Below are 72,089 nucleotides of genomic sequence, written 5' to 3'. Positions count from 1 at the left end.
CTTTAGGTGTAAGATTAGATTGAGATTTTTCTTGTCTCTTAAGGTAGGCCTGTATTGCTATAAACTTCCCTCTTAAAACTCTCTTTGCTGCATCCCGAAGCTTTTGGACTGTTGTGTTTGCAGTTTGATTAGTTTCAATGTATTTTTCTTTTCTTTTTTCCATAACTTTCTCTTTATTCACCCATTGGTTGTTTACTACCATGTTGTTTAGCCTCACCATGTTAGTGGATTTTTTTTCCAGTTTTTTCTTGTAATTTCTAGTTTCTTAACATTGTGAAAAGATGTTTGAAATGATTGCAATCTTCTTAAATTTGAGAGTTGTTTTGTGGCCTAACATGGGATCCACTCTGGAAAATGTTCATGTGCACTTGAAAATAATGTGTATTCTGTTTTTGGATAGAATGTATAGATCTTTTAAGTTCATGTGGTTTGATGTGTCATTCAATGCCACTGTTCCTTATGGATTTTTTTTTTTTTTTTTTTTTGGTCTGGATAATCTATCCATGAATGTTAAGTGGGTATTAAAATCTTCTATTATATTACTGTTAATTTCTCCCTTTATGTCTGTTAATATTTGCTTTATGTATTTAGGTGCTCCTATAGGGTGCATAAATATTTATAATTGTTAAATCCTTCCATTGGATTGAGCCTTTTATCATTGTCATCATTAGTGCCTTTCTTGGTCTTTTGTTAGAGTGTTTGTTTTAAAGTCTATTTTGTCTGATATAAATATTACTACCCCAGCTTTTTATTTTTTATTTTTTCACTTCTATTTTCATAGAATATCTTTTTTCCATCTCTTCACTTTCAGTCTGTATATGTTTTTAGGTCTGAAGTGAGTCTCTTATAAGCAGCATATACATGGGTTTTGTTTGTTTTATCCATTCAGTCACCCTGTGTGTTTTGATTGGAATGTTTAGACCATTTATATCCAAAGAATTTATGGGTATGTACTAAGTACTATTTTTTTTTTTTTTTTTGAGCTTGTACCTCAAGTACATTCTTTTACAAGTGTTTCTCCATTTCTTTTTCTGCTTAGTTGGGACAAGATGGCTATAGACAGCTAGAGTTGGGTATTTTCCTTCCCCAGCTCAGTTAGACTCTGATAATACTCCAGCAGATTAGGCTCTGGTTAACTAGTTTCCCCTGAGGGCAGGCTTTCTTAAGAACAGAGTGCTCTGGTATATTTCACAATTTTTGCTTTTCCCTTCACCTTTCTATGAGTGGGAGGGGGGTTTTCTCCAGTATTTGTGACAATCTGGTAGAGCCCCTGGAACAAATTCTCACAATAGTGTGAACACCCACATATGACTGGTTCCTTCTGGAGTTTTTAACTTGATACTTGTCCGCACTAAGCCTCCAGCAATTTGACAGTTGCATTTCAAGTTTTCCTACCACAGCAGTAGTTCCTGTGGCAGCTTCTACTTGTGAGTTTCTGTTCTGGTAAGTCAGTTCTCCTTATATTCACCTGTCCATCTCTCTAACCTCAGAGGCAGTGATTTTCCCAGAATCTTCTCTTAGGTCCTAGGAGAGTTGTTGATTTTTCATTCCATTCAGCTTTTTACTTTATGTTAGGATGAAGTGGTGACTTCCAGCCCCTTACATATAGAATCAGAAATTGGACGTTCTTCTGTAATGTTTAAAATCGGGAAGTGTGAGTCCTCCACCTTCATTATTTTTATCAGGATTGTTGTGGCTATCCTTGGCCTTGACTTTCCATATGAATTTTAGGATCAGCTTGTCAATTTTACAAGCCTGATGGGAATTGTGTAGAATCTATAGATAATGTTTGGTGAATATTGTCATTTTAATATAATTTGATCCATGAAAATGGGGTATCTTTCCGTTTATTTAGGTCTTTAATACCAATATTTTTCTGCTGTTACTGAGATGATCATATATTTTTGTCCTTGATGCCACTGATTGATTTTGCTAATGCCCAAATTTGCCTTCCTGGAAAAAGTACCATTTGGTCATCATGTATAATTCTTTTTCATGTTTATGGATTTGGTTTGCTAGTATTTTGTTGAGAATTGTTGCATTTATACTCATAAAACCTATTGGTCTATAGTTTTCTTCTATTGTGGTGTCTGTTGTTTATCAGTGTAATACTGTCCTCATAAAGTGAGTTGAGAAGTTTTCCTTTATCTTCTATTTTTTTTTTTTTTTGGAAGAATTTGACAAATTGTTAATGCTTCTCTAAATGTTTGATAGACTACCAATAAAGCCATTTGGGACTGGGCTCTTCTTTGTGGGAAGCTTTTATTAGGTGGTGGTGTTATTGTTGTTGTTGTTGTTATTATCATAATTAATCTTTTTACTTGTTAAAGGTCTATTGGGATTTTCTTTCCTCTTGAGTCTGTTTCAGTACCTATGCCTTAGTAGCAAATGTTTTATTTCATCTAGGTTATCTGATGTGTTGGCATACAATTTGTCATTGTATTTCCATGTAGACCTTTTTATCTGTAAAGTCAATAGCAATAACCTTTCTTTCATTCCTGATTTTAGTAGTTTGAATCTTAGATCTTTGTACTCGGTAGGTCTTCTCTTTGGTAGGTCAGTTTTGTTCATCTTCTGAAGAACTAGCTTTTGGTTTTGTTGGTTTTCAGTTTTTCTATTCTTCATTTCATTTATTCTACTGGGATTTGTATTTTTTTTCCTTGCTATAGATTTAGTTTGCTTTGCTTTCTCTATTTTCTTAAGATGCAAGTTTGGGTTATTGATTTGAGATTTCCTTCCTCTTTTCTTCAGTAGCTGCAACTCAGTCATTTTTATTGCAACTAAAAGACAGTGTCACAGAAGCTTCCTGGTAGATCTGGGAGAAACTGTTATTCACATTAAATGATGGAATAGTTTTTCTTGGGCAATATGATTACATATGAAAACTAAAAAATGTAAGTGTGGAAGCTTCTAAATCAGCACTATGCAAATCATAAAATTGGTTGATTGCATCTTCTTCCACAGTGCTCCTTTAGGTAATACAAATACAACTGACAATTACCTGTTATCTTCCTTACTATTTATGGTATTGGCAGTTTCATACCAAAACTACAGAAAAAAGTGGCTTTTGAAAAATTATGACTTTAGTAAATAAATTAGACATACCAGTCTGTTGGCCAGCAAAGTTCAAATGATCCTAAGCATTTATATTAAAACTCTTGGTTTTTTCATTGTTTTATCACTTTTTCCTGTTTAAAAAGATAAAATGTTACAGAATCAGAGTATCAAAAATTGTGCAAGGGCATAATATTTGAATGTTTTTCTTCACATTTTTATCATGTCCATAGGTATAGCAAGCGTGAATGATACAGGACTAAAACTTATTGCATTAGCCATGACTTTAAATGGCCTCAATGTACATACTCAAATTTTTAATATTAAATAACTGAAAGCATACTATTGTAATCCAAGAAGAAGTTATAAAACTTAGGCTATAGTAATAAAAAGATGAAGTACAATTTCTCAGGTATGATATATTTACCATATCAAATATTTGAGAACCAAATATGGGATATTAATTAATGGAATAGAAGACAAATTTAAATATTTACAAGTGAAATAGAATAGAAAAACAATGCATTTCAAATAGTCTTAATTTAAGTTCTAACAAAACTAGAAAGGGTACTTATGGTCCTATGACAATAAATAAAATGATCTTTCACATAGGAATGGTAACAAATGTACAATAGCGAAATGCAGCCTCATAGATGTGTGGGTTTTACAATCAAAAGATCATTTTAAAAATTGTGTTTTCCTTTAATTTTTGAGCAGTGAAACCAGCACTGGCCTACTAAACCTTTGATGAATTGCAAGATAACACACATTCATGATAAGGAAAAAGAGCTGATGAGTCTGTGCTTAATTTAGTATCCAGAACAAGAGTTACGAGTTAACTACAGTTGCTGGTGCTCTTTCAAATGAAGAGGAGTTAATAAATGGAAATGAAGGCAGGTTTATACAGAACACTGAATGTGATGTATAAATCCCCATGAAACTACAGACAAAGGAATACCACAGAATGCATATACTTCGATTTACATCTTCTTTTTTAATATAGGCATTTACAGCTACAGATTTCCTACTGTGTATTACTTTAGTTATTTCCCATTTGTTTGGCATGTTTTTGTTTTTATTCATATCTAAATATTTTCTAATTTCCCTTGTGATTTCATCTTTGACCCATTTATTTAGGTGTATATTATTTAATTTCCAAATATATGTGAAGTCCTCAAATTTTCTTTGGTTATTGATTTCTAATTTCATCCATGTGGTCAGAGAACAGGTTTTGGGTGATTTCAAACATTTTAGATGTATTGAGGCCTAGTCTAATGGCCTAATAAATGGTCTGTCCTAGAAAATGGTCCATGTGTGCTTGGGAAAAAATGGGTATTCTGTTGCTGGGGAGAGTGTTTCATTGATGTCTGTTTTAGTTGATTTACACTGTAGTTGGACTTGTCTATTCCTTGTTCCTTCTATTAAAATGATGTAATAGAAACTTACTGGAAGTGGGATATTGAAGTGTCTAACTATTACTGTTGAATTGTCTATTCAATTCTATTTTTGTTTTATACATTCTGAGACCCTAGGTGCATATTTGGTTAAATTATGCCTCACTAACATATTGACCCTTTTATCATTACAAAACAATACTTTTTGTCTATAATAATCTTTATCTTAAAGTGTATTTTGTCTGATATTAATATAGCCATGTTAGCTCTCTTCATTACTGTTGGCCTGGTTGGTCTTTTTTTCATCCTTATTTCAACCTATTTGTATTTTTTTGCTGTTTTGTTTTTGTTTTTGTTTTTGTTTTTTACAGAGGGAGAGAGAAGTGGGGGAGAGGCAGAGGGAGGGAGAGAATAGTAAGTAAGCTCCATGCCCATTGTGGAGCCTGATGCATGGGACTTGATCTCCCAGTCATGAGATCATGACCTGAGCCGAAATCAAGAGTTGGGTGCTTAACCAACTGAGCCACCCAGGCACCCCCAACTATTTGTGTCTTTTAAAGTGTCCTTTTAGCATATAGTTGAATAATATTTTTTATCCACTTTGCTAATTTGCTTTTTGATATCTATATGCCCTGTCTTTTTTTTCATCTGTTCTTACATTTATTTACATTAAATATTTCCCAATATATCCTTTTAGTGTCCTTGTTTTTTAAATTTTTATTTTCTTAATGGTTGCCCTGAGGGTTATAATTAACATGTTAACTATAATCTAGTTAAAATTAATACTGCTTCATTTCAATTGTATACAGAACCTTTGCTTCAGTATATCTATATTCCCTTCACCCTTTGTGTGTTGTCATCTTTATAATACATTAGCTTTTTTGTACATCTTTGTGCATTACAACGTCAACCGTTTTATGATTGCTATAGTCAGTTGCCATTAAATAAGGTAAGAGAATAAAACAAAAAATACACTTATTCCCTCTTTTGTCTGTACCTATATATTTACCTTTTTCTATGTTCCTGTTTTTTGTTGTAGCTTCAGGTTTCTTTCTAATGTCCTTTTTTTTTTTTTTTTTTTTTTTGAAGATTTTATTTATTTATTTTTGACAGAGAGAGACACAGTGAGAGAGGGAACACAAGCAAGGGGAGTGGGAGAGGGAGAAACAGGCTTCCTGCGGAGCAAGGAGCCCGATGCGGGGCTCAATCCCAGGATCCTGGGATCATGACCTGAGCCGAAGGCAGACACTTAATGACTGAGCCACCCAGGCGCCCCTCTAATGTCCTTTAATTTCAGTCTGAAGGACTCCCTATATTATTTCTTGTGAGACACGTCTATTAGCAATGAATTCTTAGATTTTGTTCACCAACAAATAATTTTTGAAGGGTAGTTTTGCTTATACAGAATTCTTGGTTTCAGCATTTTGAAAATGTCATCCCACTGCCTTCTGGACTCCATAGTTTAAGATGAGAAATTATTGATCTTACTATGGGTCCTGTGTACAAGACTAGTCATGTCTTTCTTGTTGCATTCATGATTTTTTGTCCTTGGCTTTAAAACATTTAACTATGGTGCATCTAAGTGTGGATCTTTTTTACTTTATTCTACTTAGAGTTTGAGTTTCTTGGATAGTAAACTAATTTTTCATCAAGTTTGGGAAGTTTTATGTTGTATTCAAGTATTTTTTTTTAATTCTTTTTAATTTTTTTAAAGATTTTTTTATTTATTCATTTGACAGAGAGAGACACAGCAAGAGAGGGAACACAAGCAGGGGGAGTGGGAGAAGAAGCAGGCTTCCCGCCAAGCAGGGACCTGGATGCAGGGCTCGATCCCAGGACCCTGGGATCATGACCTGAGCCGAAGGCAGACGCTTAATGACTGAGCCACCCAGGCGCCCCGTATTCAAGTATTCTTGATGCCCCGTTCTCTTTCTCCTCTTCTTTATGACTCTCATTTTGCATATGTTGTCCCACAAGTCTCTGAGTCTTTTTTCATTTTTCTTTGTTTTCTTTTTATACCTCAGACCAGTTTCAACTGACCTATCTTCAAGTTTGCTGATTCTTTCTTCTGCCAGCTCCTATCTGATGTTGATCCTCTCTAGTAGTTATTTTAGTCATTACTTTTCAATTCTAGTTTTCTATTTTTTTAATGTATATCTTTATTGTTTGTATTTGGTGAGACCACTTTTTCATATTTCTCTTCATTCTTTAGACAGAATTTCCTTTAGTTCCTTGAACATACTTAAAATAGTTGATTCAGTGTGTTTGTCTATTAGGTCCAACATTTAGGCTTCCTTAGGAACAATTTGTATTAACTTCCCCTGTGTATGGGACATAATTTACTGTTTCATTGCATGTCTAATGATTTTTCTGTTGTTGAAAATTGGACATCTTTAATATATGCATTTATTCCAGAAATCAAATCCCTCCTTCACTAGTTTAGCTATTTGTTTGTCCTGAACTAATTTTATACAATCGTCCCTGATTGTTTTAGCTAAATACCCCCAAAGAAAGGGTTCTTATCACTGAGCAAGTTCTGAGTCAGGTCAAATAAATGGAAGTCCTGTGAGTAGTGGTTTTCAGAGAGCTGCCAGATTATTCGACGGACAATTCTCTGGGCGTGGGGCTGCTTGGGGAGCTCCATAATCCATTCTTCCCCAGTAAGTGGCTGCTGGGTTGATGGTTTTCACAGTGGATTGGAAGGCTGTTGGCTTTCATGGAGATCACAGAGATAGAGCAGATGAAAACAAGGCAAATTAAAAATATCACAAAGCAAAAACACAAAAAGCCTCACAAAGCTTACTGCTTTTACCAAGATGCAGCCAGTTTTCTTGAATAAATGCTCCCTGGATTATTGCAAACTATTGGTTAATTTTCAGAGTTCTAAGAGTTGATTTTGAGTTTCTTTTCCATTCTAATTGATTTTTTTTTTTTTTAAATCAGAGTTTTGGAGATACTTACTCTACTATTCTAGAAATGCTTCCTTTCACAGACTTTTTAAGTAAAAATATTTTAAGTTTTTTTGAAATGTGTCACAAATATAGTAAATGCTGACTTTAAAATATTGCTCATAAGATTGATTTGAAAACTTAGAGACCTAATAAACTGAAATACACAGGAATTTAGTATATAATAAAAATGGCATTTCTAATCTGTGGAGGGTAATGAATTTTGTGATAACATTGGAACAGTCAGATACCTAACTATAAGAAAATAATACATCATTCTGATCTCACATTCTTCATCAAAAATAAATTCTATATGTGCTTCATACATACTAAAATGAAAAAAGGAACCATAAAAGTACTAGAAAACCATGGGATTTGGGTTTTTTTTGTATATTTCTGGCATTAGAATACCTTTTTAGGAATGACCAAAACAAAAAAAACAAAACAAAACACAACAACAAAAAACAGAACCCATAAAAGGTTGGTAAATTCAGCTATACCGCATAAATAAAAATCACCATAAATTCTAAAGATAGCATACTAAAAACAGTGGTTGTTCTGTGGAGTAACAACTGGATGACTTAGGGGATAAAGATGAGAAATATATGCTTTCTACTTTGATGCTTTTGAATTGACTATCACCTATTTTCTTAATTAAAACAATTAAAAATTCACAAAATTTGGTATTTTTGTCATTGTCCTGTTTTGACTTTCTTTATATTATTGGTTATATCTGATAGCAATATTTAAAAATTTTTCACATGATAGGATTATTACAAGTTTAAGTTTCCTCTTGTAATCTGTTCAATCGCAAATCAGTTATAGGATCATACATAATGCATATATTTTTATATCATGAATGTATTTTATATCATGTGTCCAAGTAAGAGACTTAAATGTCCTTACGTGCAGTATGTATCTTCATTTATGTCTTTTTTCCTCCTCTTTCTCAGTATACTTTTAAGAGAAACAGATAAGCACTGTTGATCTACTATATACCAAGAAGTACTAACAAGCTTCCCTCTAACACAGAAGTGAAGAGTATGGTTTCTTGACTCAGATTAGTTTTTATGCAGTCATTTGAGTTCCTCAAAAATATTCTGCTTCTTCTTCCATGCCCACAGAGGGATGCATTTTTCCATTCTATTGGAAGTTAAGTGTATGCTTACGACTTCGACCAATGAAATGTGAGAAAGTGTGTGTTACTTCTGGTCAGAAGCTTCAGGTATCCTTTTCCCTTTTTCCTGCCTCACTGATAGTGGATACATGGCAAGATGGCACCTTCATTAACTAGGTCTCTGAATGACCATCAAGAGTATGCCATGCCTGCGGACATGTAGCATGAGTCAGAAATAGACTTTTAATATTTTAACCCACTGTGAATTTGAGGGTGTTTTCTCAGCATAACCTTGCCTATCCTGACTGATACAAGTTCAAATCTCAGCTCTTCTGATAAGTAGCTCTGTGACTTAAATGCAAATTGGTCTGAAATGGAAGACACAAAGTAGAGTTATTTTATTTCACTGCCCTCTTTTATTAGAAAAATGAAGTTGAGGCTCAAGGCCATACAACTACTTAGTGAATGAGCAAAGACTAAAAGCCAGGCCTGTTCCCTCCCAATCCAGTGCTTTAATACCCTATTAAAAGACATTTAGTGACCTTTCTAATGCCAAATAAGTGTCAGAATCTTTATTCTTAGCAAGATTGAGGCAAGATACTCTTCACTCATTTTTAGTGCTTCTGGAAGTTTGACAATTAATCTAAGGCTATACAAGAACAGTGAGAATAGTCTATTTATCTCTGCATGTTATGACTCGCTAACACTCAGGGTTTTTTTTTTTTATGTTGCACAGTTATTAAGATGATTCTCAAATATATGTTTCCACTTGCTGTTGACAAAGTGAAATTTCAGTGTTGTCAGCTTGTAAAACTTCAAATCCTAGATGTCAGGCAATGCATCAAAACCTAATTCAGAAAAGACAGATATTGCTTCTTGTATCAAAATGTTTAAAGCCATTAGATATACTACAATTGCCTTCGACGAGTTCAAATTACTCCTATCTCTAAAATGACATCTAGGGGTCATTCTGTTTCATCCAAAAAGCATACAAACTCTTGTAAATTTTTGCTTAGTATTTAAAATATTAGAAATTAGGATAATTTAAATGATCTATTGGTAATGATTTTAATTGTTGACTTGTATTTAATTGATGTGCTGTGGCTTTATATTTACTGTGTTATATTTTGTCTGCTCCCGCCTTAGGGTAAGATTTGCTTAAATATAGGGGTTATTATAAATGAATGCTTATTTTCAGTTAACTACAAGCAACATAGGTATACTGCTTCCAAAAATATAATGTTGGTAAATAAGTGAAATAAGAGTTTTACAAAAGTTGAGATTATACTTTCTAGGTGATACCAGGCTGAATATGGAGACAAGTTCATCTAGGAATTTAGTAAATTCTTGCATGGCTAATACTCCAAGCACAGTTCTTGGCACTAGAATAGAGCCAAGAACAAAATAACTCTGTGGTTATGAAGTTTATATAATAGTGGGATAAACAGGTAATATAAAAGTAAATTATATTAGCTAATAATAAGCACTAGGAAGAAAATTATAGAAGAGTATAAGGAAAGAGAAAAGTGTTGTTTTTTGAGAGAGTTGTCTCTTAGGAAATGACATTTGGGCAGGGGTATGCATGAAGTGAGAGAATGAGCCATGCTATTATCTGTGGAAGATTGTTTTAGGAAGTAGTAAGTATGGAGATCCTAAGGAGGAAGAGTATTTGAGACTTGCAAAGAGGCCAACAAAGTGTCATGAGCAGTGAGAAAAATGACAGGAAATGAGAGGAGGAAGATAGCCAAAGCCAGCTAAGGTAGGATCTAATAGGCTGCAGTAAAGATCTAGGAATTTATTTTCAGTGTTAGAAAACTACTGCAGGGTATCCAGGATCTGAGTGATAGGACATAATTTCCATTTTAAAAGATTTTCTTTTGCTACTATGGGGAAAACTGACTATTGATTTACCAGAGTAGAAGTTCTTTTGGAGAACCAGGTAATGAACCCGAGAGAGATGGAGATGGTTTAGGTTAGGTTGGAACAGGATATTATTGGGATATAGTTCTAACAGGATTCACTTGATGGATTGAAAGAAAAATTATGAGAAATATGGAAAAATCAAGGGTGGCATCAAGGTTTTTACCTGCGAAACTGGATGCTTTATGGCAATGACTGCTGGGACAGGGACCTTTAGAAGAACATGTTTGACAAGGGTAGATGAGAGAATCAAGGCTCAGTTTTGGATTTGCTAAGCTAGAAATGCCCATTAGATATCCTAGAACAAGTATGAAGGTTCAGAGGTAAAATTCACTCTGAAGATACAAATTTGGGAGTCAGCATTAGAATGTGTTAAAGGCCATTGGGATGGATGAGATTACTTAGAGTAAGTGACACTACAGCATTTCAGGGTTGGGGAGATGAATAGGGTCCAGTAAAGGAGACAGAAGTAGTGGCTACGTGGGTAAGGAAAAAATCAGGAGAACATGGTTCCAAGTTAAAAAAAAAAAAAAAAAAAAAAAAAAAAAAAGATTCTTGAAGAAGTAGTGATGGGCTATACCAAATGATGCTGAGAGTTTAGGAAGGCAAAGGAAGACTGGAAATGGATGGGGATAGAGATGAGACTGGGGGGCTGCCTTGGATAGATACTGTAACATGCTTTTATGATAACAGAGAGGAAATGATGATGTGATGAAGGAGAAGACAGAGGAAGTAATTGCATGAGAAAAGCTCTAGAGTAGGCAGAGACAGGACCCAGTATGTGAGAGAAGATGGCCTGTATAAGACACAATGAATCCATTGTGTCAACATGGAGGCAGAGCATACATGGCTACAGATGCTGGTGGGCTGGAAGATTCAGTGGCAGAAGAATAAAGAAGGGCTCTTCTTATTTATTTTTTCGGTGGAATTAGAAGATAAGTCATTAGCTCTGAGTAAACAGTTTCTATTTTTGACTTCATCAGACTTTTTATTAAAGTTAGGGATCATGTCTTCTCTATCTTATCACACATCTGACCAAGTGTCTGGCACACATTAGATATTTCATGAATGATTATAAAACTCAAATAATAATGTCTAAAAATTACTTTAGTCTTCATCTTTAATATGTAATTTGAACATACTTATAGTAATGTTTAGTTCATTGGAGTAGAGTTAAAGGCAGAGTTTATGGAACTCTGAGTTTATGTTGAATATCTGACCTCAAAGCCAGGACCTCTACTGACATTTATTTTACTTTAGAAGTAGAGGAGAATTGATTATCTCAGGGTAGTTACAGTTTATAGATAAGCAAAACATTCAAAGAAATATGCCCAAATAGCCAGTATTTATCTCTTTAACACTAAGACAAATGTCTAAGTGACTGAGAAAATCATCAAGGATTGTCCTAACTCATAAAAATATATGAACAATTTTCCAGGTGAAAGGTGATGGAGTCTGAAAATTTCAGCCATTTTGAAAAGAATCCCAAGAAAGAGTGAGTAGCAAGTAATCATCACGTACATTTTTCTATGTTGACTTTTTGAGGGTTCTCTAACAAAGATTTCTTCATCTCAACACTTGACATTTTGGTCTGGATAATCCTTTATTGTGGGGAAGGTTGGGGGGAGCTGTTCTGGGCATTGTAAGATGTTTAGTGGTATCATTGGCATCTGTTCAGTAAATGGCAGTAGCACCTCTCTCCCAAATGTGACAATCAATGTCTCTAGACATTGCCAAAGTTCCTCAAGATGGGGAAGGGATGGTGGGCAGGTTAGGGGCAAGAATTGCCCGGGTTTGAGAGCCACTACTGAAACAAACAAAAAAGACAAGTTTCCTCAGGCTTTTGGCTGGTTTATTCTAGATACAGGTTATTTTTCTGGTGTGTGTGTGGGGGGGGGGGGGCGTCTTGAGAGATTTTATCTAATTAGTGTGTTGCTATGAAGCTATTATCGTATGAACGGCAACTGAGACTGTTAACTCTCATTTCACATTCAGAGAGTACCTTCATCCTGGATACATTACAAAATGTTTAAAGCTAAATACTCATCAGTAAGAAAGTAGCCAAAATTGTCATGTGGAAAGGGAATGCAATTGCCAGAAATACATTTTCAGAAGTCAGAACTATGACCAACGGTGCTAATTATAGAGAGACATTTTGATTTGCGATAAGGAAGATGGTTCTAATGATCAGCAGTGTCTAAAAATGAAACAAGCAGTCCCAGAGTTCCCTTTCAATAAAGTCAATCTACCCAAAGATATATAGACATATTTCAGGAATATGGCAGAGAGAATTAAAGCACTGGTTGGATTTGAGATCCCTTTCAGACTTGGGAGTTCAGAATGAGTGTGAGGGCCATGGAAACACCCAAAATGAAGCTGCATCAGACAAAAGGAGAAAAGAAAAGGTAGGGGAGCGATAATGGGAAGCAGCAAAGTTGAATTGGTGATCTGATGTGTAAGACGTTTATCTGTGGGAGGGTTAGCTCAGGGAGGATGAAGGAGGGTTAAAATGCATAAGCATCCTCATTTTGAGATTCTGTGTACTCTAGCTATAACACTTGAGGCCGTTCCTTGAGCTGTCTTGATGGTACCTCAGGACCCTACTTTAAATCCATCCCCACTCCTTTATGGAAGTTTCTACCACTTTCATGAGTTAGCACAATGGTCATAAGAATCCTCTGGAGTGCTTGTTAGGCACACATACCACATGCAGAGATTCTGGTTCCTTAAAGCTTTTGTAAGCCAGTGATTCTGCATTTTGAATAGTCACCCTTGAGAATTGCAGTGCAGCAGACCTAAGATCACCCTTTGGACAACATCGTTTTGGGAGGTGTAGTTCAGTTTGCTTTCTGACTCCTATCCAAGCCCTGTGGATTTTTGTAGTCTTTCCAAGGAAAGAGAGATTTCAGGGAGAGTAGCAGTTAAACTACCTTAAGTATTGAACCTCTAATCTAACCCTCACTAGTGGTATGATTTTCCCAGAGTTGAGCTAGAACCCAAAGAAATGCAATAACGTATTTTTTTCTGGAAATGTGATGTGTTTCTTTGGGCATAGAGGAGGGAAAAAAGTGAGGAACCAGAGTTTGTATTCTGGTAATAAAAAAAAAAAATTCTGATACTGTCCCTCCTGAATGACTGTAAATTCTCAAGCTCAAAAAGGCTGATAGTACTAAAAGAAAATGTTTAAAAATAAGTCAGTGTAATAACCTGCAGTCCCACTGAGGCACTAATGACCCAGCATCTCCTTAGCTGGGTTCCTCAGTGATAGTCTCATTTGAAAGAAATTCCTGGTGAATCCACTGGAGTGTCAACTAAACCATAGTGATTAGAAGTTTATGTCATGGTTTAACAACTTAGACCAACACCAGCATGTCTTCTATTTCATACTCCTGGAGTGGACAGGTTCTTATGTCTTGGGCTGTGTGAGTTTATGATACCTAGGTGTTATCAGAAGACTCCAATGGAGAAAGTATCTCTAGATATAGTGCTTCTGTGGTTTCATGCCCAGTGATTCTGAACTGTGATCATTGACTTGTTGTTCCCATTTCTTGTCTCTGATTCTCCCTATATCTCCATTAGAATTTCAACTTTGTCACCTGGTTTTCCTGATTAAACTTCCTTTTATTGTATCTACTTGACCTTACACCCTGATCCTTGATCAAACTTGAAGAACTGTCACCTATCACTGAACTAGACTTGACATTCGTTTGTGATACAAATGGAAAAAGTGAATACAGTTAGTATTTGTCTCTTGTTTTCACATATCATTGATTCAGAGGCAGACTTACCATGAGGCTAATTGACCTTCAGCTCTAGGGCCCTTATTTGCTTGGGCCTTTTCTAGGACTGAAGTGGCCTTAGTAGTGTTTGCATATGGCCATATGGTTTTATAATATTGGCAAAGAAAGATATTTTGACACCCACCCCTTCCAGATTGCTGTCTCCTTCCACTAGAATGCTCCTAAATCCATCCCCTCTTGTGTGACAGTGTTTTTAGGACTATGGGAATTTTTGAAATGTAGATGAGAAGTAGAGTCATGAATACATTTAGTTTGGATAGACATGTATTGTTGTTGTTTGTAGTTGAGGATATGTATTTGAGATACAGTCACATCCATGACTCAAGATGGGACTTGCTTCTAGAAGTTACCCATTGAACCAGTGCACATGGCGCCATGTCAGAAAGGTGCAGGTCATACCATAGTATGAACAAGTCCCACAGCATCTGTCATAGTACATATGTGGGCAGCTTAAGATAAAGTTAGATGTACAGAGCCAAAAGCAGTCTGTGGTAAATTTTTCCAAACAGTGGATGTGTAAAATTGCAAGCAGAAGATTCAGTCCTCATTGACATCAAATCTAAACAGAAGTTCTCTCCTGTCAGGAATATTCTCAATAATGAATACATACATTTACAAATGTACTATGTATATAATATTTTAAAGAGATCACGAAATTTATTAGAATCCCCGATAGGAGAGCACAGATCTGAAACAACAAAGAATACATCTAAATATGAAGAACCATGTTTTATACATTTCTATTATAAATAATAAAAAACATTGCAATCAGCTATGCTAAAGGAAAGGCTGAATTGTCGTTGTGCTTTCTCTATGGAAATAGCATAAAATGATGGCTATCTAAAAGGGTAATAAGAGTATATATACAGCAAAAATAGGAAAAAATGTCTTTAGATTATGTGTCAGGCACTTACTGCATTTTCCTGAAATTTGTATGTTTGTGTTGTCAGTTTTTTTAAATTTGTAATTTATTAGGACTTCTTTCCTTAGTCTAAATATATGTGTACTTTGTACCAAATTATATACTTATGATTTTATATTTTTCTAAAAGAGATTTCCAAACTATAAGCCTTTGGTCCAACAAAACCTAGGTATGTTTTTTGGTTGTATTTTCTCACAATTTTCTGACTTAGTTTCTTATGAAGTAAAAACTGCTTGCTCACCCCTGAATGGTACTTGTGCTGCTGATAAATACTAACCATGTCATGGAGAAAATCTGGATGCCTCAGGAATTTTCTGAAACCAGTCATTTCTAATGCCCTTCTCTAAAGTTCCACCAACACCCGATTTGAGTGCCACAGGAAATTGTGGCATTTGCACTAATAATTATGTAAGAAATTTCATTTACATAGGGCTTTACAGTTTATGGATATTTTTATTTACTTTGTATCACTAGATACTCAAAACAACCCTGCAGAGTATCACAAAATCAGTAAGGTATGGAGCACTTCTAGAAAATTGGTTCCTAGCCTAAAGTGGTTATTTCCATCATAATAAGTAGCAAGGGGTACACTGAAATTTTGAACAAATCTGCCAGTTTTAGTGACAAAGTGTTAAATCCTTTCCAAATGGTGCCAGGTAGATCTACTCTCAGGTCAAGTGTGATCCCCTTCTCTGGCACAGATACCAATTACTGTGAACTTCTGACTGACATTTAATCATGACTGGCAGGAATCTGTTGACATTTTATAGGTAAACTCAAGATTATATGATTTTGCCTTACAGAACTTAGAGGTAAGAAAATACATGGAAATAAATACTTCATGGGGAGGAGATGATGCTGTATAATATTTTACAGCATTAGAATAGCATTAGAATGTCTTTCCTGTTGAATCCATCAGTTGTTTGTGGGTATGGCTGTGATGATGAGAACAAGTTGAAGGTGAAGATATAAAATGGAGGAACAGGACATTCATGGTTGATGGGAAACTCCCTGGTATACCAGGCCCCTACCAATGTCCTGGACCTTTAATATCCTTCTGTCTTTCAAATCACATAGTAATTCTTCTGCAGTGTGTTGACTATCCTTGGTCATGGAGATTTTGCATAGCATTATCACCTGACAGTAGCCCCCTCATCTTGCCCCATCTTCCCTGGGGAGCTATCTCTTGGTGCGCCTTTTTTTTTTTTTTTGTACACTTGAAGGCAGTTGATAATATTGATGTTTGCATGTTTTTATCACGTGTACTTTCTTGTCTTAATCTCAGGGAAGACATCTACCCCTTAAGAAGAATTGAGCTTTCTTTTGCTTTTGAAACACCACACAGTGTCTGAGATTAGCAGGCTTTAATCTACCATGCCACTAACCAAGCTGAGGAAAATGACAGATGCTTCTGATAAGTGAAGGCACAGAATAAGGGAAGAGGAAGAGAGCATCAGGGCAGCCATCTATCTAAAATACTAAAGAAAGAGCATGAAAAAGTCAACCTGATAAATGTACTAGTAAAATAAGTTGTCCTGTAGGATCCCAAAGTTGTGAGATTCCTGGAAAGCTATCACTCTTTCTCCCTGCACCTCCCGTTCCCATTATGAGATTTAATCTCTGCAAGGAGATTAAATGGCTATTTTGCCTCCAAACCTATTGTGTGCTCTGTGACCTGCCCTCCCACTACTTTCCCTTGTCTTTTCTCTGCTCTACATACCCCTTTCCAAAATTACTTCCCCGTTCATCTATTCCCCTGCAGCTTCCCATTCATAATCACATTAGTGTTTATACTTGACGGGAGTGCAAGATCTCAGTGATAAAGTACCACACCTGTCTTGCTTAATCTCTTTAATTTTACCGTATCATCCAACTAAAACTGGGCTCACTTCCTGTTCTTTGGAATTTTCTGCCTCTTCTCCCACACCCAAGGCTTTGCCCCTTCAGCTGCCTAGAATATTCTGTGTCTACGTTTCAGACAACTTCGTCATCATTTAGGCATCTTAAATGCTGCTACAACTAAGAAGCCTTTCTCATTTAAACTCAAATAACAGTTGGTCTCTGAAATCTAGCTTTGGAGATATCTGTGTACTGGTTTTATTTCTGTAAGAAGACTGTAAGGGTAGGGAGTATTGTAATTTTTGTATCAGTGATTTATAGAGTACCATGTGAATATTAGGCATTCATTATTATTGGTTTATTTTTTACAGCTAACTGTGAAACATGAACCAAGTGATTGGGGCAAATCTGAGGAAAGGAGGCAGCTTTACCAAATTTAATTTAAAAAGAAATAGGACACATAAAAACAATCAGAAAGATGAGAAAGGATTAACTAAGGCTGTCTAAAAATACTTTATCCCCGTTTCTTTTCGTGTACGTTCCTAAATATCACTCCTTATATTCTGATACTTCTCTAACTTTTTTCTTGCTGCCTTTACCTTTCAAATCCACTTAGCACAGATTTTACCCTTACAAACACTTGGGAGGTCACAGAAAGGCACCTGACATAATGAATTGCTATAATATCCAATCCCAACCCCCCCCCCCCCCCCACACACACCCAGCACTGGAGTAATCCTGCTTGATCTGATGTGATAATTTTTGTACTCAGTGGGTATACTCAACAAAATGTCATTCGAGTTGAACTGCTGGTCAGCATAATCCAAGGTCAGGAAGGGCAGAAGCTATGGAACGTTTTTTCATGAGGGACCAATGCCACACATTTAGCTGAGCTTATAAAGTAGCACTATGGCCTAGAAAAGCAAAAATTTCAAATTGTGATTAACTTCAACCTTCTCTTTCACATCCTTTACCAGATAGAACAGATTTACTGTGAAGCTAATAGCTGACACTCTAGGGCCTCACACTGACATGGGCTGTATAAATTTGTGCAGGCCAAAGTCATGTTGTGTTTATAATTTTATATTCAAGCACACCCCTCCTCCTCAGTTAAAGAAGCTCTAAGGCCCACAAAACATGGATCTGCCCCAGCCTCTGGGTCTTCCCATATGCAGGGGCCTGATACTACTAATCCTCTGAATTTATAGCAATTACATTGATAGAAAGGAGTTTTGAGCCTTAAGTCTTTATTTTAATTGAGCAAAAGTTCCCATGGGCTTCCCTTTTTAGGTTTTTTAATTCCTCTTTTGTCAAGGCAGAAACACAACAGAAGTAAAGGACATGGGTCTTCATAAAACATCAATTAGACAATAGCTGTTTTCATTTTGACTAGGAGCAAAGCAATAATTGTATCCAAAATTAGGGAAGTGATTTCCATGTGATTATATTGAATTTAACGTTAGAATAGTACACATCAGACCAAGGACCATAGGAAGAAGGACAAAGACAAGATATAAATTCAGATAAAGGTATCATCTGGACCCATCTGGGCACCATTGTGGACTTGGAGGCAAGAAGAACTGACACAAACATGCTGATGCTCGTGATGCCTCGTGTGGTGTAAGAAAGCATGCCCTTTGTCTTGGCCCAGGCATCTTGTCTTCTGCCAGCATTCACAAAACTACAGTAAACTGTTAGCATGCAAATAGGGTAAAACTTGATATTTTCACAGCCCCTGACACTATTATACCATGACCTTATAAAACTTAATGAATCATACAACCAAATAGAAAAAGCAACACCTAATAAAGTAAATAGTAGAAAGTAAAATGTAACTATACTATCTTTACATCTTAACTAGTTAAGAAATTTAGAATAGATTTTTTTTTTTTTACTATCAGATTTTCAAAAACTAAAAATATCAATGAGTTGGATGTAAAGAAGAGCTGGAGAAATGTCTAATCTCCTACATTGCTGGTGGGTGTGAAAAGTAAATCATTCAGAAAAAGTTGTATTAGTTTGTTTGGCCAGCCATTCTACTTTTGAAATCGATAAGAATAAAGTCAATAAATGGGCAGAAGACATGAACAGACATTTCTCCAAAGAAGATAAATGGCTACCAGACACTTGAAGAAGTGCTCAGTATCACTCAGCATCCGGGAAATTCAAATCAAAACCACAATGAGATACCACCTTACACCAGTTAGAATGGCAAAAATTAACAAGACAGGAAACAGCAAGTGTTGGCGAGGATGTGGAGAAAGGGGAACCATCCTACACTGTTGGTGGGAATGCAAGCTGGTGCAGCCACTCTGGAAAAACAGTATGGAGGTTCCTCAAGACATTAAAAGTAGAGCTACCCTACGACCGAGCAATTGCACTACTAGGTATTTACCCCCAAAATACAGATGGAGTGAAAAGAAGGGGCACATGCACCCCAATGTTCATAGCAGAGATGTCCATGAGAGCCAAACTGTGGAAGGAGCTGAGATGCCCTTCAACAGATGAATGGATAAAGATGTGATTCATATATACAAAGGAATATTACTCAGCCATCAGAAAGGATGAATACCTACCATTTGCATTGACATGGATGGAACTGGAGGGGATTATGCTAAGTGAAATAAGTCAAGCAGAGAAAGTCAATTATCATATGGTTTCACTCATATGTGGAACATAAGGAATAGTGCAGAGGAGCACAGGGGAAGGGAGGGAAAACTGAATGGGAAGAAATCCGAGAGGGAGACAAACCATGAGAGACTCTGGACTCCAGGAGCCAAACTGAGGGTTACAGAAGGGAGGGGGGTGAGGGGATGGGGTAACCAGGTGATGGGTATTAAGGGGAGCACATGTTGTGATGGGCACTGGGTGTTACACGCAACAGATGAATCACTGAACACTACATCAAAAACTAATGTACTATATACTGGCTAATTGAACATAAAAATATAAAGTCCCATGTTTGTGTATACATACCCATACATATATATACACATGTGTATATATGTGCATCTGTTAGTGTATATGTATGTGTGTACATATATAGAGACTGTTTACAATAGCAGCGTTTGTCAGAGCAAAACCAGGGAACAACCTGGATGCCCTCTAATACAGGAATGTGTAGATAAGGTGGTTTATCCATTTCCTGAAGTAGGATGCAATTATGAGAAAATGTTGGATCAGTATATGCTAACTTGGATGCTGATGAGATATTAAGTAAAAAAAAAAACAAAATAAAAAAAAATGACAGGTGTAATATTAAAAGTGACTCCAAGGGCACCTGGGTGGCTCAGTCCATGAAGCGTTTGCCTTTAGCTCAGGTCCTGGTCTCAGGGTCCTGGGATCAAGCCCAGCACTGGGCTCCCTGCTCAGCGGGGAGTCTGCTTTTCCATCTCCCTCTGTCCCTCCTTGCCGCTTGCACGCGCACATGCTCGCTCACTCTCAAATCTTTTAAAACTTAAAAATAGAGACTCCATTCTTATTTTTTAAAAAATAAGCCATATTGTAATTATACAGTTACCTCCTTGTGACTTGTCACAATAAGCAAGTAAAGTTTAAATATGTTATTTAACCCACAAGTGACTGCACACTGACTTTCTTTCCATGCTGTGCAGGAAACTAATAGTTTTCACTGAGTTAGCTTCTCAATCTTAATAGCAGCTTGGACCAGGCAAGAGTTTAGCTTTGGAATCAGACAGACCAGAGTTCCCATCTTGATTGGACAGCTGACTAGCTGAGGGAAGTTGAACAAGTCATTTGGTCTCACTCAGACTTGGTTTCCTTAACTGTAAAAATAGAAATAACAGTAGTGCCCATCTCACCTATTTGTGAAGAATAATTTTTAGAAAGTATATAACCTAGCACAGTTCTGTCATAGTCATTGATGGTGTTGATGATGAAATGGAACACTTAGCTTTTATGGTGTGTTTGGGCTCAGTATATGGTAGCTGTTTCTCTTTTCTTGTCTTTTTTAAATGGTAGATTGCTCTCCTAGCTGCCTATGAAGGAATGATGGTATCTTAGATTTTCACGTTACTTCTCTATGCAAGCCCAGTCAAATAGCAATTGAACCAGGGCCTTGGGGTGTCTGTAAAGCAGTATTCACATTTTAGTGTTGCTTACCTTCAGTGAAGGATATTAGAATTGCAGCCAGTGGATGTCTTAATGTGTGAGGAAAACCTCTAGCAGTGGAGCTCAGGGCATGAATATTAGCATGTTTACAATTCACCAACTAAAGTAGTGGTTCTATTTTACAAATGAGAAATAATCACCCTGCACCTTCTTGAGTAAAAACTACAGTTTCATGTCAAGCTGAATGCAATAAACACCTAAAAAAAAAATATGTAAAAGGCAGTCAGCCAAGCCTTTATTGCAAGAACATCAGAGAAATGAAGCAGCTGAGCTACTTATCCTCTGCCTAAATTTCTCAGCGATCAAGTGTTCTAGCAGAGAAGCTATTTCTAGGTCCTATGTCTCTTTTAAATTTTTACCTCATAGGGATCGGGCCATTTTGTTCAGGATTGCATAAGCTGCCAGGAGTACATGGCTTTGCATTAATCAGGCATCTGATTACAATCCCTGAAACCATTCAAGTATTGATGGTTTCCCTGTCAGAATTTAATGAGCATTTCCTTTGGATTGATGGTCTCCATTGCTTTGTTCATTTATTTAAAATTTTTTATCCCCAGCTTAGGCAAGATGTGGGTATTTGTTTCTAAGGCTATTGGGATGACAGCTGCAGCGGACAATGGAACAATTAATACAACTTAAAATTCAAACCTGGAAAGTTGACAAGCTAAAGTACGAACAGAGAGATGCCCCCTGGAAGCCCTGTGTGGCAGGGTGCTGAACTTCCTGTGACACCGTGTGAAATCCCTGAGAGCAGGGACAATGCCACAGGCGCCATTCTCTGCTTTCAGTGCCTAGAGCAGCGCTGGGCTTCTAGCCCCAGGGGAGGAAAAGGGAAATCCCTTCGACCTGCGGCAGAGTAAGACAGTAGTTAAAACATTCATTTCATGCTGGAAACAAGCTGTAGATTCATTTAAGTGCCTGAACTTTCATCAAACCTTTTCTAAAATCAACATATACATGATTTATTTCCTCTAGGATAAAATGTCAGGATCTGGATACAATTAGCACGAATGTCCTCTCTGTCTTACTTTCCTTCTCAATCCCTCCATCGACAATTTCAGCAGATATTGAAAGGAAAGGCACGGGGCACCTGGGTGGCTCAGTTGGTTAAGCGTCTGCCTTCGGCTCAGGTCATGATCCTGGAGTCCCGGGATCGAGTTCCGCATCGGGCTCCCTGCTCAGCGGGGAGTCTGCTGCTCCCTCTGACCCTCCCCCCTCCCATGCTCTCTCTCTCTCATTCTCTCTAAAATAAATAAAATCTTAAAAAAAAAAAAAAAAAAGGAAAGGCACATGTGCACAGAGTACTAGAATATTTCTTACAAGGGGCTAAGAAGGTCAGCAGGGATTTCAAGGTCAGATGTGCCTTCTCCCATTTTCTCCGACTCTGAGGTAAAACACAGTATATAAAATGTATCACTTTTCAGTGAAGTGTTTGGCTTTGGAGGTGTACCACCTAAACTTTCTAAGGGGAAATACTATATATTAAGGCCAGCTTTCACTCATTTTTAAAGATTTTTGAATACAATAAATCTCAAAGCTTTTAATTTGAAGATGAACAGTTTAATTAAAATATTTTTCAATACATGAGGCTGTATGAGATGCCTGGAGAACCTAGAAATTTCTAGTTCTGTGGTCTAAATGGAAATAGAGGCAGAGGAAGAACCAACAGACAGAGAAAGTAGTAAATGAAATAGCATCACATGGCAGTTAGGGCCACAGACTTTTGAGAGAAAATGGACATTTTTGATATATCTGTTCTCAAATTCCTTAGCCTCTCTGTATCTTTATTTTTCTCATTTATAAAATCTGGATAATAGTGGTATGTTTTCTTTGGGTGGTTTTATTTACTGTTTAATGTGTAAAGCTCTTAAAAATATATCTTTATATTAAATAAATCTTAGTTACCGGAAGAGAAATAAACATAGAAATAAAGACAAATATCAAAATGGCAATTGCTTGTTAAATGTGATGAGTTTGTCTTGCCTCTAACCTCCTAGAAACAAGACGCTTATAGTTCTTCCATCCGGCAAGTCAGGAAGGCCCTAGATGGGTAACTGCTAGTGCAGATTCAAGGACTTGAAGAACGGGTACAGGATGCAGGACACAACCATCTCCAGGGGTTTGGTGTTGCAGCACAACAGGCACTCATGGGAAATGCTTGACCGCTCTCCAGAAACTGTGCCAGCCACAGCTGTAGGCTGACGTGGGAAAGGAAAGGGGTGGTAGTTCTCCTGTGTTTTGTGGCAGTCATTTACCATCTCCCCTTCACAGGTATGTTCTCAATATGACAAAGCAAAGCATATTTTTTCTTCACTTGATAATGGATTCGGTAAATGTCTGCCAGAGTGAGTGTTGAACTGAGCATACCCTATGAATGGACAGAGAGTGAGAACCGACGTTTCCACAGTTCAGAAGCATGGTTAGCTGCCCCAAAAGGAAGTCAAGTTTTGCTTGCACTTTGCCTTGTGAGGAAAACTCAAAGGGGACAGATTCAAGCAGTGACAGGGCTAAGGGGCAGTGTGGTGCTTCTGTAAGGCACATAAGACCCTGCCGTGCGGTAGCTGGGATTAGTTATCATTGCTGACACTTGTTGATGTTGTTTGAAGATTTTTAGTCCCCTCGGGTGTTTCTCCCCCATTTTCACCCCAATTCTAGTTCCTGAGAGTGCCAGAAACAGACATGGAAATCACTAGAGTGAGTGCCAGAGATTTCAGGTAAGGCTTCTAGGTCACCAAGGAATCTGTAGTATGTGAATGTAGTCTTCCTGCACACAGATTGGAATATATGTTGTTTTAATACTAAAACAATAAGCATGAGGTAAGAGCCTTTTTCAATATTCTCTGAACCATTTACAAAAGAAGTGATAGAAAAATGATTATAAGCTATTGTACAAAGGCGTATGAAAGGTCAGATGTGGGAATAAAGGAGTGGTGGGTAGGTATGTAATTTCCTAAAATCTCATATTAAATTTTTGCCCTAAGTAATTATCAGTTAGTAGATTAAAGGTTTTTAAAGATGTGCCTATGCCCAACTCATAAATTGTTATTAATTCTGGTAGACTAGACAATGATACCAATAGAAATGAATATTACCACTTACCAGTTATTATTTTAAGTTTATTATTATTATTTTTAGCAATCTCTACACCCAACATAGGGCTCAAACTCATGACCTTGAGAGCGAGAGTCATGTGTTCTTCTGACTGAGACCACTTACCAGTTATTTTTTAAATGGTATTTATGGCAGACATCCATTAGTTGACAAACCAGAGGCCTTGCATTTGCTGTTATTTTGAAAAAAAAAAAAATTAGTGTGCTAAACATAATTGTGGTTATTTTTTCTTCAGTAGAAAGTTTAGTATTGAAATTTCTATTTATGTTCCACAATCTAAATTTGTCTGAAAATTCCTAAATAACATATTTTATTAATACAAAACTGTGACTCTGTTTGAAACTTGAAATATATATACTGAATATATAGGTCAGAAATACTAAAAATGGAAAAAAGATAGTGTGCTTTATAGCAAATAGAAAGATAATATATGAGAATATATTGCTTTCAGAGCAGAAAATAATGACATTGTAGGTGGTAGGGACTTGACGGTATGGAACCTGCAACTAGACATCAGAAGGCCTAGTTAGAAACTTAAACTTAAGCAGGTCATTAAACTTCATTAAGTTTAGAGGGCCAATATCTGATTCAATCATCCCCCTGATTCAGTGATAGAAAATATATGACCACACTCTATATGGCAGTGTTCATCCAAGCATGATCCTCTGGGACCCAATTCTCACCCTGATATTAATATTTAGGTTTTAAAATTTACTTTATTACACAAGGGATATATGAAAATACGATCATAGAAATTCAAGCATTACCATAATATACAGAGAACAAAATGGAAGACCCTGACTCCTTTACCTCCAAATCATCCTTTCTCTTCAGTGGTACCACTATAAACAGTTTGAGTTTCCTTTCAGAAATTTTCTACGCCTGGGTGGCTCAGTTGTTAAGCGTCTGCCTTCGGCTCAGGTCATGATCCCAGGGTCCTGGGATCGAGCCCTGCATCGGGCTACCTGCTCTGCGGGAAGCCTGCTTCTCCCTCTCCCTCTCCCCCTGCTTGTGTTCCTGCTCTCGCCATCTCTCTCTCTCTGTCAAATAAATAAATCTTAAAAAAAAAAGTTTTCTAATATTTGTATACATGTATAAGAAATGTAATTTTATTTCACATAATTTGAATCAAAAAGTTGATTTCTAACTCCCAAATTCAGCTTATTGAAACAAAAGTTTGTTTTTTGTTTGTTTGCGCCGCCCCCCCCCCATCTTTCCTCCAAGGGGAATGTGACATAATTAGCCCACCAGTTGTCTCAGGTAGAGGATTGATTGTGAAAGGTTAAAGGAATCTGGGAAAGATGGAATGGGTTTTTATACCGACAACAAGGACAACAGCCATATACAAATGAATGTATTTCAGTTGTCGTAGTCACGAAACCCCATTGTGTTAACAAATGGGAAATAACACCTCATGGCAGCCAATCTAAAATAATCTCTGCATGATGAGTACCCCTGGCAGATCTGCCAAGATGCCCCAATTCTCAGTGTGATCACATAGATTTCATCGGTCACAAACAGAGAAAGGCACATGATTGCACCGCGAACAGTAACTGTGCTGCCAACCCAGAGAGCGCAGCTCAGGCACCAAGATAGCAGACTATCGCACCTGCCACTTGACAGGTGTGCACTAAAATTTATGAAAAGCTTTTGCAGCCAAGCCATCGGGCTGCTGAAAAGAATGGTGGATGCCTTGAGCCTTGACATTTATTACAGCTTTGCCAGCATATCTGTCTTGTAGAGTGTGATTTGAAAAACGATATGTCTAACCATGATCTTAATAAGCTCATTTGTTCCAGGATCTCATTGTACTTGTGCTTGCTGATAGAAGAGGAGAGGGCCAACAGTATAAATAACAGAGGCTTCCTCGTGAATGGCTTTGCTGATTTCAATATGGAGGCAGTCTGATGTTTAACGTTGCCAGTTGCCTATACCTCAGTGAGGAGTTACAAGGCTGCTTGGAGATGTTTCAAACTGAGGCTCCAGTTGTTTAATAACCGTAATTTCCGTCAGTGTTGTCAAAAACACTGAAATAAAAGCATGTGCTAAATATTTTGGCGTAGATGCAAATTTATTAATATTGGCTGGGAAAGATCTATCCATTTATAAAGATTCAGAATACTTTGTGTATTTCCTCATTTATTAGCAAAATAACCTTGGATGATAAAGATGGGGCTGTGATCTTCCTCAGTTGACAAAGGATAAGCAAGAGGAAGATAGATAAAACCAGTTTTCCCAGCTCTGTACAATGGTGAGCACACACATGTGTCCATTTTTAGTGTACATTTCTCTGCATAGGTGTAAGCCTTAGCTCACACCACGTATATTTGAAGACCTTCAGTTTGATAAATGTGTTTGCCTATTAAGATACAATACTTATTTAAGTGGGGTTAATAAAATAGTACTTCAGAAAGCATTATGTTAACATGACAAATAATATTTCTTATCTTACAGAGGACCCAATCTTGTTTTTCTTTCTCTGCTCACTGTTATCAAAAATATTTCATTTAATGAAACTATTGCCTTTTCTTTTCCTCCCTGCCTCTGTGCCTCCCAATCTTAGTCCTCTTGGGGATCAGCCCTCCTGGTAAAAATAAACCAAGAAATTTTTAAAAGCCCCAATTAAAAAATATATAAACAAAATTAGGACAATGACATAGTGATAGAAAAGAAGTCTTAAAGACTGTAAGGAGAAAGAAAACTAAAGCTCTATGCAAATTCTAAAATTTCAGTAAGATGGACAATTTCTAGGAAATATTACTCTAATGAACTTTGGAAGAAGTAACAAACGTCAGCAGAGCTATTGGTGTGTCCATAGCCATGGAGAAAACTGAAAACACCATCAGAATTTTCAGTTCCCTTAGAAGCGGGGGAAGGAAGGATCCAAAGCAGAATAGTTGTACTGGGGAATTCTTCTATATTATTCAAAGGACTGAAGATCGCCTTGGTAAATTCCTCCAGTATATGAAAAAGGATGGAATCCTACATGATTCATTTTATGTTAACCTGATAATAAAAATTTATAAAGATGGTACACAGAAAGAAAAGCACCCACCAGTTTTCTGGTATATGAATGAATAAGTTTGCAAAAGTCCAAAATATAAGTTGAATCCAAAATAATTTTTTAAAAATGCATTTTTTTCTTATAGGAATATATGACTCCTAAAAAATTAATATGTAATTTGATCAAAAGAAAACTATTTTGACCTCAAAATACTAAAAGCATTTGACAAATTCCAAAGTCCATTTTTAGGCCCAGCTCAAATGCTGCCTCTTTCAAAAGGCCCTCCTTGATTCCTTTGGCTGAAAATAATCACTACTTCGAACTCTATGACTGCATTTATATCTTGCTTGTGACACTTTTCATCCTATATCTTGTATTATAAATAATTGTGTACATACTCCATCGGATTTACTTAGCTGTAATTGCCAAATGGTAGAGATTCTGTTGTATTTTTCATTTCCCATAGAACCCAGGTAAGAGTAGCTTTTTCTTTTTTCTCACTTTATGCTCAACAAGAGGTGATACCTAAAAATCATGACACTTGAAACCTTCACACGGCAATTTTACGTTCTTATGATTCTTCAGTATCTGTCATCCTCACCCCCCATTATTCCAAATATAACCCAAATTTATTTGTACACCTTCCTCATAAAGTTATCTCATGTCATCTTTGTTCTAAATTCATTCCTATTAATTGGTGAATCTAATAGGATAAGAACATAACTCACTTGTTTCATCTTTTTCTTCAGTTGTCCCAACTGGGCTATGCAGATTTTTCCTTTATTGTCCCCTAAGGCTACCTCAGGCAGATCCTATAACTCTTTGATCATTTTCAATTATTAAAAAGTTATTTTTAGTTGAGCTCAGTTTAAAACATCTACCTCATATCCCATTTGATTATCATCTTATCCCTTCATCCCAGGAATACCTGGACTTTATTTTTTTTTAATTAATGCTTGTTTTATTTGGAAGGACCTTGAATTCAGGAAATCATTCTTGTATACCCTACTTACTGGGTTATGTCATTTCCTATTAGTGATCATCTGAGTTTATTCATAGTATGACCTTAAGATGCTTTCATATATAGTATGTGTTAAACAAATTATGCATAAACCCAACAATGTAAGAAATATTAATTTAGAATGAATTAATCTCTAAACTTTTCAAAATCCTTTCTGAACTTTTCTAAGCATTTTATGTATATCAATAGTAATTTTAATGTTCTAACTTTGTTGAAAAATTGACCTTATAAAATTACATTTGAAAATTTTGGGACTCCTATTATCAGAGATAATTAAGCAGGAACAGAGCAAAAGTCTGATATTTACATTCAAATAAAAAATACATTTATGCATACTGGTTGAGAGAAACCTCATTTAAGAACTAAACTCATTTGGTTACATTTTAGAGTCACTGAAGCACTTAAAAATACCTGTACCTGGGCCTTTCCTTCAGAGATTCAGGTTTATTTGGTCAGGACATGGACATCAGTATTTTTTTTTTTTTTTTGAAAGCTCCTCCAGGTGATTTTAATGTGCAGCTTGGTTTGAAAACGATCTAGTGTTTTCTTTTAAATCATTGTGGTATAAAAGATGATGAAATCTTAGGCCTTATTTCTAGAAGTACAGTGACCAGATCAAAGGAGAAAATCAGAACCACTGTAGTAGTCAGGTGGCTTTATGTCCTATTCCAGGTGACATGCTGTGAAATGTGATATTGACAAAGGAGAGAGAAAGGGAGTTCCGGAAATCAGGATGATGAAATGATTGTAAAAACCTGAAATGTTTATCTTGGAACGCTGACCTAGGAAAATTACAATCCATTTGCATTGCTAACACTAATAGAAAAGGCATATAACTTAGTCTGTGTTCCTCCAAAAGACAGAACTAGAGCCAACAGGAAGAAGTTAAGATGGTAACTGATATCAGCTCAATATAAGGAAAAAAGCATTCTGATAACAGAAGCTTTTCAGCCACAGATAGGCAATTTGCAAAATGCTCATGCAGAGGCCAAGTAATCTGTCATGCCATGGAAAGGAGGTTGGACTGTATGATCTTTTCTTCCTGTACAAATAACCTGAGAACATAGTGAAGCTTCATGAAATTTCTCAAATTCTGTCTTGGTGTTTTGGAGCTAGAACAGAAGAAACACCTGACTGCTTTAGCACTGGTCCAGTCTCTGGATGTAGTATACGCTGGGGAGAAATTGGTTATCTTTGTTGTTAGAAATTGTACTTGTAGATTTCACTTAGCTTTCTATTGAACAATTGATTAGATATTTTTCATTTAACATGGTTTTGTTAATTCACTGAAAATTTTCATGCAGTAACCCAATCATAGTATTGTGTGGTAATAGAAATGATCACTTACCTGTGAAAAAGAAAAAAAAAAATTCAGTCACATTTGTTACAGCACAGGAAGGCAACCTTTATTATTCTACTGGGGAATGAAATACCAGTCTTCCTTGCTCTACTGGCATTCCCAACCTCCATAAGTAGATTCCCTTATAGAGGGATTGCCTCCCTCTTGACTATCTGCAGGCCTTTCCTCTGAATACAGTCCTTGTCTCAGGACTCCTATAATTCCTTCCCTCTCATGTCTCTCTCCTTCCTATGTAGTTTTCCGTGTATATAGACTGGGGTTAGGAAGCTCTGGGATGACAGATGAGGTAGCAGAGGCACCTTGACTGTCTTCTAATAGTTTGAAGTGACTTTCATCCTTCCTCTCTAATTTTGCTCTCTTCAGAATATCTGGTACTTGACAAATTTTTGTCCTAAACCCTGGATCCTAGTAGCTAGTTGTGGTAAATAGGAAAGAACCTATGATCATTCTGTTAGTTCCTAAAATAGTTCTGTGTTTTCTCTCCAAAATTTCAAATCAAAACAGTGAAACTCTAATTTAGTCCACAGATTTTATTGTTTTGTCCTTAGAAAGTAAAAGAATATTGAAGAGATAAAGGGAACTCCAAGAAGAGCAAATTTCTTTTTTTTTTTTTTTTAAGATTTATTTATTTTTAAAGAGAGAGTGTGTGTGAGCGAGCTCGAGATGGGGAGGGGCAAAGACAGAGGGAGAGAACCTCAAGCAGACTCCCCACTGAGCACCGAGCCCGATTTGGGGCTTGCTCTCAAGACCCCTGAGATCATGACCTGAACTGAAACCAAGAGTTGGTCACTCAACCAACTGAGCCACCCAGGCTCAGAATTTCTAAAAATTTCCTCCAATAATCACTAACTATCGAAGCTGGGGGTAGTAAACAAAATTAGTTGAAACAAGTTGCTAAAGCAAATGAAAAATACTAATGTATCTTAAACTTTAAGTAAATGTTGCTCGGTAGACTATAGGTAAAACCAGCTTAATTCTAGCTCTTCTTCCAGATAAAGCATGTGTTCTTGTGAGATGTAAGGAAGGGCAATCTCCCCAAACTTAGTACACAGAAAGGCACACGTAGCCCTTGGGAGGGACAGGGGCTCTCCAGTGTAGCTCCTTGTGCTTCCAAGGACCCACACCAGGACCGACTCAGCTGTTGCAGCAGGAAAAGATCAAATTCGTGGCTAACCCAGATAGAAAGTCTGTCAATGATAGGCTTTTATCTGAGATTCTTTTTTTTTTTTTTTTGACTGATAGTTTCGCCTGAATACAGTGAAGCACTTTGCTGAACCTGAGGGATACTTGTCCAGAGAATTGTACCTTCTCTACTTTATACATAAAAGTGCCCCAAAAAAGGCCTGAATTCAATTTCACAAAAAGAATGGAAGTGTTTATATATGAAGTTTAGATTTGCTACTTTTTCATTGGGGGGAAAAATCACAGAGGATCCCATCTATGAAACACTTGCAAAGATATAATCCGAAGTGTTGATAGTAGTTATTATCTGCAAGATAGAATACAATTATTTTTCTTTTTTTCTTTTGCCCATATGCATTTTCTCAGTTTGTAAAATAACAAATATGCACTATTTGATTACATGCCAATTATTGATTCATTATTTTAATGAATAGAAACAATAGTTTAAATCATATTCTTTTCCTTTAGGAGTCAGTTTGATTTCTTTGATTCTTTTTGCAATTAGGTGACTTTTAACTATGCTAACTATGTTTTCTATGAGGATATGAAGATCAAAGTTAGTAAATTGACCAATACATTGAAGAAGCAGTTTCCACAAGACATAATTGTAAAAGCGATTTTATTTTGTCTCTCACAGTCTCTTTAAATCTACTCATTGGGCATTGTTCCTACCTTGACAACTGGATAAAAATTTTTCTGGTTACTCTTAGGTAATAGAAGTCATACACACACACACACGATAATCTCAATTCAGTAATTAAAAATGTCCGGTCCCAGATAATAAACCTTTGAGACTGACAGCATGCACAATCCAAATAAGGGAGAACTTATCTTTCCTCTTTCTTCCCTCATTGTGTTGTTGTTAGTTGGCCTTCATGTTCCTAACTGGGAGAAATGTGGAGACAGGAGAGAGAGAAAGAAGCAGGAGGGCAGGAAAGCTAGGTGATTGATTTTTTTCCTCAGACACTTGGTGCTCTGTGAGCCTGGCAGATTTTAAAGCTGTCCCTTTCCAGAGAACACATTGAGAGTGTCCTCCGATACTTCCGCCAGAATTGCCTCACAACTCTCTGTGATGCAGGTGCTGTGCTCCCCTCAGGCTGCAGCTTCTCCCCTAGCCTTTGATTTCCTGACTCTCCACTCCTCAGAGATTTTGCTATTGGGGGTCACAGTTGTTCACATCCTGTAATGGGTTCTAGGTCATGATGCTATGTCTTGCTACTCACTTAGGGATAGAGCATCTATTATTGTTCAGCTGCAAGAAGCAGGAAGCCTCATTTTAATATTATTATCACATATGGTTTATATTTTCTAACCATATGTAAGTTGTTTGTGGAGGGAGGTGATCTAGTTCATAGCTAATGGCATAGTGCCAGGTTGGGAATCATTGTTGCTACCAATTACATGAAAACGTTCCAAATTCTTTGCACTTTAACACATTAGCCTCTGTTTCTCCACAGGCTACCACAAGTATTTTCAATCAAGTTACCATTTATTTTACCTTCCCTCCAAATATCTTATTTCCTTCAAAATTTGGACTCGGGGATTTTATAAACACTTGTTTACCTTAATTCTTTTAAAATTCTTTTTTTCCCCCACTCTCCAAAAATCACCTCACATTTTCTTACAAAAAGTACTACATAAAAAACAATCTCTTACACTTCCTGGGAAGAAGATGTTAAAGCAGCTGGCCAGGGTGATGAGATCCATTCTTCCCCTTCATGAGGGGGAGGTCCCCTAGGGAAGGAAAAGAAGGCAGATGACCCAATCTAATCTCCTTGTTAAATGGACCTCTGGGTAAACAGACAAATGCTGTTTGCTAGGAGGAAGAAACCATATCACTAAAATGCCCTTAACAGGAGTCCCTGACTAAAGATTACCTATAATAGATGAAATCCAGGGTAAATGACATGGCTCTTTGGAGAATGTCACAAAGGCTACAAAACTCCATTGGGTATAAAATTGAGACATTTCATAATTTAAACATGTCCCATTATGTAAGGAATCCAAGAGCCTCCCTTTCTTTTCTGTTTTCCTGGGCTGTAGGTGCATGTCCGATGTGGGAAGAAAGGACCTAGGGACCCACTGTTAATGTCCTGGACCTCATTCTGTTTCATCCATAACTCCTGAATGCCTTGTATTCTTGTAATTATTTAGTAAAGTTTGAAATTGAGTAAAAATCTGAGTCATGTGAATCTTTTTTAAAAGATTTTATTTATTTGAGTGAGAGAGCGTGCACAAGCAGGGGGAGCAGCGGAGGGAGAGGGAGAAGCAGACTCACTGCTGAGTGGGGAGCCCAATGTGGGGCTCGATCCCAGGACCCTGAGATCATGAACTGAGCTGAAGGCAGATGCTCAACCAACTGAGCCATCCAGGTGCCCCCATGTCAATCTGATTGGACAATCTGATCCTGTGTGCTGCTTCCTTTCTTTAAAGGGTCATCTTGGATCCTCCTATATTAATAACAATGAACTCTTTCCAGGAATTTTGTTCCTACTTCCAAAATATGTCATGCTGATAGATTCTTGACCTTAATTTCAACTTATTCATGACTGGGATTATATTTCTATTTTGGGAAAGGCATCCAAATGCTATTTTGTAATTAACTGATTACAAGTGTTTCTAACATTTTATACCCATGGATGTTATTTAGACAATGAATGAATTATTCCTAATGAACTCTAAATTCATCCTTTTTTTATTTTTGCAGATTTGTGTCATTCTTTTAAATATTCAGAAGTTTTTATTTTGATTTTTTTTCATTTTCCCTGATTTTTAAATTTTATTTGATTTTTCTGGTATTAAGTCCTATACACAAGGTCCTTTCCCTTTTATGCTTCCATGTGTCTAAGTGTAGTTCAGATCTTGCTCTCTGCTCTTATTTGGAGACCCTACTCCTTTTCTTGATTGATGTCCACTGACTACACCATTTGATTATTTTGTCTTTAGTTTTCTCTGTTTCTTGCCATTTTAAGATGCTAATAATTTGGCTTTCTTTACCTAGATTCTCCTTCAGGAACAAATCGCTGAGCTCATTTAATACAATTGATACCAATATCCCTAACAACCACCACAGTGCTAAGTGTTTGAAGTTTTGGCATTCATTTCTGATTAGCTTAATTATAAACAAATTAAATATGAAACAGGTTCAAGAAACATTCACAGCACTGTTCTGGAAACTGGAGAGTACAAAGATTGTACTCTAATGACTATGGTAAGGACCATACCATGGTACAAGGCCAAAGGAAGAAATGAGAGAAGTAGAAGACACTGTGTGGTTGGAGCTGAGAGGATGTTGTTGCGGATGTGAGAGAGATAGTTATGCTACAGAATGGTTTGCAAATGCCCTTGGAAACACACTCCTCTGCTCTGCCCAGTTTCTCCTCCCCTCTCTAGGCAGTCAACAGTTAACTTCTACTTATATAGCATTGACTAAGATAAAGAATTTATTCAATAGGGTTTTCCTCCAAGGATCTTCTTTAACATAATAGGCCAAAAGTTTATAGATTCTTGAACATTTCATTATTCAATACTAAACTGAGAAATCATCTAAAGCTTCATCAATAAAACATTATCTACAGGGCAGTGTTAAGTGCTAAACTTCAGAAATATGTCTCTTCGCTAAAACAAAATAAGCAAACAGACAATAAAGGTTATAGACATTTAGCACCATGATTCTTATAGAACATGGTTTATAAAATCACGGTTTTTACCAAAAACACACTCCTTAATCTGGACCTTTGGGAAATCCTATGCACTATAGAATCTGACCATCTGTCACCAGCCCTGCTGCCATCACCCTGGGCAAGTCCCCATCACCTCTCTCTCACCTTCATCCAGCTCTGAACTTGTATCCCTACTTCTAATTTTGCCCCATTTTACTACTCATCAGAACAACTGGAGTGATTCTGTTGAAACCTCAGTGAGATCCTGCTATGTTGCCTGTGTTCAAAACTCTCCAAAGACTTCACTTCTCTCTCAGGGTAAAGCCAAAATCCTCCTTGTGACCATCAAATGTACATGACCCGTCACCTTTTAGAACTGATCTCTGGTATTTTGCCCTCCTTCATTCCCTAGTGGCAACACTGGCCACCCTGCTATTTTTTATCCATGTAAGGTCAAATTCTGCCTCAGGGACTTTGCAATTGCTATCTCAACTGTGGGTGCTCTTCTCCCAGAGGAAGCCTGGCTCATCTCCTCACTTGAGGTCTTTACTCCGGACACTTTCTCAGTGAAGTCTTTCCTCAACACAGGATCTAAACTTTAAATTCTTACCCTCACCCCTTACCAACATTTTATATCACTCTTGCCTGCTTATATGTTTAGAACTTTTTACTGTTTAACATACTATACATTTTATTTTCCTTTCTATTTCCCTCAGAATGCAGACTCCGTGAAGGCAGGAATTCTTGTCTGTTTTGATTACCGATATATCTCTCCAACGCCTAGGACAGTTCCTGGCACATTTTAGATGCCAATAAATATGCCTTGGATGAATGAATAAATTAATTTTACTCATAGAATCCCTGTTGGCATATATTTTGTATGCTAAATTATGAATGTAGTACTTCGGTTTTTTTATTCATTACACAACTTGGGAAATTATTTTTCAAAAAATTTTTAAAGTTTTGTAATTAGAAGGTTTGCAGTGTTCCTTGGTGTAAAAAAATGTTTCAGAGATGAAACCATTTCTTGAAATTCAATTAAAAATGTTTAAAGTATCCTAAGGAAGTCCAAATACAGCAGAATTTCTCCATCTTGCCTTCTGACTGGGATGTTGATGTTGTAACATTTAGGAACTTCATTAGTGACCATATGGCTGAATGATCTCACTATGGACCTTTGAATTAATTTGCATTTTCATTATAACTCTGCTTCTAAATTGCATGTATTATGTTTGATCATTTGTATACTCTCAAAAGAATTGGGAGAATTCTTATTTCAATGAAGAATATTTATCTTGAGGTAGAACCAAAATAGTCTGTGTATTCCAAATTTAATTTTTAAAAAATTATTTGATTACTAATAGAAACAAAAGCAAATTATTTGCTTCATTTGATATACCTCATACCACTTTCCATGTACTTTTGCTAGAGAACCTCTCATTTGGTAATATCATTATTTGTTCACCAGGTAGGTTTGGGGAAATTTTCAGAGAACTGCCATTTGAGTTAGTTGTGTCTCTCTTTAGGTTAAATTAAGTGTAGGGTAGATCTCTTAATTAAAAAAAGTGCCTGAGAACATCTCCCCAGTCTCTCTACCATCTCCACAACTAAAATCCTCTTAACTATAAGGTCAGGAAGTAGCTGCTAATGGGGAAAAGTATAACAAGACCGTTTATGGCATAGGGGAGACTGGCTGGCTCTTCCAGTCTGTTGGTCTATAGATTTGGTCAGTGGGGAGGAGGTAGTGAATTTGAAAAGGAGACTTAAAGTGTCCTGGGAAGCAGGCATTCAGCAATGATAGGAAAAGAAAGAAAGCACCTCCTTCACCAATTCCCTCAAGAAAGATAGAGTTTGGGATACAAGATGTTTTAGGGATCAATTTTTATTAGAGAAAGCAGGGCAGAGGTAGGATTGATGAGAGGAAGAAGTTGAACTATAATGCAGGCCTAACAATGCCCAGGCCAACCTGACAGGGAGCCTGTAGGCAAGTGTTATTTTCTGTGACCCATGCTGGAGTGAAATGGATGGGTCCTTCTCTCTGTGTCTTATTTAGTCCCTGGATGTGGATTGCCCTGGAAAAGGTATGACATTGGGTGAGTTTCCCTCTCACACTTTCTCTTGGATCACTCACCCTGGGGATGCCAGCCATCACAATGTGAGGTAGCCCTTCAGAGAGGCTCACTTGGTGATGGACTGAGGGACCATGTTAGCTCGGAAGTGGACCCTTCAAACCCCTGCTCCGCCCCCTCCCCCACACACAGTAGAACCTTCAGATGAGACTGCAGCTCCAGCGAGAAGCTTGGCTACAACTTCAGGAGTGGCCTTGGGCTGCTTAAGCCACATGCTGGTTCATGACCTGCAGAAACTTGAGATAAAATTTTTGTTTTAAGTGGCTAGGTTTAGTGGGGTTGTTTGATAGCAATAGTAACTCATACAGCTGTGGTAAACCCTAAAGGCAGCAAGTTCTTCCCTGAAGGAGGATTTGGGTGGCACATCTTCCTATCTATCACAATTCCCCCTTTCTCACTTGTATACACTTCTCTGTATACGTTTGGGGAGCTGGATTCTCCTGGATTCTGGTGGGCCTCTTTTCCTGAGGGGAAATATAAAGGAGGGAGATTAACAGAATCAACTCCATCTCCACTGCTGCAGTTGATCTCAAGACCGCAGTTACCGCTTTCTTTCACCCGAACTGCTTCTTTTAGATTCCTTGTATCCTCAGCCACCACCTCTGCTAGACCTGGTGGCTTATCTGGTAACATCAGCGAGACTCTCATCCAGGAGGCATCCAATCTCTTGGTCGCCATGCTTTTATGCTTAGCTGAATCTGCCTATTTACACTCACAGTTGGGGAAGGGAGTACTACGAGGCCCTCTGGTGGCTTAGATGGGTCCTACATGTACTTCTCCTAGCCTCCATTGTGTCAACAGCAGTCCTACCTCTTCCTGAGGATCCAATTCAGTTATTCTTGCCAAGATAACGACTCCTCTTCTTGCCCCAAATCTTCAGACAGCAGTCATAGATTGTAGGTCTTTGTTGGTGTCCTCTAGTAAAATTGTCACCCTTTCTGCATTAGGACCTTTAACCCCGCAAAGCACAGAGTTGCAGGGACAGAGAGCACAAAGTTCCCTGTGGATCATTTGTTATAATAGTAACTGGGGTATCTCCTGCTTCTACTTCTTGGTTCCTGGGTCCCTGAATTCTTCCTATGAAAGACACATGTGCTGTATAAAGTTCTTCAATTCATTTAAATACTGCATCCTGCAGGATAGTAGCTCATCCTCACAGAGTTTTGCCTCTTATCTGGAGCTTCCAGCTGTTCACTCAACAGGACATTCCAAAGCTCTACTAGGCCAGTAGTGTCTAAATAGTGTGGTTTGTGATATAACCAGTGAATGTCATGGGGGGTGAGCCTACAGTGGCACTTTCAATCTTGTAAAGTGGTGTCCTAGTCTGGGGAAATGTTATGTTGGATTCCATACTAGTGTATCAGGCATTGCATAATCCCTCAGAGTGTTGGTTGAGGCCTCTAGGTGAAGTAAGCAAACCCATGTTTGGAATACATGTTATATCTAGTCCTATGAACATAAACTAATAATCCTTCCAGGATGGAATTGGCTCACTTGACTGAATGGACTCGAACAGTAGTGCCATATCAGGGGCTTCACGTTAATGTGTGTTGCTGGCAGCTTGGAAATTCAGTAGCTAAACTGGCCTTTGTAAGTGGGAGTCCATGATATTGGTACATTCATGATCTCCTTTTCTGCCACTATGGCCATTTTATTCATGTGTTCCTCAAGCCAATGCTGAAGTGGCTGGTGACAGAGGCTGGCTGACATTAACTGGCTGAGTTATTTTGTCTACCTGGTTGATTACTAAATCTTTAGTGGGCGAGAACTTATACACAGATATTCACACTTCATGCCATTCACATATGTCCATCTTATAGATATTTCACATGTCCATTCCAACCTCCTTATACTCCACCTTCTAATCTTTTTTTCATGTCGCTGCAGAGTTGATCAGGACTTTCACTATTGCCCATAAGTCTGAATATATTATAACCTCACTAGTTTTAGCTAAAATGAATGACAAGATGCATTGCACCTAATCTGTCCATTAGGAGGATTTCCTCCTCCTTTAGATGGCCACAAAAGATTCCCCATACAGCTATATGAATGAGCTGAAGGAAGACCCTGGTATAACCATGGTTGATTCCAATTCTACTTGTGCTTGGTCACAGATATACCATTTTCACCTTATGATGGATTGCTCCTGGGTCCACAGTACCTTACTAGTTGGTGAGTCCTACAGGACTTAACTCATGATGGATAGCTCTGGCCATATGTTCACTTGGTGAGTCATGGTCAGGCATTCCATCTTTACTACAGGCCAGCGGCCTGCCAGAAGCTATTTTTCAAAAGATGTGTAATTTTATATTGCAGATGGCCAAGACCTTGCCCCCAAATTTCAGGGGACCCATTGTAACTTGCCATATGGCATCTCTTCCCACCACTGACACCTCCCACACCTCAGGGTGTGCCCGATCCTGTGGTCCCAGTGTGAGGGCTGCTTGCACTGCAGCCAAGACCTGAAGCAGAGCTCTTTCCCACTGTGCAACCCACTTAAGGCTGACAGTCTTATCATCCTGGTTATAGAGGTGGAATGCACTGATTCCAGAGATGGAAGAGGCCCACCCATGTGATACTGCTTTATTCATGGTAAGATGCACAAGATGTGATCATTTGGTTTTTACTTTAAGGGGATGTCTTGGCACACCCTGACCATTGGACTCCTAAAAATTTATAGTTGTGGCAGTCTCCTGAATCTAAGTTTATTTTCTTCCTTCTGGCATGCGTGTGACTTACCAAGACCTTTAACATGCTAGCCATCTCTTGCTCATCTGGCCCCTCCAACAAAAAGTCAGCAGTGTAATGGATCAAGTGATATTTTGCATGACGTTTAGATGATCCTACATACACGAAAGAATGCCAGGTAATTAGCATAGTCCTGGAGCAAAACTGAAGACTCTCTTTGCCTAGTCCCATTTGTTTTTTCTTTATCTTTCACAGAAGTTTCTCCCAATAAATCTCTCCCACTTCTAATTCCAATTTAGCATCTGTTTCACACATGCCCCCAACTCTTCTAAGGAGACCTTGACATTTTAGGTCTCCAGATATCAGTATTAACTCTGACCTCATGTGAAACTGCCCTTAAAATGTCTGTATATCTTCATTCTACAAGGTACAGTTGTCTGAGTAAATGGCCATAGATCCCTGTGGGGAAGAGATGGAGGAATCTCTGGGAAAACTTGGTGTAGTTTTAAGGTTCCTTCCTTCTGAGGATCCAACCATCTTTTCAGTGATTGTGTTATGGGTGTGGAAAATAGCTCAAGTCTGAAAATGACCCTTAGGATGTTGTGTTCTGTTAATTATCTCTATAACTTTTTGCAGCTTGATCTCTTAACTGGAAATTAGACCTGTTCAGTCATTATAATGACTGCAACTCCTTGGTTTCTGGAGGTTAAGGGCTACTACCTAGCTGTATGGTTTTGGGATCCTAGTATCTCTTTTGCTATCAGCAAGCCAATTTATGTAACAACCTTTCCTATTGTCAGTCCTGGCTGAAGAGGAGAGATACCACTACACTTTCTGGTAATATTGTTACCTCTGTCACTGCTGCATTCCTATGAGCTTAGTAAATAGTGTGTCGTTGTCTGGGCATTCTTATGGAACATGATCATCTGGTGGGTCTTCCAACCTTACATGATATATTCATTCCTAGATATGCACTTCCCTGAATCCTTTATTCCTTTTTTCACTGTCTATGACAATTCTGGCATTTCACCTTTGTTCAGAATAAGCCCCATCACTTTTTCCATGCTCCCAGGAGCCATCCTGGTAGCAAATTCACCTTATGCCCTGGGGTCTTTACCAGGTATATCTGTATAGGGAAATCAAAGTCAGTAAACCCTTCCCTATCCAATGCAATGTTCAAATACCCTCTGAATCCACTTCCATGCTATTACCCTGCTCCTGTCGGTTCACATTGGCTAGGAGGTCTTACAGTAGTTTTGAGGTTTTTCTAATAAACCCACACATTTCTCTAACTATAGATAATAGACCTGTTTTAGTTTTATGTTTAATCTTCTTTGAAATAAAGTCATTCATACTGTTAGGTAGTACTAGTCTTGGTCTGCAACCTTCTCTGCCCTCTCCTTTGAATAACTAGAACTTCTTTGTATGTAAGTAACCAAAAAGTTTCACTAGCTTTCATATCTGATTTTCAACTGCCTATTACTTACCCTTCACTGTACCTTTCTGTAGAGCATCAGTGGAACTTAGAAATGGTCATCTAATCCTGTTACCTTTATAGCTACTATTTCCTCTACATGTCTTAAATACCTGATAGGCTTCACCCAACGCACTCCTTTTCACTGGTACACCCACCTAATTCACCTCCAGTGAAAGTTTTAAAACTGGATTACCACTTTGTGCCAGGGGCTATTGGTGGTTCACCTCCATCAGTGATGGGGCATTCATTGCTAGCTGGGCATAAGTGATGCAGCTTCAAAACTCTTTTATTGCCTGATTTCTCAGACCACTTCTGAGAACAATCATCACTCCCAAGACACTAAGATGGAATCTGAGGTGCAAGATGTTTATTAGAGATTAACACCTATAAAAAGGAGGGAGAAGGAGCAGTATTGGGAAGAGAAAAAAGCCAAACAGTGAAGCAGCCCAGCAAAATCTCAGCCCACCCTGAAGAAAGTTCTGGAATGAGTATTGCCCATCACACTGTCCATGTCAGACCAAAAAGCTAGCCTTTTATACTCATGGCTCACTCAGTGATTGGGTGTGGGTTACCCAAGAAAGATGGGATCCTGGGCCGGGCAACTCTTTGCAGCCGAAGCAAACCCTCACAGACCTGAGAGTTGGAGACCATCTGTTGACCAAATTCCCGACAGGGAAGCCTGTCTTTCTTTGAAGGGGGATTTGTGTTGCACATTTCCGTATTTACCAACAGGAAATCTAGACTGTTAACCATAGCTCAGTTGCTCTTGGTGGATGGTGAATTTCTCATTCAGGCAACCTGGCATTAGAGTAAGGATTATATTCTGGAAAAAGTGGTTGAGCATATGAGTTTAAAGCATGGTATCATAATCTAGATTGCCTAAGAAATTGAGCACCTAGAAGTTGCATTCTCCTTCCTGAAGGCATCGTTATGATCTCTACAGATACAGGGACCAGCAAGGTTACTACTGCAGCCAATGGGTAGGAAAGCATTAACATTTGCTGAACAACAACTCTGTGAATATACTAAAAACCATCGAATTGTACTTTTTAAATAGGTGAATTGTAGCATATGTGAATTATCTCAACAAAGTTGTTAAATTTTTGTAGCACAAGTTTTCAACTCACCATCTAAATAACCAAAAAGGCAAATCATTCCCAATCTGGCATTCTCAGGAATTTGTTACTACCTCATATAATCACCTCATTTCTATTTCAGAGGTGAGCTGCTGCTTTCATACTGAGTAGGCCTTCCAGATATATTGTATAAGCATTTAGGTAAGGTGAAGAGGGGAGAAATACTAGAGGGCCTGCTATTTTTAGCAAAGAAGGTTTTCTAGCATTTATTTTAGGTATTAAAATAGATAAGAAATTTTATATCCTGGGCTGGCAGAGAGGGTCAGCCAAACACATTTGCTGGGACGTTAGTCTTTTTCAAGGAACTTCCTTGGAAAGTTGGTCTCTTCCAGGATGGCTTCTAAGGATCTACTCTGAGCTTCTTGAGGATCGTGAAAACATTGGTGCCTTAAGACCATTCAGTCATCATTCATTTAAACAGCATTTTTTGTGTATCTACTAAATGCTGGACATTAAGTGGCCACTGTGAATATAGAATTGATTGGGATGGTCTGTGCCTTCACAGAGTGAAACATATGAAAACTTAGAATTATAATATGTTCTGCTGTGTTCTATAATGAATGCACATAGAGAGTGCTATGGGGGACAAAATGAGTAAGATCTTTTTGCTCACTTATTAAATCACTTTTAATAAAATTTACACATGGAAAAATTGTATTTGGCTTATAAAACTTAAATGATTTCTTAACAGTATTTACTCTTCCTTTCTCTCACTTTTTCCCTCCAGTCTCCTCCTGGGTTTTTTTAGCTCTCCTTAAAAAACACAAAATATGCTTATAGAAAAATATACCAACCTAAGTACACACTATCAGGAAACTACCAACTAAGTAACCAAAAGGAAAGGTAGCGATATTGTGCTAGTAATTGCTTCTGATTACTTCTCATTGAATTATTGTGATCATTAGGAAGATATGCATGCAAAACACTTCAGCAAGAGCCCGCCACCTAATAAGCTCTCAGTATATTTAGTGAGGAATAGTTGTGAGGGTTCTGGGAAAGAAATCTGATTTTGTGTCTGAACAGATATGTCTGGAGTTATGGAGGATTAAAAAGTATTGGAAGAAAGCTTATAGATCTACCATTATTTGTTCTAAGAAACACCCAATGTTTAGTGGAAGAAAAGAGGTTCTAGGGGACTCGCTGCGTAAGAGCGCAGGGTTTGAACCGTGGAAGGGTTTCGGTTCTACCTCAGGCACGCCATGCTGACCCCTCACACCCATGTGTAGAGCTGCTTTCATCCAGGTTGGCATAGCAGCAGATGGCCAGTGTCAGCAGTGGAAGCAATTCTTATTTGGGATTTTATAAAATGACTCAGACCTGGCCAGAACCAGAAATATCTAACTGGCATTCCAATGTGATCTGTGATCTAAAACATGCATAAAAATAGCATCAAGTGCTTCAACACTGAAAGGATAATTATTAATAGCTTTTTAGATAGTTGTTAGAGTACTCTCCTTGTGGAGTGCACATATGATTTATTTCCTTTTTCTTATCAAATATGACCTGTATTTAATAAAATCTGTTTCACCCCCAGTCCTGAACCACGGATGCAACACTTGGGTAATGCAGTGTAATGTGGCTTGCAGTCGCCAGGGGCCATAAATAATGCACCTCAGCAAAGCACTGGGATCAGGTTGCCTGTTGCATATGGGCTGCTGCAGACCAGTCTGACACCAGCTGCAGGCTATTTCCACTCAGTGGTTCAGCGTGCTGGGGGTGAGATGCCAGGGTTTCCTAGGGCAAACCAATAGGTCAAGGCTAGAATCCGTGCTCAGAATGTATTATTTATTTATTATTATTTATTATGAAAGTTTAGCAGACATGTAAATAGAAGAGAACATTAGTTAACAATCATGTACACCACTTCAGAAATTAACATCATAGTTATCAAAATTTTATAAAAGGATATTATGTTCTGCTTCAAGAGTTTGGAAATAGTTAGGCATGCCTATTGCCTGAGGCTATGAGGGTATAACTGGGTCTACATTTGGCCCTTCTCTGAATTCACAAAAATTTTAAGACAATAAATGCATTCACATAAGAGCATATATAAACGTTTTTGCTTTTTGAATCATTATTAGACAGGAGTGAATAACATGTATTGGGACATATACAATTTAAAATATGATCACAACATATTGAGGACAGACTTTATGAAACCAACTCTTTTGATATTTTGCTATTTATCTTACAGTATATCATAAGATTCATCAATCATAAGATTCATAGTTCCTGAGTATGATTTTCTCCCTTTTGTCTGATTACTTGGTTAACCTGGTTGAGGACGAAATCACTTACTGAATGTGATGAGCCTTGACATTTTTGCAAAGACCCTCTTTGGAGGAGCTGGGTATACTTTTGGATGTGATAAGTGACCTCCTTTAAAACAATAATATCACAAAATATTTTGAGGATAATAACTATTGAAAAGCTGACAATAAAATTCGCACTTTTATAACTTTTAAATGATCACTTCTAAGTGTTTAAGAAGTAGATACAGGGGCACCTGGGTGGCTCAGATGGTTAAGTGTCTGCTTTTGGCTTAGATCATGATCTCTGGGTCGTGGGATCAAGCCCTGCTTCAGGCTCCCTGCTCAGCGGGGAGTCTGCTTCTCCCTCTGCCTCTCCCCCAACCCCCAACTCATGCATGTGCTCTCTCTCTCTCTCTCTCAAATGAATAAATCTTTACCCCAAAAAAATAAATATGAAAAGGATTATGAGATAAATATGCTTTATGTACCTTTCTGCTTTATTGGAAATACTATTATTGTGTGTTCAAGTATCTTCTGTTCCAGTTAATGATTAGAAGATGTAATGAACTTTGTTGGTCACATGTTTATATGTGGCTGAAATTTAAAATACTGAGTATTGTAAATGATGGTATAGAATATTTACTATCTAAATATGAGCTTTATGAATGATGTGATACAACTTTATTTGGAGGAAGAGTAATCGAGGTATTGGATGCTCCAGAATCCTTAAGACAATTTGTCATGATCTCACTTTCTTTCATGATTTTCACTTTTCCACTTTTAATTCATCTTCAGTGTATTCCATTAGACAAAGTCTTCTGTCTCTTTCTGGCCTCAGCCGCTATTTGTTTTCACCATTCTCTCTTTCTGTCCTGTTTTCTTTTCCCTCTGTCCTCATCTCTGTTCCCAGCTCTGACTCTTCTACCTCCCTTTCTGGCCTCAGCCACAATCCACAAGTGTTCAGGATTAGGCAGACATCAAAACTGCTAGAGAACTAGAATTGAGAGTATCTACTTCACCCTTCCTTTAAAATCACACCAGTAAAGGTGCACCTGGGTGGCTCAGTCAGTTAAGCATCTGCCTTCAGCTCACGTCATGATCTTGGGGTCCTGGCATTGAGCCTCGCATGGGGCTCCCTGCTCAGTGGGGAGTCTGCTTGTCCCTCTCCCTCTGCCCCTCCCCCTGCTCCTTCTCTCCCTCTCACTCACTCTCTCTCAAATAAATAAAATGTTTTCAAAAAAATAAATAAAATCATGCCAGTAGAACTTGGGAAAAGGAAAAAGAATATTTGTTTTTGGCCAATGTGTATGTCATTTTTATCTGTTTTTATTTCACCTTGCTCAGGTACAGTGAAAAATTAATGCCACCATTAGAAAAACAAGTGGGAAATACTATTACAAAATTTCCACCTGTTCAGTTTGTGAATCCAAGTTAGATGAGTTTCTGTTGAAATGATAAAATAATCTCAAGTCTACTTTTTTTTTTTTTTTTTAGAAGTGAGTCTTTTGTAATTGTCATGCTGGGCAGAGGCTGTTAACTGCAAATCAGTCTTTGACTTTCTTACAATGTGTTAGTGTATTGTTCAATTGAGAAAATTCTGTTTTAAGCTGTGCCTTAGGTAAAAAGTTCACTCTCAGAAGAAAGACCTAGAGGCAAATCCATTTTTTTGCTGTTAATTAAAGGTGAATTCCTCAAAATGATAGTAGGAAATCAGTTTTCAAAAGATTTCATGATCCAGTTATTTAGAAACCTAAATATTTAAAAATAACCTGCGAGTGGTGTTAGGAATCAAAGAAGGCACAATTAATTCAAAAATAAAACATCAGTGTTGCCATAAAAATTTTAAGAAGTCACACTATAGATTTTATTTTTCTATCAAAAGGTGAGGGCTTTGGTTGAAGAATATTTTGCTACAATGATTGATGGTTGTATTCATCATTGTGTGTTTCTAGACTGTGTTTATAGATGGTATATTTATAGGCTGAAACATGAATGAAGTAAAATGACACCCCAATTGTGAGCTAACCTTTTAGAATATGTATTACTTAATTCTTGTTCTTAATGTCACAACAGTTGATCACTTACCCTACTGACATTTTATTAACATTTACAGTCATTTATTAAAACAAGTTTTATTTTTTTTTCTCACTATGAAGCAAAGATTCATTCTGACTGCTCTCTTTTCCTCATTTAGAGCCCTTTACCTCAGCTTATGATGTGGCCGAGGAGACTAGATAAAGCTAGGTGCTCACTATAATTTTTAGGTTCTTTTAAAACTCCTCCCATATCAGGTGATCGTTACTAAAATATATAAACCATGCTTTGTATGGTGATCTCTCAGAGTCCTAATTCAAGTGAAAGCCACGTTTGCATAATAATGGCAAACATTAATACAAACTGTGTAAATATCGTTGTGAATTTATCACAGTTCATAGACATGTGAGACCTATGAACTTGACAAATACATACTACATATGGAAAACTTTCTAGTGCCCCAGTGGTCTTGTTGCCAAATAGTTAGTTGTCAAATCAGTGTGATTTTAGACTTGTCAGATCAGTGTGATTTTAGGATCCGGTTCAACAGTTCATGAATTCTTTAATTAGCCTCATGCACTTTTATCATATGCAAATCTGACCTTTTAGACATGATGCTCCAGGAAAAAGTATGTTAATGGTTGTCAAGTTCATGAACAACCATATCTCATGGCTGATAGGATCTAGTTAATGTGAACACCTAATGAAGAAAAGAGGAGGAAGATCTGTTGAGGAGAACCTTTTAGCAGGGTGAGTAGGCACTCATGTTTTGGAGCCAAACACAGCAAGTTCTCTGGCTCTGAGACCTTGAGCATATTATATAACCTGACTGTGTCTTGATTACTCAACTATAAAATAGGAATTAATAATAACTGCATCTTACAAGGCTAATATTACGTGAAATAATTCAGGGAAAGTGCATAGTACACCTATAGTAAGTATATACTTAGTGCCTATAGTAAGTGTTCAATAAATATTAGTTGTTATTATTACTAACATTGTATCATTAAGATTTTAGGTATTGCTGTCTTTACTATAGCATGACCTCCTTGGGTAATAAGGCTCCTTGTTAAAATAGCTAGGTTCTAGGTATGGGAACTTAGTTTAGATAGTCACACCTCCTTATCACCTCATAACAGGAGTTCAGGGAATTCTTCTAAATAACTATAATGAAGGTTCCAGCACCAGTTTGTTCAATATTGGGTTGGAACGTGCACAAGAATATATAGGTAGTTTCTTAGTTATTACATACATTTTATGTACTACAGCAGTGGAGGGAAGTTTCTTTAGTGGCTTGCCAAATATGGTTCCCAGATCAGCAGCAGTTCCTGGGAACTTGCTGGTACTTGGCCCTAACCCTAAACCTCCTGAGTCAGAAACTCTGATGCTGGTAGGAGCCCAGCCAGCTGTATTTGAACCAACCTTCCTGATGATTCTGATGCACATTCAAGGTGGGGAACCACTGTGTGAATGTTTCTAGGAACAGAAGACTAGAAATACTAATGGCTATTGTTTAGGAATTGTATGAGAAAATATCCTTAATTGATGAGATAATCCCTGCTTTGTAGTCTTATATTGAGAGAACAGATTTGGCAGATGAGTATTTGGCTATGGTGTGGACCAAAGTAAAGAACTTGAGGGCTCTTTTAGGAGGAAGAAAGGTGATGATTACAACTGAAGGAAGCACTCAGTATTTGAAGAATCCTTGCTGTTGTCGGCTGCCCCTGGAATTATGTTAGAGTAGCAAAAGCAACATTCATAATATATAAAATGGCACTAAAATAGGTAGTTTCATGGCTCATTTTCTTCATTTTCTTTAACTTCTAAGGGATTTTGGTCAATTTAAATTGTTTTAAAATCAAAATAGAAATTAGAAAACTGGATGAGAAAATGACCTGATAGAGAAATAAAGCAGTCATAGAAGTTCCCTATTCACTCAAAGCTTGCCATAGGTAGAAATTTCTTAAATATGAGTCTGGAGTCTAGACACTGTTTAGTTCTCATTTCTGCCCTACCTAATTAAATTACCTGGGCATTTTCTAAATGGAGCAATAATTAGTTCAAGAAGTCAGTTGTGTGTAATGAGAAGAGCCCATTCTTCAGAAATAAAAGAGATCTGGGTATGAATCTCATTTTCTAGCTATTTAAATGCCCAAGAATCAGGTTTTTAATCTGTAAAATAGGGCTAATGACGCTATTCTTTAGAGTGGTGGCTCCCAAAGTGGGGTGAGGGCAGCACTTTCCCTTGGAGGGAGTTTTTGGAGATCACAGGATTGGAAAAGACCAGTGGCACTCAGTGGGCAGAAAGCAGGGCTGCTGGATACCCTCCCGTGTGTGGGACGGTCCCACCATGGAGGATGGTACTATTCCCTGAGTTAATTTTTAATGCTCCCAAGACATTCATGTAGGTAAAAATCCTTTTTATAATTATCTAAGCCTAGAACCTAACTACATACAACTATTTTTTTGTTTTTAAAATACACTGAACTTTCCAGGAATGCAAACTATCATCTAAATGGAGGGAAGATTACACTTTGTTTTGTTTGTGCTTACTTATCAAAAGTTGTTCACTTTTTTAGGAAAAAAAGGAAAAATTACATAGCAAGCAGCAATGCTATGCATGGTATTTGACTTTCAGTGAAACAGCCTTATCATACTTCATTTAAGGAGGTTGTGTTTCCAGTGATACAACATATGAGTGAAAATTACTGATTACTTCACTGTGTCTTTTTGAGTAATCATGTCTGGCCATTTCCTGTTAGTAAGGTAGTTACTAACAATGTTAGTAAGGGGTTAATATCTGGTGCATCGTAAGTGCTCATACGTGGTATCTATTATTATTAGGAGGCAATGACACTGTGAGGGATACCAGCGTAAGTCAGTGTGTGGTGGCTAGTCATAGGGCAGGAGGTCTGTTTCTTGTCTGGGAATGCAGATCGGGGCCAGCCTTATGCTGGGCATGTGTCCACGGGGACCTCTATTTTAGGATAATGGTGAGAGCAACCCGGGAGTTTCAAACTTAACCCGAAGACTCTTAGGAGAAAGGGAAGACAGGAGCCTAACTGAGCTGGAAATGATGGGAAGATTAGGAATTAGATTAACACATGGCCTCTTAATCCACATTGGAGAGAAAGTAGTGTTGTGGGTGTTTTTGTTGCTACTATTACTCGTACTCTCTGGCGACTGGTTCAGCCATCTGGTTGCATGTACAACTCCCTCAAGTGTTGCAGGTGCTACTTTTTACAGTCTCTGTGTTACCAAAATGAATTATTAAAGGGGAGTAAGCCTCAAGCAGCATTTTGGGAAACAAGCAGAACTATCAGGTTTTGAAATAAGAGCAGTGGCCTTTAAAGTCTATGCCATTGGTACATAAGCATAATACACATGGGAGTGGTTCAACAGGAACCCTCCACGATGCCTAATTCCCATTTGACTCTCGAGCTGTGACTGCTTCTCAGGAGTGGGATATCAGCATTTCTTGTGGTCAGTAAAAGAAATAGTTGAATCCTTGAGTAAGAATGTAGAGACATTTCATGGGCTAGATGAATTTCAAGATATGCTGACATTCTTCCCATATGCTAACCCCAGGTGTTATAAAACAATTTCATAAAAGCCGATGACGTACCAAGTGCAATAAAAGATATATTTTCAGTCCATGTAAGACCAAAAAAACCCCTCTTTTTCCATATCTAAGTAAGTTATAACAGATTAAAAGCTTTACGAAGTCTTCTGTGTATTTTTATGCCAAAGCAAAGAAACAATCTAGATGATGTTTCTTTAGATAATTGCAACCCTTCGCCCAAGTGTGGCTGCTTGTTTTGTAATACTGACCGGCCAGGACAATGTGTAAACTATTAAGGGAGCATTTAATTTTTGATGATGATAATGAAATTATGTAAATAGTTAAATACAGAGTGATTTAGTATTCTGTGTTATCACATACTGAAATAATAGTTGGCTGGTAAATAGTATTAATCAGTATGATACCTACATATTTTTACTTGAAACACTTCTAAAATTTAACAATGTAGAAGTCAGTATGACCTGAAAGGATAGACTGAGAAATCTTTGTCTTAGAATATATAGACCAAAATGAAAGATGATCCTGTCCCAGAAGCCACTTCACCTCTGAGGTTTGACTAGAACACTTCAAAACCTGAAACACACTGACATTTAGGAATACACAGGCTTTCAAAATTCTGTCAATTCTGCCACAATTCTGTTCCCTCCCCTCTGTCTTTTCAATGCTGTCTCGGTAGAAATATGAAGCCTACGATGTTTCTTTAAGGAGTGTTTAGGTTCTTTCCTTTGATTCTCGACTCGTCATACAAAATATATTCTTCCCTTTGCAAGTGTATATTTTTCCTGAAAGCTAATCCTGTGTAAAGCACATTCTGGATGGTATAATCTCTAGTTTGTTACCAGCTCAGAAAGGAATGGACATGATTCCAACTGGGACTCCAAGTCTCCACACTTATAATTGAAATATATACTGTACATGGTTCCTTTGCCTTCAACACTAATACCCATCTGCTGAAATGGCAAGGTGCCTGCTCTCTGGTTGATTGGATGGATGCCCTGGAGCACAGGTGCCTGGCAATGATAGGTTTAGAGAAATCCCCAACATAACATTGTTCGTGACATTTCCTCTGCAGGACATCTCTCCTGGGTGTGTGTTATGCAGAGGGCTGTCTCTTCCTGTCTGATGTCATGACTACTGCTGGATGTCTTCAGAAATTTCTGTTTATCATTAAAAGCAAAAGGCTTAGAACATGATGACATTTAAAAAGTGGAAATCGTAATATTTTGGCCTAGCTTGGAAGTTTTTAAAAAATGTTCTTTCTTGGGAGATCTTAAATAGCAAGTTTTAAACCCAAACTATTCTTCCAGGTACCATTCATTCATAATTTGCATTTTATGGCGCATGAAAATTGATAATATAAAATCAAAAGCCATGCCATAGTAGTATACATGTGACACTATTTTATGTGATGTACATATTAGGATTTCAAGGTAAATAGTCATCTTTTGGTCATCTCATTATAAAGGCTTTATGGGGGAAAAAACCACCTTTTCATTTCAGCTATTAACCAATATTATTTTTCTCCCCTCTGATTATTTTTCTTAGAGTGAAATACTTCAGTGGAATAGCTAGTGGATTCTTTGTTTAATCCCTCAGGGACTAGGTATGATAGTACAGAGAGAAGAGAAACCCCATACATTATCCTAACGTTGGTTTCCAAAATTCTAAGCCTAAATTTAGGACAGGAAAAGTGTTCAAACATTAGATCAAATATTAGGAGAAACAAGGGAAAGGTCTCCTCAGCCTAATTTTTAGTCTAGAAAATGATTCCTTTAGGCTGGAGAAGGGAAAGATGGAGAAGAAATGAGATGGGTCATGGAGGTAGCATCATCTGTTTCTATCTCTTGAGCAGAGCCCAAAGATAGTATAAAACCTCAAAAAAAAAAAAAAAAAAGACTGAGTTCCCTGTAGTTAATTGGGAACCCTAAAGAGTTCTGCAGAGCTACCCATAGGTTTGCTGATCTGAGGATTATTTCAAGGTCAGACCTTACCTTGAGCCCAAATAATTCAAGGATCCAAGAATCCATGCCCTTCTCCCATCTCTGATGGCTTGGAACTTTGATACAACCTAAAGAAGGAAGAATAGAAACCCAAATTTCACTGAGTAGATGTCTTCTTTCTTGGGAGGCTTGCAATTGATTCAAGTTGTTATAGAATATAAAATTATATTTCTAGTTCATCCAAGCATGGATACTGAGATTCATATTGAGTATATTATTTGTATATTGTAATTTATTCTAGAAAAGATTTAAGGACTATTGCACAACTTGAAAATTTTTCTACTTCTGATCTATTTCGATAAAGGCAATGTTTATGTAACATGCCCCATTCAGGTGGGGTACACACTATTTGGCTTTCCTTCTCTGTTCACTAGAAGCCTAACTCAACAGCTTGATATATTCCAGTTCAGCTTTCTAACTATAGCCGTACTTAGAGGAGATTTTAGCTTGGTATTTTGCAAAAACAACTAAAGGATTTTTTGATAGTGACCAAACCGATACACTATAATAAGAACTCTGTTGAGACTAATGTGTATATTTATATACAATTATTTGCAAAAGCCATGCATTGTACTAGCTACCAATGTCTACCTCTTCCTCTTTGCTTAGGAATAAATAAAAAACCCAAATCTGCTTGCAAAGATTCTGATCAGGAGAGAATCTCCTTTAATGGGTGCCATGCTTCTCTAGTGCCATGATGTCCATAATTTTGTTTCAAGCTTCTTATGACTAGGACCCCCCACTTTTTTTCTGTCTTTGCTTAAATAATCACACAAAGGATAACTTTAAGCACCAAATCATTCCTAGTAGGTTTCTATGGAAGATTTAGTTTGTCCCCCAAATGCTTTGTGTGCATACTTAGTGTGAATGTCTGCCTGGTGTTGCCGTTCATTTGTGAGTCTTTGTGTTCTCATTGACCAGTGTTCTGCTGCCTGATCAGCATTCTGAATGCACCACTGATGTTCTGCAGTGAAGAGAGCAGTAAGGGCATTTTAAATGTCTTTTGTGGGCAGGAGTCACTTTATGTGTAAGGTCCAAGATAAAAACAGATTTTCCCCATTATTCAGCATCAAGAAAATAGTGGATTGACACAATTCTCTGCCATTTGTCTCTTTATTTACTTTCTGTTTTTTGACTTCATATCCAGAAGAAGGTGGGCACATTTGTACCCATTCACCTGAGGAAAACATCCATAAAACCTGACCCTTGGCTGTGGATCTCTGCTCCCTTTGCTTTTAATTGTGTTGTATGACTCAGCTTCTGTCTACTGCCTTAGTATCAAGTTTTTCAAAAGCTGGGTTTATCCCAATGAGGAAAGCAATTACAAATGTGATCAAAATTGTTGAAATCTTTCTGATTTTCAAATAACTCGTAAGAGTTCTAAATGGCACTTTGGGGCCTCTTATTATACTCTACATCAAACATGAGAGAAATAGAAGGAAACTTGTGGGAATAATTCATAAGGCATTTATATACCACATAATATAGTTGTATAAATCCATGTAACAGGAGACTTTCTGGAAATAATTTTCATTGATTAACCTTTAGGTCAATTTGTTATTTTAAAATAACTAACCATGACTTTGTTCCATATCTTTAACCTGTTATTATTCCAGTTTATTAATTATCAGAATAGTTAATTATTTGAGAAGTGCCAGGTAATTTCGTCTAGTTATCTTGTTCTCTAATGATTTCTTAAACAACTGAACTTTAATGCACAGTTTCTTTAGATCTGTCGCTCTCTTTGGACATATAAGTAGAAAAAGGAAACGGGAACAGAACATAAATATGTCTTTTTTAATGCAATAAAAGAGGTATTTTCAAAATCTGTACAGTTTATAACCTTACATCAAATATTATATGTAATGAATTAATTATATTGATATGGGGAAAAATATAAATCATATTGAAAATATTTTTTGTGAATATTTGCCAATTTTAAATTTAGAGGCATAAGGTAAGAGATGGTGTTTTAATCTAATATTGTCAAATTTTAAAAGGAACAAAACTAGGGAAGAGCCATATGTTTGGACAGTTTGACTCAATGAAAATGAAGAAAATTAAGCTGGTTATGTAGATAATTAAGGCTAAATCATTTTACTTCAAATATTGTAGCAAATAATGTTGCAGGTTTTTTTTTTTTTCTTTTTCATTTTATTCTGCTAATGTAGATCTAGCCTTTATATGAATCCCAGGAATGACAACAAGAAAACAGAATCCAAATGTAGCAAAATAGAGTTAGATTTATAGCATAAATTCAGCATCCTCTATTTAGACAAGACTGACATAGCACTAAAAGCCTGATAGAGATTCCATATTTATTTACTTCAGAGTGCTGAATCAAGCTCAATGAAAAGTGATTTGTAAATTGCTTATTCAGTGAACTTGAATAAATAACTCACAAATCAATGTTTTACAAGAATTTGGTAACCAGCCTCTTTCATTTGAAGCCATACTACAGCCTATTGATTTTCTCCTCTAGATAATGTCGAACAGGAAAAACTGGAGTAGAAGCAGGCCATTCTACCTTTTTGCCCAAAAGGTCGTTCAATTCTAAAAGAGAGAAAAGTGCAATGGGAGTTTTAAAAATACCTTCTTTTCAGCTACCACTTCCACCCTCAGGACTCAGGAAGAGGGACCTCTGACATAGACCCTGTGCTTTAGAAGGCTGGGATCTAACTTTACCATATTACTCTTTCTAGAGCCAGGAGTCCACAGGGAAGCAGATGTGTCTACCCAAAGCTCACATTCCCTCCTTTTATTTTTTAATTTTTTTAAAAAGATGTTATTTATTTATTTGACAGAGAGAGAGCACAAGGAGGGGGAGCAGCAGGCAGAGGGAGAGGGAGAAGCAGGCTACCCACTGAGCAGAGAGCCCGACATGGGCCTTGATCCCAGGACTCTGGGATCATGACCTGAGCTGAAGGCAGACACTTAACCAACTGAGCCACCCAGGCACCCCAACATTCCCTCCTTTTAGACCATGCCTCAAGTACTTGTGACTCAAGCCCACCTCCAGGACCTGCACAGCCTTTTTCTTAGGTCCCTCCTTCCAAGTGTGGACTTCATTGAATCTGGGTCAGAGATATGGCCAGGTGAGGGCAGTTTGCAGGGGGTGTGGATAGGGCTTGGACATGCAGGCTGGGATGTCCTTACACTTGAGTGTGAGGTCCCTCAGGGAACCAAAATAGAAGGAGAAACAAATTACTGGCCAAGGATATAGACCTGGAATAGGTACTGTCCATGATGTCACATTCCAGTGCACAATTCTGGGAAGTCCAAAAATTTCAAATCTGAATCTGGCCTTACTGATGGTTATAAAGACACATTTTTTTAAAGGTAGGAAAATATATTTTTTATTTAACATTGTGTCAATTTGATTTACAACTTTTAAATATTTAGATATATAGCATATGAGCCACCATTTGAACTCTTGCCCTAGGCTTACCTGCTACCACTCCATCTCTCTACTCTCCCTTACAACCAGACTTCTCAAAGTTTTCTTAACTTGCTGCATCCCGTTTGCTCATCCCCTACCTATTCTTCTCCTCACCTGATTTGGCTTCAGGAGTTGCAACTTTAACAAATCTACTCTTGCTTATGTCATCCCTTCCTCTTTGTTAGAAAAACCAGTGAACATGATCTTCAGGCCTAATCTTGCTCTCTTAGCAGTATTCAGTATTATTGGAAGCTGCTTGAATCCGAGAATGAGGCACCTGCGGATCTGTGGTCTGGTGACGGCCTGTTTCCTAGTTCTTAGATGGCAGTCTTTTTGCTGTGTCTTCACATGGTAGAAGGGACAAGAGTGCTTTCTAGGGTTTCTTTTGTAGCAGCAATAATCCTGTTCATGAGGGCTCTGCTTTCATCACTTATCATCTCCCAAAGACTCCATTCCCAAATACCTCACATTGGGGATTAGGTTCTAACATATTAATTTTGAGGGGATACCAAAATTAAGTCTCTGGCAGCTCCACTCCGGTTCTGATCCTAAAATACATCCCCAGCTTTATCCAGGATCTGTCAATCTTTTACTTCCTCTTCTCTAGACCAGCCTTTCTCTCTCTCTCTCTCTTTTTTAATCCAGGGGGAACCCTTGAAATAATTTTCAGATTCCAGAAAACCCTGTATAAAGTTAGTATGTCTACAGCTCTCAGTATGCTAGTATATAGTAAGTTGTAGACAAAATAATCCAATAACAATTGTCAATGCTTTCTTCTTTAAAAAAATATTTATTGAGGAATAATTGAAAAATAAATTTGTAAGGTATTTAAAATGTATAGCATTATGATTTGGTATGTGTATACACTGTGAAAGGATTTCCCCCATTGGTTTAATTAACATATACAACCTTTTACATATTTACCCTTTAAAAAATTTTTGATAAGAAAATTTAAGTTATATTCTCTTAGCAAATTTCAAATATACAATACAGTATATTAACTCTAGTCACCATATTATACATTAAATCTTCAGACCTTATTTCAAAGAGTTGCACACCAAGACATTTAATAGTTAAATTATCCAAAGTTAAAGTAGAGAATCTTAAAAGCAGCAAGAGAAAAGCAACTTTCTACATACAAGGGAACCCCCATAAAACTATGAACAGATTTTTCAGCAGAAAATTTGCAGGCCAGAAGTGAGTGCTTGATAAATTCAAAGTGCTGAAAGAACAAAACTGTCCACTAAGGATACTTAACCTGGCAAAGTTATCCTTCAAAATTAAAAGAGATATAAAGGGTGTTCTAGACAAAAAACAAAAAAAAAATAAAAAATCCAAAACCTGAAGGAGTTTATCACTACTAGCTTGGCCTTATAAGAAATGTAAATGGGAGTTCTTCAAGCTGAAATTAAAGGATGCTAACTAGTCAGAAAAACATATGAAAGTATAAAACTCACTGATAAAAGCAAAGATACAATTAAGTTCAGAATACTCTAATATTTTGATGGTGGTAGGCAAACCATGTAAAACTCTAGTATAAAGGTTAAAAGATGAAAGTATTAAAAATAAATATAACTACAATAATTTTAATGGTCATGCAAGTTAAAAAAAAATGTAAATTGTGACATCAAAACATAAAATGTGGGGTGAAGGTGTAAAAATGTAGAGCTTCTGTTTGCATATGAAGTTAAATTGTTACCAGCCTAAAGTAGACTGGTAGAAAATAGATGTTTTATGTAAGCAAAGCAAAAGCCTATAGTAGAGACACAAAAAATAGAGAGAAAGGAATGTAGGCATACCAATACAGGAAATCATCATATCACAAAGGGAGAGAACAAGAAAGGAAGAAACAAACAGCAATTCCAAAACAACCAGAAAACAATGAAGAAAATGGCAATAGTAAGTCCATACCTATCAATAATTACTTTAAATGTAAATGAACTAAATCCAATCAAAATGTATAGAGTGGCTGAATGTATTAAAATGAGAACAAAACAAAAAAGGCCCAACTATATGCTGCCTACAAGTTATAACTTTTAAGGACTCACACAGACTGAAAGTGAAAGAATGGAAAAAGATAGTCAATAAAAATGGAAACCAAAAGAAAACTGGAGTAGCTAGAATTTATCCAAAGACTTTAATAGACTTAATCCAAAGACTGTAACAAGAGACAGAGAAAGTCATTATATAATGATAAAAGGGTAAATCCATTGAGAGTGTGTAACATTTGTAAATATTTGTGCACTCAATATAGGAGCACCTAAATACATAAAGCAAATATGAACATATATTTGAAGTAGTAATACAATAATAGTAGAGTACTTAAACACCCTACTTTCAATATTGGATAGATCAGGCAGAAAATCCACAAGGAAACATTGGACTTAAACTATGTGTTGGACCAGACTGACCTAACAGACATGTACAGAACATTCTACCTAACAACAGCAGAATACACAATCTTCTGAAGTGCAGATGGAACATTCTCCAGGATAGATCATATGTTATGCCATAAAGTCTTAATAAATTTAAGAAGATTAAAATCATATAAATACCTTTTCCAACCTTATTGGTATGAAATTAGAAATCAGTTACAAAAAGTGGAGAAAGCTACAAATATGTGGAGATTAAGCAACATGCTTCTAAGCAACCATAGGTCAAAGAAGTCAAAAGAGAGATAAAAAATATCTTCAGACAAATGAAAATGGAAATACAGTATACCAAATATTATGGTATGCAGCAAAAGCAGTTCTAAGAAGGAAGTTTATAGCAATAAATACCTACATTAAGAAAAAAAAGATCTCTCAAGCAGTCTATATCTCAAGATATTAGAAAAAGAAGAACAAATGAAACCAAAAGTTAGTAGAAGGAAGAAAATAACAAAGATCAAAGTGGAAATAAAAGAAATAAAGACTAAACAGGCAGTAGAAAAGATCAATGAAAATAAGAGCTGTTTTTTGAAAAGATAAAATAGATAAACCTTTAGCTAGACTTACTGAGAAAGAGGACTCATAAGTAAAATTATTAATGAAAGAAGAGACATTACCACTAATACCACACAAAACTAAGGATCATAGGAGACTACCATGAACAACTATATGCCAACAAATTGGACAGTCTAGAAGAAATAGATAAATTTCTAGATACACAAACTACCAAGACTGAATCATGAAGAAATAGAAAATCTGAACAGACCAATTACTAGTAAGGAGATTGAACACATAAACAAAGACCTCCCAACAAAGAAAAATCCAGGATCATGTGGCTTCACTGGTGAATTTTACCAAATATTTAAAGAAGAATTAATACCAATTCTTTTCAACCTCTTCCAAAAAAAAATAAAGAAGTGGGAACACTCCCAAATTCATTTTACAAGGGGTCAACATTACCCAGATACCAAAGCCAGGCAAGGATGCTGCAAGAAAACAAAATTACAGGCCAATATCCCTGATGAATATAAATGCAAAAATCCTCAATAAAATATTAGCAAATCAAATAACAATACACCATACATCATGAGCAAGTGGGATTTATTCCAAGGAGGCAAAGATGGCTCAACATCCACAAATTAATCAATGTGATACACCACATTAACAAGATGAAGAATAAAAATTACATAATCATCCCAATAGATGCAGAAAAAACATCTGACAGAAATCAACATCCATTCATGGTGAAAACTTCAACAAAGTGGGTTTAAAGGGAACATTCTTCAACCTAATAAAGTCCATATATGACAAACCCACAGCTAACGTCACACTGAATGGTAAACAGCTAAAAGCTTTTATTTAAGAGCAAGAACTACACAAGGATGCCCACTCTTGCACTTTCATTCAACATCTTACTAGAAGTCCTACTCAGAGTAATTAGACAAGAAAAAGAAATAACATGCATCATAATTGGAAAAGAAAAAAAACTTATCTCTATTTGCAGATGACATGATACTATGTTTAAAAAAGGACCCTAAAGACTCCACCAAAGACCTGTTAGAACTAATAAACAAATTCAATAAAGTTGCAGGATAGAAAATTTATATACAAAAATCACTTGTGTTTCTATGTACCAGCAATGAAATACCAGACAAGAAATTAGGAAAACAATTCCATTTACAATAGCATCAAAAAAGAATAAAATACTTCAGAATAAATTTACCATGGAGGTGAAAGATCTGTCAATGCTTTTTTCAATGGAAAATATTTTCCAGTGGATCTTTTTATTTTGGCCAATGTGTAAGCCTACTCTCATGTTTTCCCACCTCTCCACAGAATGTCCACACTAATACAAGTCAGCAAGTTAGTAAGGAAAATTTCAGCGTTTCCGTTTGATTTTTAAAAAGATACTCAAATAGATCTAAACGTCTTATTATAAATTTATGCTCTACAAAATGCTAATGAGATTTGGTATGCATTATGTGTAGTATGTATAAAAATAGCTGTGTTTTTCCTTATTTAAAGCTAAAATTGACTTTTTATCCAAATTTTCTTTAAAAAAGTTAAGTTTACTGTTTTAGAAATTATTCTTTACATAAATTCAGAAACAACTATAAACAAACATAGTAAGTTTATTTTAAATAAGTGCCTTGAGCCAAGATGGGATTTAAGTTTTCTAATGATAGGTTCTATAGATTTCATTTAAATAAAGGTCATAAATTGATTTTAATACTATTTCAATAATGAAAATGTATCAAAAATGTTGAATAGCAAAGCTACTAGACAGAGCAGCATGAATAAAAAATATAGCTTAAGCACAATTTTATATAAGACTTTGAAGAACATCTTTTGGCTGAATCACGTTATCAGTCTCAAATACAGACCTAGACAATTACAAAATCCGTATGTATACACATTGTTTTCTGGATCTGTTTTATAAGCCTGTATATACATAAACTAAAAACAAAGAATGAAATTCACCTCTTTAATGTAAAACATGTGCCTGTTTTTTACTTCACAAATACAAAGAAATGAGGTTCTTAGACTGAGCAAGAGAATCAGAGAAAGGACCCCTCACCTAGCCAGGCATTTGTATTGAATGTGAGGGAAAAGACTGCTTTGTTCTGCAGGTCCTCCAAGTGGATTTCAGTAAGACTAGAATCTTGCTAATAATCTTGCTGTCAAACCCAAGCAGCATGGGGAATATTTCAAGGTTTCCTGTTGAAACATGATTTTTTTTTTTTTTTACCAGTGATTCTGTTGCTTTTAAAGACAAACATCTTGTCATTTGAAGTCAAAACATTTTCTTGCAGAGACTTGTCCAACTGGTTCACGTAATGAAAAATGTTTGCTAAGCAGGTTAGTCTGCAGCTATTCTTTATCACTCAAGCATTTAGTAAAATCTGGCCTTCTAGGTCCTTCTAAGTATTCCTGCAATTTGCCTTTCAGCTCACACACCCTATAGAGATCTCCTCCTATGCTAGGTATGTGGATTTCTGTAGGTAGTAGATTTATGTTGTCCAGGTTTCTAAAAATTCTTGAGTGAACTGAATCTTTGTTTAATAAAGTTAACCATTTTTATGGCATTACTTGGAATCTTTTTATTCATGTTGAAGAATTTTTGTACTAGTACTTCTCAGTAAAGAGGTAATGAGTAAGATAATACTGGAATTTTCTTTTTCTTTCTTTCTTTTTTTATAATAGACACAACTTTTCATGTAGCTAATCACTGATGGGATACCATCAACACAGATGCCAATAGTTCCCCAAGATAGGGCTTTTGTTTCTGGATATATGGCACAACATTAACTAAACCTTGGCCTTTGCTTGTTTGGGCAGGCTAGATGCAGCAGAAAGTTTTTTTAAATTTCACCATTAAGAAATCATACAAATGCTACAACATGACATTTACCAATGAAATCTGTTGATTCATCACCCTATAATGGGAAGCTGTTGTTCTTTAGTTTATTACCCCAAAGCTCTTCAGCATCATGTGACATGTCATCAATATGACAACTTATCATACCATGTAATATGGAACCTTTTCAATTTCTCATACTACAACTTGTCAGCATTTTCATCACTATATATTTATATGCTGACATTATTAGATTCTCACCAAGTGCATGATGTTTTTCATTTTTCTGGGCAGTGAGCTCTGTTACTAAATAACTTGCTTCCTGAGTCTTTTCACTAAATGTGACTTTTTTTTAAACAAAGTTTTACTCTAAAATAAATATTTTGGTTTCATCTGAAATAACCAACCTCTTTCTTGTTAAATGGCTATGATTTATACTCATGTCTTTTTAGTTTTCCTGCAGCCATTGGTGCATTTGCACAATGGACTACAACTTGGCTAACCAACCCATGCAAAACTCATTGATAACTAGTTTTTTTACTGTAAAAATGAACTTATTTTGTATGTCTTCTCATACTCTAGTAGAGGAAAATGACTTAGAAGTTTGTGACTCTTCTCGCTAGTTTTATCAGAATCATTCATAGACCTAGGCACAGAATCTTCCTTCACACTCTATCTTCAAAAATTGCCATGATGGAATGCCAGACATTTTGGAAAACATAAACACTGATAAAGGGTAAGACATGAAACTATAATATAGTTCACCATTAACCTACTCAATCCGTGTTTGCAACATTTATAGCAACAGCAAAGCAACATGAGAGAAGCTGAGTTATGGCGCCTAAAAATACCTTCTTTAGACTAAAAATTACCTTACAATTTTCTGTTACACCAGTACAGCTCAGTCAGTACTCTAAGGTGGTGATTAGCGCATAAGAGGAAAGTGAGGGAGACAGTTTGGAAGGGAGAGGCTGATGTCATCAGAGATCTAGTACCCTCCCTTTGGTGTACCCCAGTGCTCACCATTTATCAGTGACCTCCCCTAACTCATGAAACAGCTGAGAATGTCCTCTACCAAGTGATACAGTACTACTGCATACTGTCAGACAGAGCCACAAGACTGCTAATGAACTTTCTTTTGGGGCCACTCTGTAAATAACCATCACTACAAGTGCTAACATTGCGTGATGTGTGAAGTTTAAAAAAAAATACCCCTTCCCTTTTCCCCAGTCTAGTGAAACCCCTGGTGACATCTTATAGAATCCTAGAGTTCTGTGGAGGCTCATTTGAGAAATCTGCTTTAGTTACCAGAATTTATTTTCTTTCCTGGAGTGCACCATGTTCTTTCCATTTCATGTTCATCTCATTATCATTTCCTTTGTGTGGAATACCTCTGCCCCATTGACTCCTGGACACTCAGGACTTCAAATTCATTCAGATTCCTCCATTAAACCCTTTCACTGTTCCCTATACTGCCATTCATAGCACTTACCATGGTTGTACTTGAATAATTAATAATGTCAGAGGTGATTTACCATCATTTTCTTCTATTTAGACATAAACAGCATGATGGGAGGGCCCATGTCTCTTGAGTTAACTGCTAAATCTTCATAGTAGGATCAAGGCCTCCAGAAATAATGCTTATGTTGGTTTTTGTGGCTTAGAATTTCCTGAGCAAATATATGAAAAAATTAATGAACAAACTGAAGCCATAGGACTCTTAACAAGTGGTGGGTATGAAAACTGGGGCAGCACAGTAGATGGTACGGCTGGCCCAAGATTTTCTGTGAACAATCTAACATACATTACACAGTAAGAAAGCTAAGAAGACAAGAAGAGGGCCCAAAGGAATCTCTTCAGACCATATCAAATTTTTGCTTTAAAAACTGAGTCTTTCAGGGCATAAATTAAAATTTTGGAAGCATTGTCAGAGTTTCAACTTCATGTGACATAAAGTATTCTCAATTTGCTGGCATGAAATTCCTAATGCTTCTTATGTGGATCAGCATTTGTCAGGTGAATTTTTTCCTCAAAATTCTAGGAATAAAATGACTCACTGAGCAAAGAGGCAATTGTCTTTGTAACAACACTGGTTCTAAAAGGAGGGCCTTGGCTCCATTTTGGCCATGAGCTGTACCTTCTGCCTTCAAAAATCATATGCTCCTTTCCTGAGGAATATGAATTATGGGAATGAGTAGAAGCAAATCAGTGGGCTCTGAGTTCCAATACTGTGTGTATATTTTATTTTTAATGATTACAGTGAGGAGTTTTTAAAATTGCTTCTGTGCAAAGGCATTCTCTGGCAGAAGGTAAAAACTCCAAGCTAAGCAGTTATAATCTCTTCCTAGAGATCAAAGATACTGTTCAACAGTAATATGAAACACTGCCCCTCTACTTTCTACACCCTGCCCCAAGTGAAGAAATAGATTTTGGAGTTAGCGACTGAATATGAGACTTCTAGATGTGTGATGAATAAGAAGTATTTCCTTTCAGTAGACCATAAAAGAAACTTGTCTGGGGCTTAGATCAGGCTTTTGAATTGAAGTCCAAATGCTGTTCCCAGATTTTTCTTTGACCTTGGTAAAGGCATAATATTTGTCCTTTCTCTTTCATACCATTACAGAACCCAGTACCATTGGAAGAAAACAAAAGACATTCCTAATAAGGCATATGAACTTTTGTTTTAATACATATAATATTTCCTATTTGTTGTGAATTTTTCAAGTAAAAGAAAACTATTCTAAGAAACACCTTTACTGTATTTTTAAAAATTTTTTTATTAACATATAATGTATTATTTGTTTCAGGGGTACAGGTCTGTGATTCATCAGTCTTACACAATTCACAGAGCTCACCATAGCACATACACTCCCCAATGTCCATCACCCAGCCACCCCAACCCTCCCACCCCCTCCACTCCAGCAACCCTCGGTTTGTTTCCTGAGATTGAGTCTCTTATGGTTTTGTCTCCCTCTCTGGTTTCGTCTTGTTTCACTTTTCCCTCCCTTCCCTTATGATCCTCTGTCTTGTTTCTCAAATTCCTCATATCAGTGAGATCATACGATACTTGTCTTTCTCTGATTGACTTATTTCACTTAGCATAATACCCTCTAGTTCCATCCACGTCATTGCAAATGGAAAGATTTCATTTTTTTGATGGCTGCATAATATTCCAGTGTGTGTGTGTGTGTGTGTGTGTGTGTGTGCGTACACACCACATCTTCTTTATCCATTCATCTGTTGATGGACATCCAGGCTCTTTCCATAGTTTGGCTATTGTGGACATTGCTGCTATAAACATTGGGGTGCATGTGCCCCTTTGGATCACTACATTTATATCTTTGGGGTAAATACCGAGTCCTTTACTGTATTTTTGCCCTATGAATTTATCATTCAAACTCAGCAAAAATTTCAGCATCATAAAGCAATAAACTAAAGAAGCATTATGCCTCAAAAGAAAAATTGAACAATTCTATCTGTTGCAAGAAAAAATAAACTTACCTTTTACTTCTCCAAAATTTAGAGCCTCAGAAGACCTTTATAAAAATGTAAAACTCATATTTCAACAAGCTATTAACCAGAAGTTGACTTTGTTGGAGAATATGTCATGGCAACATTCTACTGAACGAATGGTTCAGTCAGTGCAAACTTGCTTTATTTCCAAATGCCTGGGTGAGGCACTACATGAAAATTCAGCAAATCAATGTGGATTTTGACAGAGACCGTTCCCCAAATTCTAGGGTTTGTCTTGGGTATATTGTTGGTTGCTTTGCATAGGCAGAGAATTTGGTTCACCTCCAAATGATTGCTTTTATTTCAGGTGTTGCTCATGGAAATCAGCATTCCATGGCTTAGTCATGAATTCTCAGAAAGTAAACAATAAAGAATATCTACTTAGGACAGATAATTTATAGTGTATAAAACCAGAAATCAGCCAGGACAAAAATAGCCCTTAACATTAACGTATTACAGATTTCATTTTTCTCCTATCAAGTGCGTTTCCCTGGGATCATCTGACTAATGAAATATATTTCAAGAACAGGCATTAAAACACTAGTGAAAAAGTCAATTAATCCAAGAATGTGTGGACACATTTAGCACAGATTATATTCTGAAGGTAGAAAGCATTTTCCTTCAAACTTTTTCTAACTCACTTCTTCCAGAAAATACATGAGAAGAAACTGTTTCAACATTTTATGAAATGAAATAACTTTAGGTTCTATCTGATTTTTCCATTCCTTTATTACTTTTTAAAATTTCAAGTTGCAAGACAAGTAAGAATTTCAAGATTCTAGAAATGTCTATCTTTCTATTGCCTGGAGAAAGGGAGCAAGTGCTAGAAGGATTATGAATACCTGTGTAAACATCTTGATGAACAGAAGGGTCTTGCGGGACAATCAGAAAACAACTTGATGTGTTTTTTTCCCCACTATTCAAACCTTTTGTGTGGGGTTAACGCTTTCCTACCCCTTGATGAAATCTTTGGCAAACCCATGACTTTCCTGGTCACTCACTCATAATGAAAATTCCCCAGCCACTTCAAGGCACAGATCACAGTCTCATTTCCATAATTACTATATCCAGTCTGAGGTAATAATTAACACTCCAAATTTATTTTTAAGTTAATTGCTCCCTCCTTGGACCTAACCAGGCTTGCCTCCTGTAGTTGGAAATGAGGGGAAAGACTTGGGAAGATTTCCTGTCTCCCAATCTAGAAATACAACCCCCTGTTCATCTTTCTGACAGTTTTTGATCATTCCATGGTTGGAATCTGGATGGGGGCAGAGGAGGTAAATTTAAGAGAGGCAGGACAATGTTACTTGCAGAAAACATACAAGATTTCATATCAGCACTCTGGCCTTAGCAGTTTTTTCTTTTCTTTCTTTTCTTTTTTTTTAATTTAGTTGTCTGACAGAGAGAGACACAGCGAGAGGGGAACACAAGCAGGGGGGAGTGGGAGTGGGAGAGGGAGAAGCAGGCTTCCTGCGGAGCAGGGAGCCCGATCCCAGGACCTCGATCCCTGGGCTTGATCCCAGGACCCTGGGATCATGACCTGAGCTGAGGGCAGATGCTTAACGACTGAGCCACCCAGGCACCCCGTTAGCAAGTTGTTTCTGTTGTGTTACTTTTGTGAGCTCCCTGGAGATGCTTCCTTCCCCTGCGGGGACTTCTCATTGGCAGTGGCTTTGACAGAGGCCACATATCTTTCTCAAACTGCTTCTTTATAAAGTCTTCTAGAGCCCCTCTGCCTCCAGCAAGGCACTACAGTTTCTTTCTGCTCAACTTCTGTCATCCCTCAAGGCAAAGTCTTAAAAAGATTCCTGTTATCTTTGTTACAAGAGACCCACAGATGGTCCCGAGGGAAAACTCGTCCCCTCTGCCCTGAGAAGTGTGGGCAGCAGGCCTATCCCAGTGCCGCCACTCCCTACTTGCTCCATTCTCAGGCACTTGGCAAGCCACAGCATTGTGAACCTTGATTTCTTAGGTGCAAGGTGACAGCAAAGCCCCATAACTCCCCAGGCTCTTGGAGCACATATCAAGCCCGCTGAGTGGTGCCCGGGATGCCCCACTTCCTAGGAATGAGGTGGGGGAAAGACAACTCTGACTTCTCCGACTTGGGAGGGAATCTCTGCAAATACCAGCTCCCTACAGAAGTTCTTTTTTTTCTCCAAACTTCTTCTCAAATTCCAAAATCTTCTATGTGCTAAATATGAGTAAGAGATCAATAATCACAAAGCTGGCTTTTGGTCACCTCCTTTGAAATCTTGCATGTTTATCTGGTACCTCAATTAGGATGTTATGTTTATTATTTGGGGGCTTCAGTCCATTTCAATATCCTGTTAAATCTGGTTCTCCTTAAAGATGACAGTTTAGCTTTTTGTATAAATAATCAACAAATTCTAGGGCTTATGTTTATCTTTTTACTTTATTGTTCATGGAAGCCAAGGAAGAGTAACTCAGCTCACCCCAAAAGCACCATTCAGAAGATGCTGCTGTTATATTTGGTGTTCCCAGCCTTTGGTTTTGGGACTTTGTTCTACTCTTTCAGATATTTCTATTCTTAGTTTTATTTTTTTTCTTCAAAAACCTTTCACTTAGCAAATTTTAGTCAATTTAAAAATAAACCCATTTTAGTTAATTTAAAAATAAACCCATGGGTTCTAGACTCCATCCTTTTCAGACTTCACTGGGACTTTAGTCATCATTTATTTATCCTTTCTGCTTTATCTCCAATAACACTACCATTCAGGGAGTCTCTACTGAGCGGGCAGATACCTTTCCTCCCTCTCTTCCTTTCCTCTCTCTTTCCTTTCTTCTCCCTCCCTCTTTCCTTTATAACTATACGTATTAAATATCTTTTGTGTGCTGGCCATGATACTGAGGGTTTAGGTCTCTCCCATTCTATAAAAAACAGACACACCTTTCCTTGATCTTATGCTTTCCTTTAGCTAGTACCTTCTCTCTCTCCTTTCCTTTTTATTTGGATGCATTTTATGCCATGTTTTTCACAGCCTGAAAGCTTCCTTCTTCTGTTTCTCTTGGGTTATCTTTCTTTCTGGGCAGACTCCTATTTTGGCTTCAGAATAGCTTGTTCCTTTTCAGTAAGGGGCTCCTCCGTGTTGCTGGGATTGCTCTCATATAAGTGATATGACCATGATCTCGGTCAGCGTCTTAAAGGCTTTATTCATCTGATATGTATAATGACTGGAGAATCCACTTCTAAATCCTGAAATTCAGTATTATTTTCTGCATTTTTAGGCACATGGAGCAAAGATTCAGCACTGTTTTGGGGCCACTGACACCATTTCAATCTCTACTCTTTAGCTAGGGGATGCCAGCCAGCCACATCACTGTGTGGAATTATTGTGATGTATGTAAGAAGAAAACAGAACATTCTCTGAGCCCATAACCCTCTCCAGTTATTGGCATATCTCTCTGCTCTTTCATAACCAAACTTCTCAAAAGTCTTGTTCATGCTCTACTTTCTTGCCTCTCATTTACCCTTAAAATGCTTTCTGATTTGGCCTTTGTACCTATCCCTCTACTTAAACTGCTTTCCTGCTAAGGTCTTTAGTGGCAAATCCACCAAGCCCTTTTTATTCTGTTTTTATCTTGGCAGCATTTAGCACTATTGGTTACTTCCTACGTAAAGAAAAAAAAAAAATCCTTTCTTTTGTCTTTTACCCCCTCCCCATTTATTTTTGTGTTCTTTCTCCATCTCTTTTGGAGGCTTAGTCCTCTCTGACTCTGATCATCCCTCAAAGTTTGGGTTTTCTTAGAGGTTTTTCCACTGTTTCATCACTTATCTTCTCATCCTAAAACTCTCTAATGCACAATTTCATCCCCAAACTTTAGCTATCATCTAAAAGTCTCCCAAATCTACCTTTAAGGATGACTCCTCTGAGCTGCAGTCTCCTATTCAGCTGTCTATTGGATATATCCACTTGGATTTCTCAAGGAAGCTTTAAATTTATATCCAATACTGAAACTCTTCCATCTTTTATACTTGTTAGTCTTCTTTTTTATCCTTTATCAATAAGTGAAAGATAACATCCTCTTTACCTCGTCGTTCAAACCAGAAATCTGGGTCCTTTCTCCCTCACTCATTTGTCATCAAACCCAAGCCTTGTTAGTTCTGCTTTACACATACTGCTGCTCATATCTCTGCAGTTCCTTATTCCTGCTCTTATCCCAGCCATGGCCATTCTGGACCCTTTCTTGACTTAACTGCGGCAGCTTCTCAACTCATCTCCATGACTCCCATATTGCCTCTCCTTCTGGACATACTTCTTGTTGCAGCCAGAGGGGCCTTCCAGAAACTGCAAGCTTCTTCATCCCCTTCTCTGGAAATGTCCCCTCCAGCAATATAATGGTCAGCCTCTGTGGCCCTCTGTTTCTTACCTCTTACTGACAACAACAGATTTCAAACATAATGGACACCTGGGCCAATCAGATACTTTTGGAGGGGGGAACTTGGGGTCAACACTGAGAACTTTTATCTTTATTAAATATTTTAACTGGAAGAACTTGCACATGTGGGAGTTATGAGGCAATATCTTCTGTGATGTGCACAAGGAAGCAATGAATCTAGCTCAAGGAGAGGGAAAGAAAAAGTGTGTATATACAGAAAGGGGCAGAGTTAAGACCCCATTGCCCAAGAAAGAAACAGAGACAAGCTTGGCTTTGGAGTTCCCAGCCTCAGCCCTGCATAAGTCTCAGCCAGTCTTTCAGGTTCATGATTTATCCCTGAGTCTGTAATTTCATATAATGGATCTGAGCTCCCCAGCTGGTGTGCTAAAGATGTATGCTTCAATATTGACCCATCAAGCCCTTAGGGCAGCTCGAGTCCCCAGGCCGATTGCTTCCTGCCACAAGCAGTCTCATCTCTTTTCTCCAGGGTGTTGTATAAATATTATTGTTTTCCATCTGTGCCAGGACATGAAAAAGGTTGAGAAGCACTATAATATATAGTTAATAATTTTTTCCTTTTTGCTTAAGTCTGCTCAAGTGGGATTCTGTATTTTACCACTGAGAGCTTTGACTAAGGCATCTTTCCAAAATGTAGATTTGAGCTGAATTTTCTTTTATGTAAAACCTTCTCTAATATCTTGGGGGTTTAATTCACACTCCTGATGTAACATAAAAGAAAGACGGTACCATTTTCTGTGAAAAATATGCCAGGCTTCCTAAAATTGTGGTTCTTTGCACCCACTAGGTCATGTATTGCCACACTCCCCCCATTGCTGTCTCCCTTTGCTTGGTTTACACCTACTGCTTTTGACATTGTTGTTATTTTCAATCAAGATATCATGTGCTTTGGAAAATGTTCTTCTAACTCACAAATTCAAGGTTCTGTGCCCGTATGGAAGTCTACACAATAAGCTTCTATTTGGCTATATCATACTGAATAGTAATTTCACATTTACTTACCTAGTCCCTGTCTTGAAGGCAGAGTCTACTTTGCTACTTGAAGCAGTGTCGGCTTTGTTTATTATGGTACTCTCAACATCTACCACATGGGAGGTGAACAATCAATGTTTGTTTTGGGAGCAACACTATTAACAAACTCTGGGTTTGTCCTCATTTAGTTGTTTCTTCCATTCCGTTTCAAACCATTCTAGACCTTCTCCATCCTCTTCAAGCTCTCTTCTCACCCCCCACCCCTTATATAATCTCCTTTCTTATCCAGTGGAGGACCTGAGGCTGCCATATGCATCCTTCTCCCTCTCGCTATACTTTCATGCTCTTTCCACTACTCTCTGAGAATGAGGTACTCCATTTGCTGCTCACAGCCAACTCCATTTCCACCTCCCGCAATTAACCCATTTTCGCCTCTTTAAGGAAAGCCATCACCTTTCTATATCTATCTTTAGAATCTTTATTGACTTCTTCCCTTAAGCCTGTAAATATATCCAGTTTTTCCATCTTAAAAAAATTAGTGAGTTTTTTTTCCTCCAGGAATACTGAATTTCTTAGAATTTTTGAATAGCTCCCAGTGATTTTATGTTATTTTGCTATGCAATTCCTTCAACATAAAATTAGCCACTCTTCCTATCTATTGAAATAAAATCTTAACCATCAAGGTCTATCCTCACCACCATTGCATCCATAAAAACTTTCTTGGTAACTGAATTTAAGAATTTTCCTGTACCTTTCTGAGTCATTTATTAAAATTCATTTTACATTATAGTTTTTGTACTTGCCTCAACCCCTAAACCACTATAGCTCCAATTTAATACCCCCAAAACTATAACTTAAACTTATTGAAATTGAAGACTACACCTTATTCATTTTTCTGTTTTCACAGTATCTGGCACTAAATTGAAAGATAAGACAAATGGTAAACAATAAGAAATATTTAATATTATTTACTAGATTCTAGTCAATTTTTATGAATTTATTCAATTTGCGTAATAACCATTGAAGTTGTTATTATCCCATTACAAAACTAAGGCAGAATGCAAAAGGCATGTATTTGTTATAATAAAGATGAAAATTTGAATCTTGACTCTGCTGCTCACTGGCAGTTAGATCTGGAAAGTTATTTAACCTCCCTGAGTTTCATCTGTGGTGAAACCCTATGTCATAAGGTTCTTATAAATATTTAAGGAACTAATAGTGCCTGCCATGTACAATTTACTTAATAAACATTAAATCCCTCTTTCTCTTCTTTTGTACAACAGATACTCAATAAATATCTGTTAAAGTAAGTTAAATATCTCTGTCTGTGGGTACCACCACAGATAGGGCTGAAGAATATGTTGTTCCCATGTGGCTCCTAAATTGATGTCTTGAAATACGGTGGTGCCATGTCCTACCTCTGAAATTTTGTTGAACCTTCCTAGGAGATTCAGAAACATGGAAAAAATAGAGTAGATGAGGCAGTACTATGCCTCATCATTTCTTTAAAGAACCAAGAAGTGCATTGGTGATGGTAGCCAAAAGTAGAAAACAAAAATATCAAGTGCTTATTTCTAATATGATGATGTTTGAGTTAATATGGCTACATAACAAATCATGCAGAATATATTTGAGTTAAACAACCATTTATTATGCTCATGGACAATGAGGGTTAAGAGTTGGGATAGGGCACAAAGGGGACAACTTATCACTCCTCCACAATGCCCGGGGCCTCAGTTGGAAGACTCAAAGGCTAGGGGTTGAAGTCATCTGGAGTTATGACTAGCTGGTCACTAGAGCACTCACTTTCTTTCCATGTTGAACTTTCTATATGCTCTCTCCATGTGGGGTAGAGAGGAAGGGTGAAGATAGAGATCTAGAGAGAAGAAATATAGACCTTACCTCTTGATTGAAGTGTTATTGTCACATTGTAAGAATATGTAAGATGGGATATATATTGGTGCAGCCATCTTGGGAAAATATACTCTGCCACAGAAGATATGTGTATATATATGTGTGCGTATATACATTTTTATACACACACACATACCTGGCATTTCTGTAGCCCATTACTAAGATTATTAAATGTACACTTCAGGGGTGCCTGGGTGGCTCAGTCAGTTAAGCATATGCCTTCGCCTCAGGTCATGGTGCCAGGATCCTGGGATCGAGCCCCATGTTAGGCTCCTTGGGAGCCT

This window comes from Phoca vitulina, unplaced genomic scaffold (genome assembly GCF_004348235.1).
Source record: "Phoca vitulina isolate PV1807 unplaced genomic scaffold, GSC_HSeal_1.0 scaffold1, whole genome shotgun sequence".
Lineage (NCBI taxonomy): Eukaryota > Metazoa > Chordata > Mammalia > Carnivora > Phocidae > Phoca > Phoca vitulina.
Note: the sequence above shows the minus strand (reverse complement) of the source record.